General features: G+C 37.6%; 2 protein-coding genes and 1 pseudogene across 2 annotated transcripts; all 3 read right to left on the bottom strand.

Moving 5' to 3' along the window:
• Positions 1-16,506: 16,506 nt before the first annotated feature.
• Positions 16,507-18,338, bottom strand: LOC107795162 (UDP-glycosyltransferase 73C4-like). The gene is made up of 2 exons (XM_016617744.2): positions 16,854-18,338; positions 16,507-16,677 (listed from the first exon to the last, which is right to left on the bottom strand). The coding sequence occupies exons 1-2, from the start codon at positions 18,302-18,304 to the stop codon at positions 16,620-16,622; spliced, it is 1,509 nt and encodes a 502-aa protein (XP_016473230.2). The 5' UTR covers positions 18,305-18,338; the 3' UTR covers positions 16,507-16,619.
• Positions 18,339-29,886: 11,548 nt separating this feature from the next.
• On the bottom strand, positions 29,887-32,777 carry LOC107795158 (UDP-glycosyltransferase 73C4-like; annotated as a pseudogene).
• Positions 32,778-44,564: 11,787 nt separating this feature from the next.
• LOC107795159 (UDP-glycosyltransferase 73C4-like) lies at positions 44,565-47,177 on the bottom strand. Its single transcript, XM_016617740.2, has 2 exons — positions 46,306-47,177; positions 44,565-45,692 (listed from the first exon to the last, which is right to left on the bottom strand). The coding sequence occupies exons 1-2, from the start codon at positions 47,024-47,026 to the stop codon at positions 44,935-44,937; spliced, it is 1,479 nt and encodes a 492-aa protein (XP_016473226.1). The 5' UTR covers positions 47,027-47,177; the 3' UTR covers positions 44,565-44,934.
• Positions 47,178-72,089: the final 24,912 nt, after the last annotated feature.

Here is a 72,089-nt window from a genome sequence, read left to right as displayed (position 1 = left end):
AAATCCAGAAATTAGTCAAACCCGACCCCTGGGCCCACATCTCGGAATTTGACATAATTCACAAAACTAGAATCCTTATACTCTCACGAGTTTAAACATACGAAAATTATCCAATTCCGACACCATTTGGTCCTTCAAATCATCATTTTATATTTTTAAAAGATTTCACAATTTTCTTCCCAAATTTCATCCCAAATCATGAATTAAATGATGAATTCAATGATAGATTCATGTACTCTAGCCAAATTTGAGTTAGAATCACTTACCCCCGATGAATTTCTTAAAAAACCTTCAAAAAATTGCCAAAATTCAAGCTCTCTAGGTCAAAATATTAAATAAAACCCAAAATCTCGTATTTATAGAGTACCCCACGGATTTCCACCTCTGCGGACCGCACAAAATCTACCGCGACCGCATAGGCTTTCCTCTACAGTAACAGGCTTTAGTATTTTGGCCATCCCTTTGGCTACAGATGTCCAAATTGTAATATCTTTACCTTTCTGGAAACTAGACACGAAGGGCTACAACTTTCATTTTTGAATCATCTCAAAATTTCTTTGTAGATCAAATGATATTAGCTTCCGAAGTAGGACCAGTGAAATGTTCCCCACCGCGGCCGCACTGCATTTTGTGCGGTCCGCACAGCACATACCGCGGCCATACTTTATTTTGTATGGTCCGCAAAGCACATACTGCGGCTGCACTTCTTTTTGTGTGGACCGCGCGGGTGGGTTCCGAGGCCTGCAACCCTTCTGGACCTGCTACAGCTATGATTTTCGGCCTAAAACATCCCGGAACCTACCAGGAACTCCCGGAACTTCAAACCAATTGTACCAACACATCCTATGACATTATTTAAACTTGTTCAAAACTTCGGAATGCTTACAACAACATCAATCACCAACTTAACATATGATTCAAGCCTAAGAACTCCAAGAACTCTTAATTTATGCTTTTGATCAAAAAGTCTATCAAATCTCACCCGAATGACCTGAAATTTTGTACACACATCCCAAATGACACAACGAAGCTATTTCAACTCTCAGAATTCCCTTCCGACCCCTATATCAAAATCTCTCCTATTAACCGAAAATCGCCAAAATATCAACTTCGCCAATTAGAGCCTAAATCTTCTCTACAACTCCAAAACCCATTCCGATCGCGCTCCTAAGTCACAAATCACCTACCAAAGCTAACCAAACCATCAGAACTCACATCCGAGCCCTCTAACTCATAAGTCAACATCCAGTTGACTTTTCCAACTTAAGCTTTCTCACAAGAGACTAAGTGTCTCAAACCTTACCAAATCCTTTCCGAACCCGAGCCAACCAACCCGATCACATACAGAACCTATAAACAAACCAATAAAAAGCAGAAATGGAGAAAACAGAGCGGTAACTCATGAGACGACTGGCCGGATCGTCACAATATAGTTTTGATAGTTGTTATTTTTATTGTTGTTATTATTGTTATTGGTTGAATGACAGCAATATAATGAAATTAATATCGACTATCAATCTAACAATAGCCATTAATTACAAACGACTTAGCAAACATAAAAAAACAATACTTTCACAAATCCCAAAACGCGATAGTTGGATAACAAGAACCACAAATTGGTACCTGGTAAGCAGAATTTTTCGATAGTTGGATATCAAAATTCACAAAACTGAAGGAGAAGAATGATTTCTGCAAGAATCTTAAAACGTACAAAAAAAGAGAAGTTGGAGACAGATGAGAGGGAGAGTATTTTCCTGGCATAATCAAGAGTTTTGGCCCCATCCAACGACGGGAACATGATTGCAACCCTAAAACTTTGTATTACACATATTCTGGCCCATAATTTCATCCTTATGTATTTAAAATTCTCAAACCTGATTGAATTAAAGACTTGCAACGTTATTTTTCAAGATAGCTGAAATAAATCAAGAACAGCTAATGGATTGCAACAACCACTTCATCGTAATGCTATTATATACCTTAATAATGTACAACTGCTTTTTGGTTAATAATCAATTTGGCTGGAATTGATCTTTAGCGAATATCTTTTTTCGATTATGCAAGGGAGGCCTGACTGACATTAATCAACTTAATATCAGTCCTCTCCTCATATAATATGATGATAAGCCAACCTCCTAGTTTTATTTTGCTCAGTTCATATCTTAACAGAGAATTTTTTTTATTAATATGAGAATCTATAGACTTCCATAAACAATAGTACTTGAAAATTGCTTTATCGTGTAGTGTTGCTATTTACTTTCGATGCATTCAAGAGTATATTTTTCCACCTACTGTAAATTAATTGAGCAGCATATGAGAATATGAGAATCTATCATGGAGTACTGCTTATGTAAATTAATCGAGCGGCATATTTTAAATCTACTGCAAGCAACCTGCAGGGTAAGAAGAGATGTTATCTAAGGGAAAAGAGAAGTTACCTGGGAAGAAGATGGCCAAACACTATGGTAGACCGGAGACTGTGGCAGGAAGCGATTTTTTCACGCAGGTTAGGTTTTTCTAATGGCAGCGACAGAATCCTATTGTTTTTTATTCCCTTTTGATTAAATGGGAAATGTTTTCCTATTATTTTCTAATTTGAGGGAATCGGTAATTCTTGTCCAAAAAAATTGGAGGGAAAGATGATTTTCTTTTCGTGGTGAGGGAAAGTTAAAATATAAAAGAATTAATTTCAATTAGTGATTTTTAGTGGCAATTTTTTTTATTGTTGCTAAAAGGATATCTTTTACCGGCTAATGACCATGTGCCACTAATATTTCAGCTTAAAGAATCTATTAGCGACAATTGCCTTATTGTCGCTAAATAATTGTCGCCAAAGGCCTTTTTTGTAGTAGTGTTACGCCTTGGGCCGATGCGGCGTTTTAGTGTGGGCTAGCAATAATGGCTCTTACGCCTTGGGTCGATGTGACCTTTTGTGTAGGCTTTATTTTTCCCTCGTTAAGGGCTTTTTGAAATAATTTTTGCCGGACTCTTCGACGGTTTAATATAACACCTCGATTGTGAGTCGTTAATTGGCGATGATCGAGCACCCCGGGAGGTTTGGCTCGGAGGCTGAGTATCTCAAAGCCGATGTTTAGGAGCTGACGTGGTCGAAGCTCTTTTGCCTATGTCGAGGGTAGCCTATTTAACCGGTTCTTTTCGAAGTAGATTCGAATTAATTAAAGGCCTGTGATTTTGTAGCGACGGTCGGGTGTCCCCGAGTCGCGTTAGTTTGGCCGGTAGAGCCTTGTGACCGGAGTCATTTGTGTTCTTCTAGAGCCTTTGAATCCCGAGTGAAGTATTTTCGGCATCTATATCGAGGGTATGCCTTTTTAGGGGTCTTACAAGTTTGATATATAGCCGAAACTTTGAGATCGGGTTTATGCCTTTAGTAAGGTCTTACAAGTTTTACATATCTTTGAGGTCTTACAGTTTTGGATACTTGGTACAAGTATTGTTCATGCCTTGCTTGAGGTCTTACAGATATATTTACTGCCTTATGTAGGTCTTACGAGACCGAGTCTGCCCACTCGGGGTCTTATGGCCACGAGTTATTTAATGAATGGCGTTTGTCGATAGTCCCCGAGTCATCGAGGGTATCTCAGCTCGAAAGTAGTTACTTGTAAAGTTTGTATTGCCTCATTGAGGGCTTACGATTTCGGAGATCCCAACCTTGAGGTCGTGCATTTTTTGAGATTTTGACGCTAGTCCCTGAGTATTCGGGGCACTTTCGGCCTTGGAGACGTTTTGTGATTTTCATGTTGCCTAGTTGAGGGATCATGAGTTTGGAGTCCCGATCCGGAGGTCGTTCAGGTGCAGAATTATTGACGCCAGTCCCCGAGTTTTCGGGACGTTTTCAGCGAAGAAGTCATTTTTGCGGAGGTTCCGAGCTTCTTTTGAAATGTGGGATTCTTTGATAAAAGATATTCTTCAATTATTTGGTACAAGTTTACATGCTTTCGCCATCAGGAGGCCGGCTATTCAGACATGGCTTGTTCGACCGTTTCGTCTGGTACATCATTTTCCTATTGGGACCCCATTTGGCGTTTCTTGGCTTTTCCGAGCGGATGGCCTTCCGGGAGGGGGGGTATGCCCCCAGTGTTCGAAGTTGATTGCAAAAGAAGCCTCGAATACTTGTTGAGTCTTCTTTAGGTAGCATGTGGCTGTTGCCTCATTAAAAACCTTGCTGGTAAAACCCTTTTCGGGATAAAAAATCGGCCAAAGGAAAAGAGTGCAACATATTCTTTAAAACCTTAAGGTCTTTGAGCTGGGTTAGCACTTTGACTGCTTTGGTCGGTTTCCTGCATAAGGGTTAGTATGAAATATAAAATGAAAAGGGAAATGGTTATACCTTAGTGGTGATGGCACTTTCGAACCTTGGCATTCGTTTGGAGGACGCGGTATGGACCTTTATTCGGATACAACCGAGGGCACATGGTCGATATCTTATCGTTGGCTTATTTTTTAATCCTCCTTCTAGTGGAGACTTTAGTGGAGCCTAGTGGCGGCTGCCTCAAAAGATTGTGTGGATGACATGTTGCAGCTCATTCGCTTTGTTCTTTTTGGTTTTTTCTCTTTTACGAAACTGATTTTTGTCTCGGTCGCTGAGGAAATCTCGAAGGTGACCATTATCGAGTAATCGGGCCACTTCCTCCCGGAGTTGCCGGCAATCCTCGGTCATGTGTCTGTGCGTGTTGTGGAATTCACACATTAAGTTATGATTCCTTTGTGAAGGATATGATTGTACAGGCCTGTGCCACATGGCGTCTCTGATTTTACTGATGGCGAACACGATGTCTGACCCATCGACATTGAAGTTGTACTCTGATAAGCGAGGCGCCTTCGCTGATCCCGCGTTCCTATTGAATCCGGATCTGTTGATGACTCCCCAAGGATTCTATCCTCAGTGTGTCCTTTGATCGTTGTGAGGTGGGTTGCGCCTCTGGGCGTTCCTTCTTTCTTCGGTGTATGGCTGATATCTTTCTTTGTTTGGCTTTGGTTCCTTCGCCAGGAGCCTGCTTGGGTATACTGAGCCCGAGGGGGCTCCTAGCTAGTCATCTTTGACCCTGATCTTCGACTGTTATCGGTTGTGGATGATCGAACAGGTCACAGCGATATACTCGACCAAATTCTGTTTCAACTACTTTGAAGCCACTAAGCTTCATTCATTCAGACCTTGAGTGAAGGCCTGCACTGCCCAGTCATCGGAGACTAGCGGTAGTTCCATTCGTCCCGTTTGAAATCGAGATACAAACTCTCGCAACATTTCTCTCTCCCTCTATTTGATATTGAATACATCAAAATCGTTGTTGCTACTTTGATGGCATCGGCATGTGCCCTTATGAAGGAGTCTGCCAGCATGGCAAATGAGTCTATAGAGTTAGGAGCTAGGTTGTGATACCACATCATGGCCCCCTTCAAGAGTGTTTCCCCGAACTTTTTAAACAAGACGGACTCGATCTCGTCGTTCTATATGTCGTTTCCCTTTACTGCACAGGTGTAAGCGGTAACGTGCTCGTTCGGGTCTGAGGTCCCATTGTATTTTGGGAGCTTTGGCATTTTGAACTTCTTTGGAATGGGTTTCGGGCCGCTTCCTCTGGGAACGACCTTTGTATGAACTTCTTCGAATCCACACCTTTCAGGACCGGGGGTGCGCCCAAAATTTGGTCTAACCTGGAGTTGTAGGTTTCTACCTTTTTGTCGTTGGCTTCTATCATTTTCTCGCCTGATTCGATCCTCCTGGTGAGGTCTTTGAGCATTTTTATGATGGCGGGATCGGTCATCGACCCGTTATTGCTTGATCTCTTCGGTACCTGTTTAGCTGGGGGAGTTGTCCCCGGTGCTACCATGCTAGGAGTGTTTTGATAACTTTGCAGCTTAGCGATAGCCAGCTGTTGTGCCTGCAACATTTCGAAAATAATATGAAGGCTAACCTCACGTTATTCCCTAGTCGGGGTTTTTCGAGCTTCTTGCGGATCTCCTTGGCGCACGCTCCTGTCGGTGTGCGAGCTTATATAAACCTGTTGGGCATCACGCGAGACCGCGTCCACGAGGACCGATTCTAGCGCATTCTCAGGGTTTCATGGTGGTACGCCAGCGCCTGGAACATCTACGCCATTCTATCCGTGGTTCTCCAGATCGTTGTTTACTAAGTTGGACATTTTGACCTGAAATCGAAGACCTTGGACAAGAAAAAGCGTGAAAGATAACTTGCGTTGTGTAGCTAAACCAGCAAGAAAATAATCACTATTATTTTTAGCCCCACGGTGGGCGCCAAACTGTTTACCATAAAAATGGTAATGACAATTAAATTTGATTCTAAAAATACGTGATCTATTTTTATGCTAGTTTGTTAAGCAGCTGATGCTATGTATGTGAAACTTAGAAACAAAATGAGAGTTAAAGATAGGTTGATAATCAAACCGATAGGTTAGTTATCGGGGCCTCGAGCTTGTCGATTCGGGGGCCTCAAGGTCGATTTCGGAGCTCGGATGGGAGCTATCGGGGGTGGTCAAAGTATGGCTAACAGTTATAATAAAATCAACGAAGACTCTTTATGGACAATGGTAAGCAATAAATGTTGAACAACAATGAAGACAATAAATGAAAGCAATAATATCAAGAGAGTATGTTAGAAAGCAAAGAGAATGTTCTTGTATATTTCGTATGAAGCAATTGAAGCAATAGACCTTTACAAAATGACAAGGATCCCCTTTATATAGGAGGGGAATCCTAACATAGTACAAAATATATTAATGATAAAGAGGTGAAGATGGGACAGCTAGATGACACCCTGATTCGGGTTTAGAGTAGCTCACTAGACTCCGTCAGTCCTTGTCGTGTACCTTAGGAACTCCCCATTTCTACCATTGCCGTAATCATCACCGCCCCAAGGCCGGGCGTCGACGACCCTCGAGGGAGGATACTCTGCTGTGGCCTCAAGCCTTCGAGGTGATCTTCCGAAGTGTTTAATTGGCGAGATATTGGACCCTCCGATTTCACCGTATACAAAGCACTTACACCATAAGAAAAGAATTCAAAGATGAATTCTTCTGCCTATCATTTTTCTTCTCTCTTTGACTTTTTTTTGTCTACTTTTCTTTCTTTCACATACAACAATAGGTTTGCTCCTATCATGATGGAGTTCAGTTGACTGAATCTATCCAGAAACTTAGACCGCGATAACTTTCGTAACCAAAGCATCATGACAATTCGACAACATCTAAAATGACATTTGGATTCTTAAGGGGGAGGAGGAGAGGCAATGAGGAGCATGTAGATAGGTAACTAGCACATGATCATCGCACACAGAGCAAATAGAAAAAATTCCCCAATTGCAATCCCTTTATATATCTCAAGCGTTCTCCAAAGTTACTTGATTAATGGGCCTAATAACTACAAGAAAATCTAACATGACTGGGGTTGCAACTGTGTGACCATCCCAGTATCGTTGCTTTCAGAAATTTTGCCGCAATCGCACTATGACAGCGCTCAGATTGCAACAGCCTTAGAAGTTCCATCTTGATCTCCCCGTGATCGTTCTGGTGCAATAACCAACCTTGAGACTTCCTACTGTGTCAAGTCACAATTGGATCCACAAAAAGTCATCTTTTCCTTAGCTTGATTTCTCTATAGGAAGAACACCTTCAGTTTCACTTTATATGAAAAATTTCTAGTATAAAGGTTAAAGCATTTAAATTTTCGTGTGAAGTCAAACATAGTTTTTTTTCTTAAATTGTGTAAAATAAAATTTATGGAAACACATAAAAAATACTAATATTTAAATATTATTTAAGTAAATCATGATTAGATTATCAAATTAAACAGTGAATAATTTTCTTTCACAGCATATAGTAGCACAAAGTATGGTTTGTTCTCTAGCTGGGCCACCTCGGCCAGCTAGAGATGAGGAAATATATTTATTTTTATAAAAACAGTCATTTATGACTCATGATCTAATAGTTAATGCGGCAATAGTTGTATAAATATTTTTTTACAGCTATCATACAATGCCTTCTCTAGAGATTGATGACAGGTTGGGTAGAGGCCAATAAAACTCCTCGATGATATTTACTCGCAATTGATGTTTATATCAAACGGTATTAATTTATCATGATGAAGTGGTTTAATAAGGTAAAAATATATATTCATTAATTATGGTTAAGTGAAAATAATTTATTATCAAATATATATCATACATTAATTGATGTGGTGTAAATATTTGATGGGGATAACTTACCTCGTAAGCTAGCTGTATGTCATGATCTGCTACATCATCATGCTACGTATGTGTCATTTGGCATGTATTAATGTTATATGGAAAGCTTACACATGAAATAGACTAGCACATGTGGGAAAGTTCTAAAAAAATATGGAGATTTCTCATGAAAAATCTTAGAACTCTATGGAATTGCTAGGAAAGTCCTTAGGAGATTCTAGCTATGTAGAAAATTCTAGAGAAAGGATTTACTTGTAAAAGATAAAGGACTTGTGTAATAATTTTTATTTAATCACTAGCACGTAGGAGACTAGTATATAAAGGGGGACAATCATTTGTAAATCACCAAGCAAAACAATCAAGTTCTCTCTAATACAAAAGCTTCCTTTGGCAACTCTCTTATGTTCTAACATTCCCTTAGCGATCTTTAGTGTAGTAAGGCTGACTTGGCATAGCAAGAATGTGAGCAAGTTGTGCAAGATCATGAGCAAGTTTTCAAGTGCCGCACGTGTACTTAGTTTAAGTCTAAGAACGTAAAAACGTGGTATCAGAGCAAATGTTATGACTAAAGGAATGTTAGAAAGAATACAAGAGATTGCTAGAAGGAAACTTTGCAGAAAATGATGGTCGGGATTACCAAGGGCGTGGTATTTGCAAAACGGACCAATGTGAAGGTCCCTAAGCGAAAGCAGTATGGCTGTGCATGGGACGCACGCGAAGTGACAGACTTAATTTGGAGGATGGACAAGTACTTTGAGGTAGTCCATGAGGATGACAAAGTTGTTAAGTACGCAATGCCCCAATGAATTTGACCGAGGTTGTCGTGTCATGGTGGCGTCGAAAGTGTGCAGACATGGAGAAAGAGCTATGCAAGATTTAGACGTGGGAGTAGTTCAAAAAGGAGTTGAAGAAGCAATTCTACCCAGTGAATGTGGTGTATGAAGCTATGCGGAAACTAAGGGAGCTCCGACAGATGACCACATTTCGGGAGTTTGTGCGTGAGTTTACTATACCTTAATTCTGTAAATTTCGTCGTTGTCGGAGGAAAATTCTCTCTTCCACTTCATGGATGGGTTGCAAAATTGGGCAGAGCAGGAGTTAAAAATACATCAAGTAGCCAACATGGACGAGGCCATAGCGGTAGCCGAGTCGCTCATTGACTTCAAGATGGAGCCTGCCATGTTCAAAGAAGGCAACATCGAGAGGGGTGGGGGAGATCATAACAAGGACAATGGAAAAGGCATAGCCGAGGTATACAAGGGCAATGGCAAGTGGCCATCCCATAACAGACAGGGGTCGAAGAGAAATGACAAGGGGCCGAAAAATGGTAGCGAGTATGTGCCTAATGGAGGATGCTACTTCTATAAAGGATCACATCGGCAAGTGAATGCCCAGATGTCACGACCCGGAATTCTCACATTCGAGACCATGATAGAGCCTAACATTTCACTTGCTAGGCAAGCCAATGTTAGAGAACCGTTAAGTCAATCTTCATTCAAATTCAATATATAAATTCAATTAGCCTAAATCAGACAAAATCAAGTGCGGAATAACATAAAAGCCCAATATCTACTACAATGCGGATCTGGAATCACAACTTACGAGCTTCTAGAATTTTACTAAAAATAGAGTCTGAAAGAGATATAACTGTTTTGAAAGAAAAGAAATAGTGAAATAAGAAAATAGATGGGGACTTCAAGGTCTGGGGATGGCAGTAGATCTACCTCGAGTCTCCAAAGCTAGTCCAAGCTACTCCAATTCATGGACAACTAGGGTCGGTGCCAAAATTTGCACAAGAAGTGCAGAGTGTAGTATGAGTACAACCGACCCCATGTACTCGTAACTGTCGAGCCTAACCTCGATGAAGTAGCGACGAGGCTATGAAAAACACCTACATAATAAACCTGTACAGATAACAGTATATGTACAAGATAACAACAAATAGAAGCTAGACAGGTAATATTGGGAGGGGGACATGCTAAAAGGAATACAAGATATGAGAGATACAGCGGAATAATAACCAGAACAATTAATATGTCTTTAACCAGTAAACACAATGAAGAAAATTGCACTGCATCACCTTTCGTGCTTTTACTCTCAACCTCACAATGAAACAATGATACTGCATAGCATCACCCTTCGTACGTTTACTCCCACTCACGATATAAATCAATAGAAACGGAACGACATCACCCTTCGTGCATGAACTCTCATAACATGACATGGCATCATCCTTCTTGAATTAATACTCACAATATGGCACGACATCACCCTTCATGCATTAACACTCTCCCTTACCACATAACAATGAACAAGTAATAATAGGGATATATGATCAACAAGCACAAGTCTTACTTCAACATCGGTTACACAATACCAATCTCAACTTGGAATCAATACTCAATCATCATAAAAGTCCATAAACACGATAAGAATGATCAATTTAACAATTAATTAGTCTAAGCATGGATAAGATGATCAAAGTAGGCAATAATTGCAAGAAACAAGTCCCACCCACATGCTTTAACCCGACAAAAACCCATAAGTACTCATCACCTCACATATATGGTGTACCCAACATCTAAGCATGTAGCAAACAGACAAACAAATCTTATCCCCTCAAGTCAAGCTTAACCATGATACTTACCTCACTCCAAAGATCAAACTCAAAGCTCAACCACAACTTTGCCCTTCAAACAAGCCTCCGAACCAATAGAATCTAGCAAATTACCAACCAAACGATTCATATTAAGCCTTAGGAACTACCCACGATTTCAAAGAATTCAATTTAGGTCATTAATAAAAAGGTCAACAAAAGTCAACTCCCGGGCTCGCTTGGTCCAAACCCGAAATTCGGATCAAAACCTGATTACTCATTCGCCCTCGACCCCGGTTATGTAATTTATTTTAGAATCTGACCTTAATTTGAGGTCTAAATCTCCATTTTATAAAAATTCTTATTTCTACCCAAATCCCCAATTTTCACCATGAAAACACAAGATTTTTGGTTGAAATCTGAGAAAATGTAATGGAAGATTGAAAGAAACTAGTTTAGAATCACTTACCAATGATTTGGGGAAGAAGAGTTCCTTGAACAATCGCCTCTAAGGTTTCTAAGTTTGAAAATTTGAAGAATGAAGCAAAAATCTCGTCTAACTCCCATTTTGATCAGTTGCATATGTCACATTTGCGACCTGGGGTTCGCAAATGCGAACCCCTTAAATACGAAGAATCAATCGCAAATGCGAAGATCATCACACTTCAGCTTTCTTCGCAAATGCGAAGAATGGTTCGCAAATGTGAACTCTGGCCTTCCCAGCTACTCTTCGCAATTGTGATGAGTTGCTCGCAAATGCGAACCTATCAGAGGTCGCAAATGCGAAGCCTGACCTTGCAATTGCGAGGTATGATGCCTGCACCAGACCTGAAACACACCAGCAATGTTCTAAGTCCAAATTTCACTCCATTGCCTATCTGAAACTCATCCGAGCCCTCGTAGATCCAAACCAAACATGCACATAAGTCTAAAAATATCATACGAACTTGCTCGCATGAACATGTCGGCAAAATAACATCTAGAACTACGAATTGAATACCAAATCAAATGAAATTTTCAAGAAATTTTTGAAACATCTATTTTCATAACCAGACGTCCGAATCACGTCCAACCAACTCTGTTTCTCACCAAATTTGACAGACAAGTCATAAATGTAGTATTAGACCTATATCGGGTTCCGACTCGATATCCAAAAAGTCAACCATTGGTCAAACAATTCAAATTCATTAAGCCTTTAACTTTCAAATTTCAACAAAGTCCGATAACCCGGGTTAGGGAGTTCTGAATTTGATTCCGAGCATACGCCCAAGCCTCAAATTACGATACGGACCCACTAGGACCATCAAAATGAATTCGGGTCCGTTTGCTCAAAACGGTGATCAAAGTCAACTCAAATGGATTTTAAGGAAAAAAACTCATATTTTCTCAATTTTTAACATAAAATCTTTTTGGAGACACGCTCGGACGACGCACGCAAATCGAAGAGGGATAAAATATGGTATTAATGGCTTCAAAGCGTAGAATTAGGTTCAAAAATATAAGATGACCTATCCGGTCATCACACCAGAGTTGGAGAAGCTTGTAATAATAATCGGAAACTTTGCTCAGGCACATAAGGGTGACATAGGAAAGACCGCCTGCATTAGGGGGATGCGCTTGAAATCTAAGCCGAAAGTATGGGATTCTAAAGCTCGTCTTGGTGCCATGCAAATGCAGCATGATGGCAGCAAGAAAAGTTGGATGGACATAGTTGAAGAGGATAACGAGTTACAAAGTGATGGCACGCTATCAGACATAGACAATGCACCAAGCAGAGGGGTCAAGCTTGCTAGCAAGTCTGGGACCACGGAGGTTAGCCAAATACGGAGTGAAAGCATATACCTGATGCTTGAGAAGCTGCTAGACTTGGTTGAGTCATGGGGAGATTCAGGACAAGAGCAAGGACAGGTATCCAATGGGTGGAGGATCGGGGCCATCATTGCTAGCCGTTCAATATAAAAACAGGGCAAGAAGAAAAGTGACCAATACCTTAGGATCGAGGCCATCATTGCTAGTCGTCCATAGAGCATCATGGCTAATAGACAAAGATCTCCAGCGATGCCGAGGTGAGGTGCGAGCGTACGTGTCTAAGCTTTGTACCGAGAGCGGCACAAAATTAGGTGGGGGAGAGTGTCATGACCCGCCATGTCATCATGCCACGTAGGTGCCATTTGGCATATATTAATGCTATATGGAAAGCTTACGTATGAAATAGACTAGCATATGTGGGAAGGTTCTACAAAAGTATAGAGATTTCTCATGGAAGACCTTAGAACCCTATGGAATTGCTAAGAAAGTCCTTTGAAGATTCTAACTATGTAGAAAGTTCTAGAGAAAAGACTTACTTATAGATAATAAAGGATAATATTTATTTACTCCCTAGCCCCTAGGAGACTAGTATATAAAGAGAGCTATTTATTTGTAAATCACCAAGCAAAACAATCAAGTTCTCTCTAATATAAAAATTTTCTTTTGGCAATTCTCTTGTTACAAATCAAAATCAAAGCAATTTGAGAAAATGTTTGGAACAAGCTCTATAAGAGAGAAGACTGGAACCTTCCATTCAAGTGAGAGAAAATGTGACAAAATGAGTCTTCTCGCCAAAATGAAATGTTGACTAGCTATTTATACTAAATACAAACTTGAAGGCTATCTCTACAAAGTGACTATATGTGCAAGAATAAATAATGCTATTGAAGAAGTCTTCAAGGTGGGTCAGATTTGATGTATTGGGCTGAGTCATGTGTGTTTGAGCCTTTGTACCAAGAACTTGGACTTCAACACCCCCTCCCCCGCAAGCTGGAATGGGCCACCAGTCCGAGCTTGGAAAGAAAAGTAGTATGTGAAACACCTGACAAAACCTTAGTGAAAACATCAGCTAATTGAGCAGCAGAAGAAATAACATGCAAAGCAATAAGTCCTGAAGCAAGCTGCTCACGCACAAAATGGCAATCGATCTCAATATGTTTGGTGCGCTCATGAGACACCAGATTTTTAGCAATGTGGATGGCAGAGTGATTATCACAGAATACTGAAACAGAGGATAAAGAAGATATCCCAAACTTACTAAGAAGCCAAACCACCAAAACAATTTCAGCAACAACCTGACGCAAGGCCCTATACTCAGCCTCAGCGGAAGAAAGGGCAATAATAGCCTGTTTCTTGGACTTTCAGGAGATAGGAAAGCCCCCTAATAATAGTATATAGCCACTCACAGACCTCCGGGATGTGGACCAACTTGCCCAATCGGAATCACAAAACCCAACCAAATTAAAAGTAGAGGAATTGTTAAAGAGCAAACCCAAATGAGAAGTGCCCACTAAGCTCTGATACCATGTTACAAATCAAAATCAAAGCAATTTGAGAAAATGTTTGGAACAATTTCTACAAGAGAGAAGACTGGAACCTTCCATTCAATTGAGAGAAAATGTGACAAAATGAGTCTTTTGGCCAAAATGAAATGTTGACTAGCTATTTATACTAAATACAAAATTGAAGGCTATCTCTACAAAGTGACTATATGTGCAAGAATAAATAATGCTACTGAAGAAGTCTTCAAGGTGGGTCAGATGTGATGTATTGGGCTGAGTCGTGTTTGGGCCTCTATACCAAGAACCTGGGCTTCAACATCTCTTGTGTTCTAACATTCCCTTAGTGATCTTTAGTGTAGTAAGACCGACTTAGCATAGCAAGAATATGAGCAAATTGTGCAAGATCGTGAGCCAATTGTCAAGTGCCGCACGTGTACTTAGTTTAGGTCTAAGGACATGACATGTAACGGCTATATTAGTTTGATATCAAATTTGTCATATTGTCCCATCTAAGTTCACTCAAATATTGCTTATATAAATAGTAAGCAGTATTTTGTCAACATCAATGGCCATAATATTGACGTGTCTTCTAAGTGGCCGCAGACACACCTGCTTATTTCACCGTCACGCATGCAATTTACGACATTTGATATCTCTTTCATTTTTTCGGCTTTACTTGTGATAGCCTAAGGGCCCGTTTGGCTATTACAAAGTTTCACTTTTTTTTTTACTTTTTTACAGGGGCAGATCTACGTTGTGGAGAGGAGGTGGTACGCCATCCGATCGCTCGGGTAGAATTTCATGTATCCACAGATATATTACTAATATTTCACGTAAAAAAGATAGATAAATAAGTAATGGCACCCCAATAATAAAATTGTTATAGGTGTCGTGGTCAAAGTATCCCTTGCCAGGCCCAACACCCAAGATCGAGCCTCATTTTGCTCATATATTGTAGAATTGATTTTGCTGTTACTGTGTTACCTCTTTACAGAATACTTTTTTTCTTCTCTTTTTCTTAATTTCTTTTATTTTCATTTTTGTATTTTCTCTCTATGTACAATTCCATTTTCATTAGTTATTTATTAAAAAATTATATTTGCTTATATTCTTTTGTTTTATATTTCAAATTCTTTTTTTTAAATATGCTTTTAATCATTTTTTAAATCTGGTTAGTATTATATTTTCTTTGAAAGGATCAAATATATTCAGTTTGGTTATCATATGTTTATTTATGCACCAAAAGATCTTGTAAAGTAAACCAAATTAATTCAAAATGGATCGAACCGAACTAATTTAATTTAAAATAGAGCGAACCGACCAAATGCATGTATACCCGAATTCAACCTCCTTAACTACTGGTTACTGAACATTAAGTGCAGTGGCACCCGCAATCATTAAATCCTGGATCCGCCTCTGCTTTTTTAGAATTAGTGTTGGCCATCAAAATTTTAAATTTCTATTGAAGTTGATTTTTACAATTTTTCGAAAATTTAAAAAACTCCAAAAAACTGTTTCACTTCAAATCACTCATAAAAATTAAAAAATAACTCTAAACTGTATTCATGTCCAAACAAACTCTAATTTTTAAAATACGATTTTCAATTAATTTTTTTGTTTTATACTTTTTTCCGGAACACAATTCTTATGTCATTTTGCTTTGCGGAATTGCCGTGGGGACCAAAAATTTCTCAAACTCAATTGCGTACTCACGTTTGGGTATGTAACTTAATCTTGGGAGTATAGCGACAAATAGTTTATTCATAATAATTGAAATTAATAACAACTAAGGCCGATAAATTGCTAGCAAGTTAAAACTTAAAAGACATTGATAATGCACAATTTATCAGCTTACATAATAAATTAAATAATGATAATTGCCATTCACGTTGTGATGAATAGACAAGAATTCGAATACATTTGCCTCCTGTTGAGCATCGGGACAAATTACTGTCGTTTTTTGTCTTTTTCATTCATGGGCGGAGACCAATTGGCAGTACTCTGTTTTGAGAAGGAACGGAAAATAATATTGTATAGCCGCTTTTAAAATAATAGTGGAAAATTATGTATATTTTTATATATATTTTGTATATTATATACAAAAAATATATAAATTTTATACACTTTTTAGCTCCCGAATATAAATAATTTCGGCCGCGAACTAAAATCGATCTTTCCTCATTTAAAAATTCAACTAGATCTTTCAAGTATAAACATTATTCCTTTCATGACTGTCTCGCAAGACAATCAGATAGATGTACCTAACCATTGTGTGTTTGCCTTGTTAGCTTAAAAATAGAGTTTAGCTTTTATACACTAACAAACTTTCGACATTATCGACAGGCGTACCACTACATTTATAACATTGAGATTAGGAGATAGAATTAGAAAAGAATATAACTTTTATATTAACAGTGTAAAAGAACTTTCAACATTATTGACAAAACTGCTAAATTTTACAATCTTGTGAGTGGAAAATAGAGTTGCCCTTCAAATTTTACATGGTCCTATCAACATTATTGGCTTCCTCTTCCTTATTCTTAAGTAGTTGCATGCAGACACAGATTCAGTATTTGAATTTTATGGGTTCAAATTTATAATTTTACCACATCTTATCTAGTTTAATGAGTTCAAAATATATTATTTATATATATTTAATATTTTTTTGAATAAAAATACAAAGTATGAGCGATAACTATAGATTCAACTTGGATACGCCTCGAGTTGCATGACATCTTCAATAAGCAACTTGGTATTCAAGAAGGAAGATCCTTCTTCTTTTATTGCCTTTTTTGACATGTGTGCCAATTCCTTTGCTCTTTTTCTTCTTTCTTCACTCTCTAATCCTTTATCCATTAGTTGATCTATTGCTTCTTTCACTTGATCCTTATTAACCAACACACCATTCTTCTCTTCATTCCAAGAATTAATACTCACTTCAACCCCAACTCGAACCCCAATCTTCAAAACATTTACAATGAATTTCTCATTGTAAAATTGCTCGGCAAACATAGGAAAAGTAATCATTGGTACGCCACAAGAAGTTCCTTCCAGAGTCGAATTCCATCCACAATGCGTTAAGAATCCTCCAATAGATGAATGAGATAATATTAAAACTTGTGGGGCCCAACCTCGAATTATCATTCCTCTTCCTTTAACCCTTTTTTCAAAATTTTCATCCCTTAGCCATTTTTCAACTTGTGATGTCAAATTTACCTTTCTAATTATCCAAATGAAAGGCACATTTGATGACTCCAACCCTAATCCAATTTCCTTCATTTGCAAAAATGAAATTTGACAAAGGCTACCAAAACAAGCATAAATGACCGATTTAGGCTTCATAGAATCAAGCCAACTCAAACAATTGTGTTCATCTATAGAGGTCTTGTTTCCTCTATCAACCATTTCATCCATTTCATTGTTACCCAATGATACTGGACCAATACAAAAGACTTTGTTCATTATTTTTTTGTATTCATCAATATACCAAGGCTCCAACTCTTCAAAAGTATTAATCAAAGTACCTCTTGCCAAGTCTTGAGACTGTTTAATTTTGTCAATAATACTCTTCATATCTTGAGATTTATTTGTTGAAGTGCCATTCAACAATATTTGACCTTTTGTGAACTCAATCTTGTGTGGCACATTAGGTATCAAGAATGAATCTGAATCCAACACAAGGGTTTCTTGTATTTTTTCTTGATTTATTATGTGAGAACAAAAGAGAGTGAAACAAGAAACAGTTTGAAATACATACCTTGGAATCTTGAATTTATTGGCAACTTGTTGTGTCCAAATAAGAGGACTAGTTGAAATAATACAACTTGGTTTTGGTTCCAAGTCATGAATCAATTTCTCTAGTGGTTCTTGCATCATCTCACTAGCCAAAAGGAACTCTTTTAATAACTCTAGTGAACTTAGTGTATCTAAATTTTCACATTCTTGAGGCAACCCAACTTCTTGATTTGGGAAATGAAGAGGAATTAATTGGATTTTTAGATTGGATTTTATAGCATGAGTTACTATAGATTTGTACCTTTGGGCATTGAGAGGTGTGGTGATAATAGAGACAGTCACTCCATGTAGGGCTAGTAATTTTGCAAAGTCTGTTAATGGTATAATATGGCTTTGAGACATTAAAGGTATCAAAAGGAAATGAAGTTGTTTAGATAGGGAAGCCATTTTTGGAAAAGCTTTAGTTTGGTTCTGTGTAAAGGGGATAATGTTTTACTGCTATATATAGTGTTGTGGTCAGATTTATAACAAAGAAAAATTGTATTGAGATCGTGTAACAGTCAGTGGTGGAGCCAAAACTAGGGGTATACAAACAAACCGCACCAATCCGATAATTCGAGTCAAATCGAGAAAAAAAAATTCGACTATGCTTTGGTTTGGTGTTGGAAAAAAAAAAATCGACCATAATTGGTTTGGTTTGGTTTTTACTAAAGAAAGTCAAACTGAAACCAAACCAACCCGACATTACATATATAGAAATTTTAGATATATTTAATATATAAATATACTTATTGTGATGTAATTTATAAATATTTCTTAAAAAATTTCATAACTTTATCTTTTAAAGTATTATTTCAAGGTTGGACTTAGAACTTTTGAATGTTCCAATAAGTTTTATAGCCATTAATATTAGTAAATTAAATAATGCTAACAAAAGCCCAAAACAAAATCAAATCAATACTAATGCTAACAAAAGAGATTCAATTCAATACTACGAACGAGAATGTATTTAATATCTATTTTTTATTTTGCAATAATTTAGATAAAATGAATAACCTATTTTTATTTTTTCTTTAGCGTTTAATCATGTAATTAATACTCCCTTATTAGTCTACTTATTTTAGCATGGCTTAGTACTTTTAGATTATGTTTATTTTTATTATGGATTTTTAATTAGCAATATTTATATTACATAATTTTATTATTTTTATTGTTAAATATTTTAGGATAATGTCATGACACATCTCATATTTTGTATTATTTTCTTGGAAAATACTTTATATAGTTGTATCTTACTAGAATTAAAGAAATATTTTGAGCACAATTTATATGTTTTGTTCTACGAAGATTTTACCGGAAAAAAAAACCCGAATAACCTGAAAACCGAGAAAAATCGAGAGTGAAAAACCTGAGTTTTATTGGTTTGGTTTGGTCTTTAGATTTAATAACCCGACACAATTGGTTTGGTTTGGTAATTATAAAATCCGAACCAACCCGACCTATGTACACCTCTAGCCAAAACGTTTATAAAGAGGATTTGAAATATTAAAAAGTAAACACACCAACAAGTCAAGGGGATTCAACATATACTATTTATGCATAAGAATAATTTTAACCTTATATATACATTATAATTTTTCAATAAAGGGGATTCAGACAACCTCTTCCGCTTCCGCCACACTAGCTTCGCCCCTTATGATAGTTAGATGTGGACGAAATACATTAGACAAACTTTAATGCCTAGGCAATTTTACGGCTGATTAAGGAAAGAAGATTAAAACAAAGGACAAAAGAGTAGTTAAATATTGTCCTAAGAATTAGGCTCCAAAAAATGATCAAGCACGTTGGATTTATCCTACCTAATGGAGCAATTGTTTTTTTTACCTTTTACTTGCCTAATCACTTTGTTTTATTGTATATAGGTCAAAAGCAGTTGAAAGCTCTAAGAAAACACGTAAATGACAAAAAGAAAATTACCAAAGAAATGAGATGGATATGATCACTTTATTCTTATTTTAGAAAGATCTCGAGTTCAAATTTTAAAAATGAAAAAATTTATAGTAAGATGTAAATCCAATTTACATGCATTAATAAATTTTGGATACTCAATACATAAGAAAAAATAACGAAGAGAAAAAGAAAACAAAAGTAGAATATATAATACTTGCTGTTTGTTACGTAGATAAATTTGACGAGCTCAACTTTTGTAGTTTTTACTAATGAACATCGTTGAGCTTACGATGAATTTAAAATTTAATACTAATTTACATATTCATTCATAGTGCTCTATGTCTATGTTTTCTAGAAAAATCAAGCTATGTAATCTTTTCTAGTTATAATAATATTATTCTTTTAACTAAAATAGAATATCCTACTTATAAAATATTGGGCATAGTTGAATAGGGTGTATGGCCTATAATGCCATAGCAGTCTCTCTTGTATACGTATCTATCAGTCAAACCCACCAAGTTTGACTCACAAGCAAATACTACTTCCTCTGCCCTAATTTATGTGTTATATTTTTTTTAGTGTATTTTAAAAGAAATAAATTTAAAAATAATTTAATTTTAAACTTCTTATTTATTCTAAGTAAAATAATTATAGTCATACAAATAATTTTGACTTGTTTAAGTGCTGAAATATTTTATTAATAAAAAATAGCAGACAGATTTGTATAGAATTGCTTAAACGATAGTAAACAATTGATATTAGTGGCGGACACACGTGGTGAAAAAATAATACTATGTATATGTATAAATTACGATTAAAGCAGTGTTATTTTTTTATAAATATTTTATTTGAACCCACTTGACAATTACTATTTTACGACTAAACTTATGTACTTTTAAGATTAAACCTGCTTGCACAAAATTTTGGGTCCGCCACTGATTCATATTGATACGTTTGATAAAAGTATTGATAAGCTCTTCTCTTATAAATGGCTAAAATACCCTTAATTGCTTTTACGAAAGATTACAACTTTAAAAGTTCCTCGGTAAAGAAAAGAATGATTGACGAATGTAAAATGAATTGAAAAAACTAGGAGTTTTGCTCTGCGAAAGGATTTTTGTGAATTATAAAATACTATTAAAAATAAATTAATAAAAGCTTTAATCAAACTAAAAGTGTCTATTTAATTTGATACTTATAAGCACTTTAAATATTAATCAAAGGTATAGATTTATCAAAATCAATCGATTATCACAATACACACTAGCTTGCACCAAGATTTTACAAGCTTAATTGACGGCAAAATCTATTACGATGATTATTTCTTTATGAAATCAAGAAGACTTTAATATAAAAAACCAAACCAAGAAAATAAAATAAATAAAAACCTATCAGGGACAATGGTTTGGGCAACTGGCCCTCTTTGATTTAGTCGATCTTTTCAGTAGTAAGATGTTGATTCTAAAAAGGAACATTTTTTTTTTTTAATTTCATATTACTCGCTCACACCAATAGTTAGACATTCTTATCGAAGCAAATTTATTAAAGTACATTTCCATTAGGATGGCAAGCGGTGCGGTTGCGGGGCAAAATCACATAAACCCATAAAGATTTTAACCCGCCTCGTCCCGCATAGCATTTTCACCCGCATTCATCCGCCCCACACGCACACCCACGTCCATCCGCCCCACATTGCACTGCATAAGTGTTTTTTTATTTTGCTTTTAAATATATATTTTTTGGCTGAAATTTTCAATTTAATTAACCAAAAATTGAAAGTTCTTTTGTTGCTTATGTACTAAATTCTTCAAAAAAAAAAAAATTAAAAAAATTGTTGAACATTGTGAAAAACGCAAATAACCCCTTATGTATTAATTTAGTATTCATTTTAAAATAGTATTCACATTCCTATAATGCTATTTCTAATGCTCCTAATGACTTGTGTATAACCCAATAATAAAATTAATTTGTTTGAGTCAGCGGAATTGTTTTGACCCTGAAGGAAGTTCAAGGAAAGTAAAAAAAAAGTCTGCTTTGATCAAAAAAATATTAAGCTCAAGTATTATATTTGTCTTTCCAAAACAAAAGTCTATAAAAGACCATAACTTGAAGCTATCATCGAACATAGAAAGAATAAGAAGAAAACTTACTTAAACCCGCAATCCGCCCCGCACCACATCAATTTTTATGAAAAGGTATTTCAACCCGTCTGGCCCCGCATAGCTTTAAACTCACACTGTCCCGCATAGCTTTAAACCCACATCACTCCTACACCCGTACTATCCCATTTGTCATCCCTAATTTCCATGCTGCAATTGAAAAAATTAAATCGGTATATGATGCCGACGACCAATCAAAAATTGAATTTATAGTCTGAGTAAGAATATAATTAACGAACTATATCATTGTTATTGCTAAAAAAAATTCTTTAGCAATTTTATACCTTTTTGTAGTGAAGTCGAGGTGGCCAAACAAAACTAAACACAATACAAAAAAAATCAGGTTAATTAGGGAACAATTTGAATTGATTAAGGAACAAAATCACGATTAAAGGAAAAATGACAAATTTATTTTCTTCTGACTACTACAAAAGAAATGAGCGCAGCCACAAACAAACAGTAGAATATATAATTCTTAGTTTGCTTGTGTTTGCTCTTACATCACCAATTTGTCTATGAAACTGAAATAACCACCATAGGAGAAGCTTCTTCTTCAATTCACAATAAATAAAATAATAATAGAAATAAAGAACCAATATTAAGACACGTAGATAATAAGAATAAAAAGAAAATCAAGATTTTAACGTGAAAAATCTTTTTTAGAACGAAAAAATCAGGGCGTAGGATGACTAAAAGGTGATATCATTATTGAAACTTTAGCTTGTAGTCTCGAGTAAAGTATTCAACAGACTAATCCACATTTTAAAAAAGAAGTTAAAACACAACTCACTATAATCAATAGGGGTGTACAAAAAAAAACCGACAAATCACACCAACCCGATAACCTGAGTCAAGCCGGAAAAAAATCCGACTATAGTTCGGTTTGATTTGGTTTGGTTTTGGAAAAAAAAAACCGACCATATTTGGTTTGGTTTGGTTGTAACTAAAAAAGGTTAAACCGAAACCAAACCAACCTGACATTACATATATAAAAAAATTAAATATATTTAATAAATAAAAGTATTTATTGCATTGTAATTTATAAATATTTCTTAATTTTTTTAATAATTTTATCTTTTATCGTATTATGTTAAGTTTATAATTTTTAAATGCTCCAATAAATTTTATACTCAATAAATGTTAGTAACTGAAAGGTCATCACTTGTTTAAAAATAAAATTCTACGTTCCGAGGCCTTAAAAACCTCTCTTAGCATCACCTCGATTTGCGTGCGCAGTCCGGGCGCGTAGCTGGAAAGCCTAAACGTGAAAATTAGTGAAAGCAAATGATAGATTTTGACTATAAAATGAATCAATTTGACTGTGGTCAACGTTTTGGGTAAACGGACCCGGACCTATGATTTGACAGTCCTGGAGGGTCCATAGGAAAATGTGGGACTTGGGCGTATGCCCGGAATCGAATTCCGAGGTCCCAAGCCCGAGAAATGAATTTTTAAAGAAAATTATTTTCTGAAATTGTTTATAAGGGTTGGAAATGAATTTTGATTAGAACATGTTGGTATCGGGCTCGTATTTTGGTTCCGGCGCCTGGTACAAGTCTTACATATGATTTAAGATAATTCTGTGAAGTTTGGTAAGAAACGGAATCCGTTTGACGTGATTCGGACCTTAAATGCAAATTTGATGTTTAAAGGAGTTTTGAGAAATTTCATTGATCTTGAGATTTAATTCGATGTTCATGATGTTATTTTGGTGATTTGAGTACACAAATAAGTCCGTAGGATATTTTTGAGGTTGTGTGTATATTTGGTTTGGAGCCTCGAGGGCTCGGATGAGTTTTGGATAGGCCACGGGGTGCATTTTGAACTTAGAAAAATTGCAGAAAATTTGTTGGTATGATTAGGCCTGCAGGCTTCGCATTGGCTCGCAAATGCGAGGGCTTGGTCGCAAATACGAACCAGCCTAGGCCTGCCTTATCTCGCAAATGCGAGCTATGTTTCGCAAATGGGACCTCGCAAATGCGAGGATCCACTTCAAAAATGTGACGTATGCTGGGAAGGCTTAAAGTCGTAAATGCGACTTATTATTTGCAAATGCGAAAAGCCCAGATTTCCTAAGGGTTCGTAAATACGAGCTTCCCTTCGCAATTCCCAAGCCAGCAGCGGTCGGGGGTTTACAATTGCGAACCCTTGTTCGCAATTCTCACATCTGAGACCTGCAACTTTTATACTTAGACGATTTTAAACTCATTTTTCACAACACAAACTCCTTTGGGCGCTTTTCCAAGAACAACTCTTTTTCCAAATCGATTGTAAGTTAACTTTTACTCATTTTCCTCAATCATTAACATCTTTTAACATGATTTCAACTCAAAATCAATAATTTTCGTGGGGAAATTGGGTGTTTTGGGTAGAACCTAGGTTTTTAAAAAATTAGAGATTTGGACCTCGATTTAAGGTCCGATTTCAAAACAAATTATATATTTGGGTTGGTGGGGGAATGTATAATCAGGTTGTTGTTCGAACCTCGGGTTTTGACCATGTGGGCCCGAGGACAATTTTTTACTTTTTGGGCAAAACTTTGGAAAACTCATTTTTATGCATTCAAATTGATTTATTTGGCGTTTGTTGATGTAATTAAGTAACTTATAACTAGATACGAGCGAATTGGTGGTGGAATCAAGGGGTAAATCTATAATTGAATTGTAAATTGTGTTCGTAGCATCGAGGTAAGTGTTTGGTCTAACCTTAGCTTGAGAGATTAGGAGTTGAGTCATATTTGCTATGTGGTAATTATTGAGTACAACGTATAGGCATGATGACGAGTATCTATACGTTGGTATCTAGCATGACCGTGAGTCTTTATATTGTGATTATCATTACTTCAGTGTATCTTTCATGCCTTAGTGGGATCTTCTATTTGTTGTACAAAGATTGTGGAAGGAAATTGTGACCTATGAACATTGAGAAGCGTTGGCTCAAGTTGCATAACGAATTGTGAAAGTGTAAGAGATAGTTGAACCTTTAGAGCATTGGCTCGAGTTGTGAAGTGAATTGCGAAGTAAAAGTGAGAAAAAGAAGGGATTATTTTGTTGTCACCCTTGTCGGGCTATTGTTGACATATGTTATCTCCCTTGCCGGGATGTTGATGTTATTGATGTTGTTTCCTTGCCGGAATTTAATTGTTGATTTGTTGCTCTCTTGCCGGGATTTTTTTGCAAATTTCCTTTATTCCCTTGCCCTATTGTTTGTGATTATTGTTTGGGTGAGAAAGAGAGTTAAAGCACGAAGGGTGATGCCGTGCATTGTTTGTTTTTTTGTGAGGAAAGAGTGTAAAGCACGAAGGGTGATACCGTGTATGATTGTGAGGAAAGAGTGTAAAGCATGAAGGGTGATGTCATGCCGCACGAGGTACCATTCCGTGCTGATTATATTGATTATATGGTGAGGAAAGAGAGTAAAAGCACGAAGGGTGATGCCGTGTACATTTTTATTATATGATTGTTTTGGTGAGGACGAGAGTAAAATCACAAAAGGTGATGCCGTGCATTTATTGATTTCTGATTCTTTGTTAATATCCGAGTTATATTGTTTTCCTTTGTTTATTTGATGTTTCTTCTATTCAAAATTGTTATCTTCCCCATAGCATGCTCCCCCTCCCATACTTGGCTGGTTATTTTGGTATTACTTTTCCGCTGTATATATATTGAAACTGCACAAGTTTATTTGGAAGTCCGGTCCTAGCCTCGTCACTACTTCGCCGAGGTTAGGCTGGACACTTACCTGCACATGAGGTCGTTTGTGCTGATACTACACTCTGCACTAAGTGTAGATCTCGGAGCAGCTTTTGGACAGTAGCTTGGAGGCTTCATTCAGTCCATCCGGAGGCCCAAGGTAGACCTGCAGGCGTCTCCAGGCCCTGGCGTCTCCCTCTATCCCTATTTCCTGTTTTATTTTCCTTTATTTCAGAAGCAGTGTACTATTATTTCTTCAGACTTTGTATGTAGCAATCTTAGACAGTCTGTGACACTGTGACACTAGGTTTTGGGTGGTTAAGGCTTAAGTATTTGTAATAGATGCAGTTTTCATATATTTTTATGGTTGTCTTCCGCTTAAATTTGAATTTTCGCTATCACCACGTTATCGTCTTATATTTGTTAAAAAGAAATAATTAGTTAATGAAGTAATTAGATTAAAAGTTTGGCTTGCCTAGCTCATATCAGTAGGCGCTATCACGACTACCGAGGGTGGGAAATTCGTGTCATGACAAGTTGATATTAGAGCTCTAGGTTACATGGGTCTCACAGTTCATAGACAAGCTTAGTAGAGTCTGAGAGATCGGTACGGAGACATCTGTATTTATCTCCCAAAGGCTACAAAGTTAGGAACAACTTCACATTTATTCTCTCCTGTCGTGTGGTTTGGTTTCTCAAAGCTAATTGAATTTTTACTTTGTTCTTTCGCAAATGGCGAGAACACGTGCTTCCTCATCAAATGGCCAGCAGCCCGAGCCCCCAGCAGCAGCTCCCACGAGGGGCAGAGGGCGAGACCGAGGCCGTGCTAGAGGCTGAGGTAGGGGTAGAGCTCAGCCCCGAGCAGCAGCACCAGCAGCGGAGCCTCAGGTTGACTTTGATGATGAGGTTCCGGCCCCAGCAGTTTCGGTGGGCCCCGCTCAGGTCCCAGAGGGGTTTATTGCTACCCTAGTTCTTCAAGATGATCTGGTCCGTCTAGTGGGCCTCATGGATAGTTTCACTCGAGCAGACTTGCTTCCTGTAGCACCAGCCATCTCTCAGGCTAGAGGAGGAGCCCAGACTCCTGCTACTCGCACTCTGGAGCAGGTAGCTCCCCAGATTCAGACTTCAGCGGTTCAGCCAGTTGGAGCAGTTCAGTCGGGTGTGGTAGCTTAGACTGGTGATGGAGCGGCTATGTTTGTCGATGCTTTGTGGAGGTTGCATAAGTTCACCAAGATCTTCACTACTACTTTTAGCGGTGCATCTACTGAGGATCCCCAGGATTATCTAGACAGCTGTCATGAGGTTCTCAGGAACATGGGGATAGTTGGGACCAATGGGGTCGATTTTGCTACTTTTCGCTTGTCTATATCCACCAAGACTTGGTAGAGGGATTTCTATTTAACTAGACCAGCCGGATCGCCAACTTTGACTTGGGAGCAGTTTACGCAGCTATTTCTGGAGAAGTTTCTCCCCATCACTCAGAGAGAGGTCTATCAGAGGCAGTTTGAGCGTCTCCAACAGGTTTCTATGATTGTTACCCAGTATGAGACCAGATTCATCGACTTGGCTCGTCATGCTCTTATCATACTTCCCACCGAGAGAGAGAGGGTGAGGAGGTTTATTGATGGACTTATTCAGGCGATTCGTCTCCAAATGGCTAGGGAGGCTGGGAGTGAGATATCTTCCTAGGAGGTGGCCAATGTGGCCAGAAAAGTGGAGATGGTTCTGTCATAGGGAGGTGGTCATGGGTCAGACAAGAGGCCACATCATTCAGGCCGATTCAGTGGTACCTAGTCTGAAGGTAGGGATTCATATGGTAGAGGCCATCCTCCTAGGCCTTTTCAGTCGTCACTTCAGGTTTCTCACGGTGCTTCAGGTGGCTGTGGTCCTCAGATGTAGTATTCTGATCAACAGTCCTACAATGCACCACCTGCTCCTATTAGTGCACCGCCGCTTCAGAGTTTTCGAGGTGGTCATTCAGGTTGTCAGGGCCAGCAGTCTCAGCAGCCGAGGGCTTGTTACACTTGTGGTGATATGGGTCACATTGCTAGGTTTTACCCTCGAGCACCGAGTAGCTCTCAGCATTAGGGTTCCCGTGCCATAGTTCAGGCACCAGGTGTTCCACAGCCCGCCCAGCCAGCTATAGGTGGGGGTAGAGGTGCTAGAGGTGGAGGTAGAGGTATTAGAGGTGGAGCTCAGGCCGCTAGAGGTGGTGGCCAGCCAGCAGTAGGCCGTCCTAGAGATGTAGTTCAGGGTGGTAGGGCCCAGCCCCGATGTTATGCTCTTCCAGCCAGGCTCGAGGCTGAGGCTTCAGATACAGTTATGACAGCTACGATTCTGGTTTGTGATAGAGATGCTTTAGTGTTATTCGATCCAGGGTCTACGCACTTGTATGTGTCATCTTATTTTGCACTGTATTTGATCATGCCTAGTGATTCTTTGAGTGCCCCTATTTATGTGTCTACACCGGTGGGGTGATTCTATTATGATAGATCGAGTCCATCGTTCATGTATAGTTGTGATTGGGGGTCTTGAGACTCGCGTAGATTTTCTTCTTCTGGACATGGTTGATTTCGATGTAATATTGGGGATGGACTGGTTATCACCTTACCACGCTATATTGGACTATCATGCCAAGACTGTGACCTTAGCTTTGTCGGGTTTGCCTCATTTAGAGTGGAGAGGGACTCCTAGTCATTCTACTCATAGTGTTATCTCTTATGTGAAGGCTCGACGTATGGTCGAGAAGGGGTGTTTGGCCTATTTGGCATATGTTCGTGATTCTAGTATTGAGGTTCCTTCAATTGATTCTTTGCCCGTTGTTCGTGAGTTTCCTGAGGTTTTTCCTTCAGACCTGCCGGGTATGCCACCCGATAGAGATATTGACTTTTGCATTGATTTGGCTCCGGGCACTCAGCCCATTTCTATTCTGTCTTATCGTATGGCCCCGTCGGAGTTGAAAGAGTTGAAGGAGAAGTTGAAAGACATGCTTGAGAAGGGTTTCATTAGGCCGAGTGTTTCGCCTTGGGGTGCGCCGGTGTTGTTTGTTAAGAAGAAGGACGGATCAATGAGAATGTGTATTGATTACCGACAGTTGAACAAGGTTACAATCAAGAATAAGTATCCATTGCCGAGGATTGATGATTTGTTTGATCCGTTTGAGGATGCTAAGGTATTTTCGAAGATTGACTTGATCTAGTTACCATCAATTGAGGATTAGGGCATCCGATGTCCCTAAGACAGCTTTCCGTGGCCAGGAGGAGCACGAGCAACATCTTATGCCGTGTAATGCATGACCTCTGCATAAAGGGTGATGTCGTGCTGCATGAGGTACCATTCCGTGCCGATTATATTGATTATATGGTGAGGAAAGAGAGTAAAAACATGAAAGATGATGCCGTGTACATTTTTATTATATGATTGCTTTGGTGAGGACGAGAGTAAAAGAACGAAGGGTGATGCCGTGCATTTATTGATTTCTAATTCTTTGTTAATATCCGAGTTATGTTGTTTTCCTTCGTTTATTTGATGTTCCTTCTATTCAGAATTGTTATCTTCCCCACAGCATGCTCTCCCTCCCATACTTGGCTGGTTATTTCGGTATTACTTTTCCTCTGTGTATATATTGAAACTGCACAGGTTTATTTGGAAGTCCGGTCCTAGACTTGTCACTACTTCGGCCGAGGTTAGGCTGGACACTTACCAGCACATGGGGTCGGTTGTGCTGATACTACACTCTGCACTATGTGAAGATCTCGGAGCAGCTTTTGGACAGTAGCTTGGAGGTTTCCTTCAGTCCATTCAGAGGCACAAGATAGACCTGCAGGCGTCCGCAGGCCCTGGCGTCTCCCTCTGTCCCTATTTCCTGTTTCATTTTCCTTTATTTCAGAAACAGTATACTGTTATTTCTTCAGACTTTATATGTAGCAATCTTAGACAGTCTGTGACACTGTGACACCAGGTTTTGGGTGGTTAAGGCTTAAGTATTTGTAATAGATGCAGTTTTCATATATTTTTATGGTTGTCTTCCGCTTAAATTTGAATTTCCGCTGTCACCATGTTATCGTCTTATATTTGTTAAAAAGAAATAATTGGTTAATGAAGTAATTATATTAAAGGTTTGGTTTGCCTAGCTCACATCAGTAGGCGTCATTACGACTACTGAGGGTGGAAAATTCGGATCATGACAGTAACTCAAATAAAGTCCAAACCAAAATTCAAATCAATATTACGGCTAATAAAAGAAATTCAATTCAATTGTACCAGAAATGACCATCACAATAACCCGACCTATGTACACCCCTAATAATCACTACTAGAAACCTGCAAATTTCTCAAGAATATTAGTTGTTGTTGTGTGTGAACAAAGTCTCACATGCAAAGTAGAAAGGAAAAATAAGTTACTTATAATGAGTTGGAAACTCTTAATGGTGTGAGGCCTTTTGATGAAATCCATGCGGGCTTGGTCCAAAACAGACAATATCACATTATATTAAGAATATCTTTTGACCATTTTAGCCCAAGAACTAGTATCTGAATAAAGAGTTTGTCAGGACAAGTATGAGATGGCATAGTATGGCATGGGGCCCGATTTAGTGCCTTTGCCTGTCTATGAGACGGTAGTAAACCTTTACCCGTAGCTTCTAAGACGCATATATAGTTGCTCATTTAGGCTTTGGTCACTATAAATACTCGGATCATGTGGATTGCAGCCGTAACTTCAAAGACGCATACACAACCGCTGTACTTATAAGGCGTAGGGATCTCTTAATGGTGTGAGGCATTTTGGGGAAAACCGTGCGGGATTGACGTAGAGCGCACAATATCATACCATGTTAAGAGTACTGTTTTACTTTACCCCAACAATATATTTCATACAGGAGCATGTCCAAAGCTTGGGGTGCACGTAAATCCATACTCCTATTCCCATGTAAAATAATATTATATTTCTTCAAAATTATTTAAATATATCCAAACTAAAAAATCTTTTAGTGCAAATAGATATTGGGTGGACCTTTACGATTGAGCTAGCTCTTTCTCTTCTCATTTTTGCTTCCTCTTCTTCACCCATTAATTTTTCAATAACCATCTTAATGTCATCTTTGTTCACTTGCGTTTCCACTTTTTCCTCCTCTAAAAACATAACAGGATTCTCGACGCCATACTTTACTCCTGTCTTGAGAACATTCGCAATTAGCCTCTCATTACAAAATTGCTCAGCAAATAATGGCCAAGTGATCATTGGTACGCCAGCTGATATTCCTTCTATACACGAATTCCATCCACAGTGTGTCAAGAATCCTCCGACCGAAGGGTGAGATAATATTAGCACTTGTGGGGCCTAACCATGGATTAGAATCCCTTGTTCTTTAACTCTTTCTTCAAAATTCTCTTCAGTTAGCCATTTTCTGAATTCATCTGATATGTGTCTAACAACCCAAATGAAAGGTCGTTTAGATGAATCTAATCCAAGTCCAAGTTCTATCATTTGTGATGTTCGCAAGTGCGATAAACTTCCAAGACAAACAAAGAGGACAGAGTTTGGTTCCTTAGAATCGCCATTTCAGGCAGTGGTGTTCATCTATTGAGGCTTTGCTTCCTCTTTCAGCTTTGTCTTGTTTCTCTTTATTGCACAGGGAAACAGGACCAGTTGTCCAAACCTTCTTACCTGTTCGAGACATAATATAATTTATTAATTAAAAGAATGCGTCTTCTAATAACTTAAGTTTTTAGATAAGATGATCATACAATTCAACGTGATATTAGAACAAGTATATGTCATGCTTTCAAATCACACCACCACGCGAAAGCAAAGAAAATTTTCACTTGCTTAGCCGAGAAATAGAACCAAACCACATATGTTTGAGTATAATATAATTATTGGAATTAAAAATTATATTTTCTGTAACAGCTTAAACTTTTAGATAAGATGCTCACATAATTCAATATGGTATTAAAGCAAGTAGAGGTCATGGGTGATATAATATAGTTATGCAATTAAAAGTGTGTTTCCTTTAACAATGTTAAAATTTTAGTTTAATAGATGGTGACACAATCCAACATGATATTGGACTAAGGAGGTCATGAGTTCAAATCTCTAATGCCATCCAAAAGAAAAGAATATTTCAACGTGTTTGATGCATGAAAAATAATTAGGCCCTTACACATTGAGACATGATATAATTAATTAATTATTTAATTAAAAGTGTGATGTCGCGGACAATATAAGTGTTCAGATAAGACGGTCACACACTTTAACAATTCAAGATTACCTTTGGCCTTTTTCAATCCTTTTATATATTCTGGTTCCAACTCCTCAAAGCTATTCACCACTATCCCATAAGCTTCATCTTCTTCCTCCTTTTGTTTGTGTAAAAATTCTTCCCATTCCTGATTGCTTGGATCAACCAAGGTTTTAAGTTGAGCTTTGGTTAGTTCAACTTTGTCTGGAAAACCAGGCACTGAAAAATCTCTGTATCAGAAATCAACATTTTCCAACACCTTCCATTCTCTCAAATTGTGTAAACACAACAAAGAAAAGCTACACATCCCATGAAAAACAATCCGAGGAATGTCAAATCTTTTGGCAACATTAGTTGTCCAAGGAAAACACATATCGGAGATTAAACAACTTGGTAATGGATTTAATTCTCGCAACAAGTCTACTACTTGCGACTCAAGCATTTGAGTTGCAAGAAAGAAATTCTTCATCATATCTATAGATTGAAGCATGTCGCAGTTTTCGCACCCTTCTGGTATCCCTGCTTCTGAGCTTGGAAAATAGAGGTCAATTACTTGAATTTTAAGTCCAATCTCTATAGCGCGGGCGATAACTGTATTGAACCTGTTGGCATTTGAGGGTGTCAAAAGAATTGTGATAATAGCACCTCGTTGTGCTAATAATCGAGCTATGTCTATCATAGGTATCATATGGCCTTGTGCCATGAAAGGAAATAACACAAAATGTGGTTGCTCATGAGTAAGAACTGCCATTTTTTGTTGAATTTAGTAGAGAAATTGGAGAACCTTGAAATGTCATATTAGCCTTGTCTCAACATTGCTTGTTTTTTATATAGAAATTCTCAGCAGAAAAGCCAAAAAAGGAAAATTTTGTGGCGGGATATTTTTGGCAAATTATCTCATTTTGCTTTGCTAACTTTGAAGCCACGTCTCCTTATGAGCTTCTCTTTTATTTGCAATGTTAAAAAGCTGGGCTGCTAAAAAAAAAAGAAAAAAGAATGTGAACAACGGTGAGATGTGTTTAAAAGAAAGTTTTTGAGTGATATTAGTTTTACTCATCTTGTGCATGAATTTTTCACGTTAAAATCTCCGTTCCGTATTCCTATTACGGCAGAGGCGGACCCAGGAGTTGAAGGTCGCGGGTGCACTTTTGGATTTAACCAGAATCTGCGTTGTATATAGGGTTTCACTACTCAAATATCACTGTTTTCTAAAGACATATATATGTATACATGAAATTTTTGTCGAATTTTGCTGGTGCCAGTTACTTCTCTCTATATAGCATAGGTCCGCTTTTGATTACGGCCTCTATCTCAATCTCAATTTATGTGACGCAATTCGAATACTAAAAGTTAGACGAGTTTTTCTTTTGAACGCGAATGGGAAGGTTATGCTGTGGTGGTAATTTCATATTCATAGACAAATAGATGATGTAAGAGCAGACATAAGCAAACTGAGAGTTACATGTTCTACTGTTCGTTTGTTGCTTCTGGCAAATGGCAAACAGCTAACATCTATAATTTGTGGATGATAATAGTTGGTTACTAACATTCATCTAGAAATATTGCAACAGGACAAACAGATACTTCTGATTGTTTCGAAGAAACAGCACATGGAGATAATTCTGAATTTTATTTTTTGTTCTTTTTGATAAAACCACAAGCTAAGGTTAATATCTTGCAAAACTTTAGTTCACATGTGTGTGTACTTTTATTGATAATCAGTTGTCCACAACTGTTTATGAAAACCTCAGAAATAAACCTAAATCTACCGGGAAAGATGTAATTCCACGTTTATTGAGATTAAGAGTCTCTACTTAGTGATAGACGTAGATGGTTGAGCACCAAAGGATGTGGTGCAGTGGATGAGGCTGCTCTTCTCTTAATCAGAGTCTTGGGTTCGAGCTCTGGGAATGGAAATGTCACGATCCAATTTAGAATCGTGACCGGCGCTTGGGAGCAAGTGTTCCCAAGAAAGCCTTATCGGTATTTTACAGAAAAAACGACAGAGTTTCCCATTTTTTGGATATTCAAAAAAGAATTCTGTCTCAAAATCAACAACCAACCATTCTAATATCAAACAAGATAATCAACAACTTATCAATTAACCAAAATAAGTCCACGTTATTACTAATCAATGAACTAAACCAGAAATACTAATTTATCACCAAATTTGATAAGAAAGTGCAATACTCATCATAAGTCTATAATAACGAAAGAATACTCATGATACTAAAAGAATGACTATGGAGCGACTCTAAGAGTTCCAAAAAAAGACCATAATAATAAATAAAATCTCCGATCACGCGAACAAGTGCGAGGCTACCAAGAAATATCAACATGTGCGCTCTAATTAATGAAATTCTCGCCTGCATCAACTGTTGTTTCTGGAAAAAATATATAGCGGGGAGTGAGTCGCTAGCTCAGTAAGTAATAATAACACTTAACCACAACCGTTTTTATTGGGGACGAGTCAGAAAACATGCAAGTATATTAAATAGAAAATATCATAAAAATGCCTTTTCAGAAACAATAAATAATTTTCAATCTCATTATGTTTTTCTTGTAGTATAATACAATTGACAATTCAGTAATAAGATCGGTAACCACTGTATAATATCAATATATTCATATTTGGGAGGTTTCAATGAATGGATCATGTAACGGTATAACTGTGGATTTCTTCGCAAGAAGTCATATAACGGTAGTCTCTACTCGAGGAAAATCAGTAACGGTATGCTAGCTCTACCTTCCCACTAGCGAGGGCTGTAACGGTAATATGTAATTACAAGGTGCACCAGGTCTAACAAACCCGCCGTTAGCTACGGGATCCTTCAAAGTATACTCTCATTTATACTTCTAAGTCTACTTCTACTATTTGAATAAAAAATACAGCTAAGTCATTTTAACCTTTTCAATTTGAATATTTAAAATTCTCATACCATTACCCACAGTTAAATGGTAAATATGACAAATATATCTAACATGAAAATTGTTACTAAATGTAGATTTAGCGTAGTGGTAAGCAAGTCTATAGCATTTGTGTTATTAGTAGCATGCATTATCCATTGAAACTAGTATTATTTTATCACTAATGCAAAAATATCTGCAAATATTTGTAACTATGCTAGCAATAAACTGCCATGGGTGCCGTGAAGCAATTATGCGCTTTTTCCTTATCCAATCCTCATCAATCCAATGACATGTAACAGTAAGGTAATTACAGTCGTTGTTACTTCTACCAATAAATAATAATAGCAACACGACAATTTATATAAGTATGAGGCTTTCTCTTCTTCTTTCTCCAATGAAGTCTAGACTTTTTGCACGCTTTCAGAAGGTCTCCTCTTTCATCTCTGGCTCTTTTCTTAATCTTCTTTACACACTTGGCTTGCAACACCACCTCCTCTAACTCAGTTGTCCCATCTGGATCATTATAATACACATAAGGACTCTGCTCTATCCCCTTCAATTCTACCACAATAATCATGCATAAGTCCTCATAATGCTTAGGGAGCTTAAGTGCCTTGTACACATTAAAAGTTATTTCCTGATCATCAACTCTCATCTTCAACTTCCCTTCCCTCACATCAATAATCGCTCCATCAGTAGCTAATAATGTACTCCTCAAAATAATGGGTACTTCCTCATCTACCTCGTAATCAAGAGCAATAAAATTAGCAGGAAGAATAAACTTTCCCACTCGAATTAACACATCCTTAATAATGCCTTCTGGCATAACTAGTGACCTATATGCTAACTGTAAAGTGATTGTAGTAGGTCTAAGCACCCCCAATCCGAGTTGCTTGAACAAAGAGGATATAATCAAATTTATACTAGCCCCTAAATTACATAGGGCTCTACCAACTTCTTGTTTTTCAAGAGATAGAGGAATTTTGGAACTCCCATGATCTTTCAACTTAGGAGGAAGTTTACTCTGAACTCTAACACTACACTCTTCAGTAAGTACAACTGTTTCAAACTCTGTATGTCTTCGCTTGTTTGCCACAATATCTCTGAGATACCTTGCATATTTAGGCACTTCCTGCAAAATTTTCACCAGAGGCAAATTCACACGCACTTGGATTAAAATATCTAAGAATTTCTTGTACTTAGCATCATCTTTTTTCTTTTGCAGTCTTTGTGAAAGGGAGGTAGTGTCCTTGTTATAATGATTGGCTATGATCCTTTGCTCTCTTTCTCGTTATCCTCAACTAGCTTGGGAACTAATTCTCCATCAGGACGAGCTATATACTTCTTTTTCTTTGGAACTTCTTCTAAAACTCTTCCATCTCTCAAGGTAACCGTATTGACTTGAGCTGTAGGGTTAGGCTTAGTATCACTAGGAAGAGCCCTAGCTGGCCGATTATTTTGGACACTGGCAAGTTGCCCCATTCGTCGCTCCAAATTTCTCATCGCTGCTGCTTGGGCCTGCTGGTCATCCATTAATTTCTTCATCTTCTCCTCAAGGTGACTTGTCAAGTTTGCATGTTATTCAGTCTGAGATGGTCTATATTATTGTTGAGGTGCTTGTGGCATGTACTAATTCTGAGCACCTTGGTTTCCACCCCAAGAGGCGTTTGGGCGGTTCCTCCAATTAGGATTGTAAGTGTCCCCATAGTGATTTATCTGGCCTCGATTTTTATTACCCACAAAATATACTGACTCTGGATTTTCCTGGGCATAGATTACTCATGTGATCTTCTCCACGGACTTCACAAAATATCTGGACCTGTTGCATTAACTGAGCTTGTTGCTTGTTAATAACCAAGATCATTTGATTGACTTGGTTGGTCAATGTAGAAATCCGCGCTGATAATGCAGAGACGACATCTAACTCGAGAACCCCTGAAGATTTTTGCATTGTGTGTCTCTGCCCATCTTTCTTTGCTATCAGGAGAATTTATTCAATAATGCATATATCTCATCAAAACTTTTCTCCAACACTGACCTCCAACTGCATCATCTACCACAATCTTTGTCTCATGATGTAGTCATTCTATGAAAGTGTGAGCTAGCACTGTGTTTGTCTGATTATGATGAGCACAGTCTCTTAGAAACCCCTTGAACCTCTCCCAAGATGATTATAAGACTCCCCCTCTTACTGTTTGAAGGTGACTATTTTACTTCTAATCTTTGCAGTTTTGCCTAAAGGAAAGAACCTTGAAAAAAATTTTCTTGCCAGATCATTCCATGATGTAACAGAATTAGCTGGTTCTGCCTTCTGCTATCACTTTGCTTCACCCAACAGAGAGAATGGAAAAAGTATGAGCCTCACATAGTCTAGAGTGACTCCGTTAGTGATGTAAGTATCACTAATGTCCAAGAAGCTCAGGATATGCTGTTGTGGATTCTTGTGTGGAAGAAACTGCCTATTCGCATATAGTAGCTGGATCATGCTCTCTTTTAGCTCAAAGTGCCCAGTGATTCTGGGCATCACAATGCTGGAGGTGACATTAGCAATGCTGGGCATCACCACCTTCTGAACATCTATATGTTTCTCCTCTGCCACGTTCACAGGAAATTAAAGAAGTGCCTGAAGATTATTTGTGTCCCTTGCTTCCCATAACCTCATATGAAATTGTTAGCAACTAGGTCGGGAATCCAAACTAGAGTAAGAATTTGAGAAGAAAATGCGGAAGCAATAACAACAAGGAATTAAACAACTAGAATTAAAGAGATGAAAATAAAGGATATGGGAAAATTCAAAGAAAGAATTTCCAAGAACGCAAGTTCTATAGCCTTGACAAGATCAAAGTAACAACATCTTGATTTATGGAAGAAATCAAACGCCTTTACTTAAAAGCAAATCAAAACAATAGATTCAGATCTTGACCTCTTTACGAGTAACTTGAGACAATAATTAATAACTAGTATTAATCGCCTTCTAAGAATACTACAAAGGAATCAAAGATATCACAAAAGATAAGTAATCTTACTACCTAGAACTATGAACTAGTAAAGGTTGAAAGATAAATCTCAAAGCACAAGTAACAAAGGTTCAAAAGAACTCTCAAAGTATGATATACTTAATCAATAATGTAGCGTCTTATGAATGAGAAGAACTCCTTATTTATAGGAGTTAAAAGCACTTAAAAATAATCTAAGGGGTTGCTAAAAAGTCATCTAAATTAGGTAGGGGCTGCTAAGGGGTCACAATAGTCATCAAACTTAGGTAGGGGGCTCCTAAGGGGTAACAAAAGCCATTAAAATTAGGTGAGGGGCGGCCAAGATCCTTTGGGGAAGATTTGGGCCTTAAAACAACTAGTTTGGGCCATTGGTTTGGACTCCAATTGTATTCCTTTTGAAACACCCCCTTTTGGACTTCTTTTAAACTTATATTTAGCCCTTTTTGATAGACTTCAAGGGCTGATTTGTTGACCCAATCTTCCTCCTCTTGGACTTCAATTTGGACCACCATATAATTGTAAAACATGGACAATTCATCTCCTTTGGTCTTGAGCTCTTCCTCTACAATTAAAAGCTTCTTTATTTACCATTGAAATCTAGTAACCTTAGTTTGCAACTCTTTAGCTTGAGATCTTGTATATGGCCTTGGAGCTTCCAAAACTCTATCCTTTTACTTGATGCTATCACCAAGCCAATTCACATCCTTTATCCTTGATCTCTTACTCCCTTAATAACTTCTTTATTTGCACTTGAAGTCTGATGACCTTGTTTTGTAATTTTTTAGCTTGACATCTTGTTAAAGGCCATCTTTGAGATTCGAAAGCTTCATCATTGTCCTTGAATAGATTTGAGCTTCCTAGGATGCTATCATTCCCCTCTTCTTGAAGAAAATCCGTCCTCAAATTTCGACCTTGCAAGAAAAAGAAAACACGCTCCAGCAAATGGTATCTACTAATCTGAAAAAATAGTAGGAATAAAACAAGATAGTGACAATGTGTCCATTTAACCCAATCAATCCTAATAGGTGTAAATACTCCCTTATAAAGCATATATATACATCATCATCCCAATAAAATTTATGTCTATCGAGATTAATACAATAAAAAACTCTCTTAGATGCACCATGCAATGGAACTTGCAATTCGATCTTGTCGGTACGACAGTCCATGAGTTTACATGACAAAGAAATTATAAAAGATTGACCACACATCCTCCATTTAATATAAGTATCTCTACCACATGTATCAAAGAAGGTACTTTCATGATATATGCAACTATCTACAATTAGAAATCTCATGGATTCCTCTAGATGAAAGAGTATTTGATCACAAATGTTACAACAATCACGCATATCCTCTTTATTAGTAACAAGTACTTTTACAAGCTCACAATAAACATGACTTGAAGAAGGACTCCCCATCACACAACAAAAATCAAAATGTAGCAATTTATCAAATGAAAACTCATTAGCCATTTGAATAAGAGAAGAAGAAATATTTAACTCATTCGCAAGTCTCTTCTCATAAATTTCATACCTCTTTCCACCAAGTTGGAATACGTAATCATCTATGTCATACACAATTTCAAAAGGAAGCAAATTACTCTTGCACTTTAACTTAGATATTACAGTTAATGACTTGATATGCATCAAAATATCATCATCCACAAAAATTATAAAGTCACCAACATAAGAAATAAGAGTATAATTCATTACCTCCAAAAATACCTTAGGTGTTCTAGAAAGGCCAAGAATGCAAATAAACCAATTATACATACCATACTTGGACTTATTTACCAATGGAACATCATCACCTTGTATTCTTTTATGCAATGGCTCCAACTTAGCAATGCTTTTAGGAAACTCCATGTCATAACACTGTAAATAAGAATGAAAATAGTCAAAAGGTTCAATAACAAAGAATTTAACCAAGCTTTTATCTTCCACCATCCAACAAGAATAGATATCGCCAAATTCATGTTGGAATCCAATTGGATCTTTTGCTACCATCTCCTGCGCCTCACCACCCCTTTCAAAAGGTATTTCAACACGTGGTTGCACAAAATCACAAGAACTAAAACAAGAAAGAGTTAATGAATTAGGAAGTAAAGAAACTTTTTTCTTGCTTGCATTCTCTTTGGCTTTTATCGCAAGACTAATGTTTTCCTCACCCATAGCCTCTTTTCTCTCACTAAAGAGCTTTTTTTCTTCACTCAATCTCTCTTGTTTTTCTCTCTCTACCTCACAGACTTTGTTTCTCTCATTGCTTTTTCTTTTTTTTTTCAAGATCACTCTTTACCTCACTTGACATCCCACTCTTTTTACTCAAGACCACCTCTCCTTTTTCCTCTTTTGGAATGTCAACATGCATTCCCTTACTCCTCTCATTCTTTTCTCTCTCGTATTTTTCCATATTCTCTTTAACAATCTTTCATCTTCACAAATTTGTGAGGAGTCAAAGGCCCAAGAATGAGTTTCTTCCCATTAACCTCAAAAGAGTATCTATTTTTTTCGATACTATATGAAGCACTTCTATAGATATACCATGGTCTTCCCAACAAGATATGAAAACGATTCATGGGAATGACATCACACCAAATCACATCCTCATACCTTCCAATAGAGAATGGTAATAACACTCTTTTATCTACCTTTACTCATTTCAACATGTAGGGATCAATATGTTCAACACAAGGCAAGTTCAATTTCTCAACTATATAAGTGCTAATTAAGTTATCGTCAAATGCTTTGTCAATTCTAAGGGTATAAATTATAGACTGACTTTAGCTCTTGTTTGAAAAATAACTTTATCATCGTCTTCTTTCCATTCGATATATTGTAATATCGACCTTTCAAGTTGTTGAGTCATAGATCTACTCCTTCCACTGCAGCTACCTATTTGAGACATCTTTACATAGATTAAAGGAAATATGTGTCTCTCAAATTTTGATTCTTTTTATTTTCTCAATTGTTCTCTCACACACTTTACCCTTTTCTCTCGAAATAACCTTTGAACAAAATACTTTGTATATTTATAGTTAAACCCAACTCGAATGAAGTTCTTAGTAGTAAAATCCATATTTTTTTTGGGGAACTAATGAAAGAAAAACCAAATCATAGAACTATTAGGCTCGGTTGAAATAACACACGAACAAAAAGGAAAGGATTATATATTTAGATTAGAAAGAGTAAGAAAATCTAGGATCCCCTCTTCTTGTTTCCTTTGTTAATATTTGGTAAAAAATTAGATACAAAAGAAATATCCCGGAGAGCACGCAATTCTATTTTTTTTGTTCTAAAAGTGATTTTTTTTTGTTTTTTTTTTAAATTCGTTTTTTTCCTTTGCTCTTAGTATTCAAGAAATCCCAAGACTTACCAAGAACAAAATCTTGATAGAACCGCTCTGATATTACTTGACAACAACTAGGTCGGAAATCCAAACTAGAGTAAGAATTTGAGAAGTAAATGCGGAAGCAATAACAATAAGGAATTGAACAACTAGAATTAAAGAGATGAAAATAAAGGATGTGGGAAAATTCAAAGAAAGAATTTCCAAGAACGCAAGTGCTATAGCCTTGACAAGATCAAAGTAACAACGTCTTGATTTATAGAAGAAATCAAACGCCTTTACTTAAAAGCAAATCAAAACAATAGATTCGGATCTTGACCGCTTTATGAGTAACTTAAGACAACAATTAATAAGTAGTATTAATCGCCTAAGGAATCAAAGATATCACAAAAGAGAAGTAATCTTACTACCTTGAACTATGAACTAGTAAAGGTTGAAAGATAAATCTCAAAGAACAAGTAACAAAGGTTCAAAAGAACTCTCAAAGTATGATATACTTAATCAATAATGTAGTGCTTGTGAATGAGAAGAACTCCTTATTTATACGAGTTAAAAGCACTTAAAAATAATGTAGGGGGTTGCTAAAAAGTCATCTAAATTAGATAGGGGCTGCTAAGGGATCACTATAGCCATCAAACTTAGGTAGGGGGCTTCTAAAGGGTAACATAAGCCATCAAAATTAGGTGAGGGGCGGCCAAGACCCTTTGGGGCAGATTTGGACCTTAAAACAACTAGTTTGGGCCATTGCTTTGGACTCCAATTGGGCTCCTTTTAAAACCCCTTTTGGACCTCTTTTAAACTTATTTTGAGCCCTTTTTGGTGGACTTCAAGGGCTGATTTGGTGACCCAATCTTCCCCCTCTTGGACTTCAATTTGGACCACCATATAATTGTAAAACTTGGACAATTCATCTCATTTGGTCTTGATCTCTTCCTCTACAATTAAAAGCTTCTTTATTTGCCATTGAAATCTAGCAACCTTAGTTTGTAACTCTTTAGCTTTAGATCTTGTATTTGGTCTTGGAGCTTCCAAAACTCTATCCTTGTCCTTGATGCTATCACCTAGCCAATTCACATCCTTTATCCTTGAGCTCTTACTCCCAATTAATAACTTCTTTATTTGCACTTGAAGTCTAATGACCTTGTTTTGTAATTCTTTAGCTTGACATCTTGTTAAAGGCCATCTTTGAGATTCGAAAGCTTCATCCTTGTCCTTGAATAGAGTTGAGCTTCCTAGGATGCTATCAGAAATGTTCTCTCAAGTTCGGGGTCAAAGCGTTGAAGTCTGTCATGGCTTCTGACCCTTCATTCAATCAAGGTTCCTAAGAGCAGAGCAACAATCAAATAACGTTAGGCTTGATAAAATAAACAATTAAAGCAAAAACTAGAAAGTAGTCAATATTCAAGTCCCCACAACGATGCTAAAAACTTGTTGCTCCCAAACACACACGCATGAATACATGATTGTACAAGTAATAAAATGATAAGTCAAGTGTCGAACCCACAGAGACTTGTATTAACTACCACTAAATTCACCAAGATTGTCATTCAGTCGAGCCGAATCGAGTTCAAAAGTGTGATTATACTAAACAATAAGTCAAACTAGTCATTAATTTATCAAGCAACAAAATAATTGTTGTGTACTCAGTAGAGACAAATATTCCAGGGTTATGATCAAGCATCAAAATAATTGTTGTGAACTCTCCCTTTCGTATAATTCACTCATAGTTGCTAATTAATCAAACAATTGCTCTCGTAGCCTTCTTCCGATGTACTACTCGCCTATTCAAAATATATTAACATCTATATTCCTATGAAATCAATCTATTAAGAACGCATTAAGATTACGATATTTAATTAAGCACGGTAACTAGATATATTCCTATCCTAACCACAAATCCCCGGCCCCACCTCAAATTTAAGATCGTGCTCTCTTCAATTTTTCTCTCTAATCTAAATGTGGTTTTCCCATGCATTACATAGATAGTAAATAGAACCTAACTGCTGGCCAGACAATTAAGCAATTAATCATAGAATTGAAGAAACAACATATTGGTGAATTATAATCAAGGTTAAGTCAACGTTAAACAAAAATATTCATGGCTAAGTCACAACCCCAAAACTATGGGTTTTAGCCACTCATGATAATATCAAAAATTTCATAAGTGTTGGATAATTGAAAATACTAAGAAAAGATGAAGAAAATTGAGATCTCCTCGCTCCCGAATATTTCTCGTGTGTAGTTTCTTTTCAAAGTGGCATCTCCCTTCTTAAAAAGTCTTTCTTTTATACGCGTTAGGTAAGTCTAGGGCCGAAATAACCTTGTCTCGGGCAAACATGGATAAATTCCCGTCAGCAGCATCCAGGGCATCGTTGGGCGCTGGCTTGCTGAAGTTTTTGCCCATGGCGCTATAGGTGGCGCGGCCTGTGGCGCTGAAATTCCACATTTCCCATTTTTCCTGTTTTGGCTCTAACTCGCACCTTTCGCCCCAAATTACTTCCGGATGATTCCTACACATAAAAATACCACGAATTAATATAAATCAATACATTTTACATCTTAAATGCATGAAACACGAGTAAAATATTAGGCAATATACATATAAACATATATACTTTAAGCTAAATATCAATCTTTATTGAAACTTTATCTTGTAGTCTCGAGTAAAGTATTCAACAGACTAATCCACATTAAAAAGTAAGTTAAAACACAACTTACTATATAATCACTACTAGAAACCTGCAAATTTCCCAAGGACGTTGAAGTTGTTGAGTGTGTGAATAGAGTTTCACGTGGAATGTAGAAAGGAAAAAAATACGTTACTTATAAAAAGTTGAATATTCTTAATGTTGTGAGGTCTTTTGAGGGACAATACCACTCCATGTTAAGAGTATCTTTAGGTCGATTCTATCCAACAACTAGTATCAGAGCAAACGGTTTGATGGCAAAAATATGGAAATGGCATAGTGTTGCGTGGGGGGGGGGGGGGTAGTGCCTTTGCCTGTCATGAGCCGGTTTACCACCCTTGCCCCTAGCTTCAAAGTCGCATGGGCTTCGGTCACTATAAATACTCGGATCATGTGGATTGCACCCGTAACTTCAAATACGCATACATAACTGCAATACTTGTAAAGCGAAGTGATCTCTTAATGGTGCGAGGCATTTTGGGGGAAAACTGTGCAGGCTTGACTCGAATAGGTATTGAGTGCACCTTTACAAGTGAGCTTAAAAGTTCAGTTCCATGTCTATTTTGTGATTTAAATAAGTAATTTTTTTCTGGCTTTCTTTCTCTATTTGGTTTATTATTTCGAAATTCCCATGCTTGACATGAAATCTCCATTCTTGTTTTTTTAATCAATGATTCAACTAATTCTCCAAACATTTTCTTACCTAGATATATATGCGAAAAATTACTTTAAAAAAAAGACTTGATTTATAATTTCAAAAGTAGATCAGGGATCTGTCTATTCATAATAGTGCATTAATTGTGAAATCCTGGATCTGCCGCTGATTTCATATACTCCCTGCTTCCTAAAAACCTGATTTTGAAGTCCACATATTGCAGAGTACGGACTATCTCTATATTTCCATGCTGCAATTTGCCACAGCTTTAATATCCACTACGTAAAACAAAGGCGAAAGTGCCCGTCTAAATGGAAATAGACAACGCCCACTACAGATTGTAAACAAAACATAATGTATCATTAACAGTTTGCTAAAGCTCCAAATGACATATGTGTGCAGTACGTATATTGCATTATCCTAATCAAACATTAGACTTCAAATAGATTTCCCAAAATTAGCTTGCTCTTTGACATCTTGTATTAGTTTTGTCAAGTTCAGGTAAGAGGAACCCCCTTCCTCCCCAGCCTTTCTTGCAATTTCTCCAAGCTTTTTAGCTCTTTCTCTTCTCATTTCTGCTTCCTCTTCTTCACCCATTAATTTTTCAATAACCATTTTAATGTCATCTTTGTTCACTTGTGTATCCGCTTTTTCCTCCTCTAAAAACATAACAGGATTCTCGACGCCAGACTTTACTCCTATCTTGAGAACATTCGCAATTAGCCTTTCGTTACAAAATTGCTCAGCAAATAATGGCCAAGTGATCATTGGCACGCCAGCAGATATTCCTTCTATACTCGAATTCCATCCACAATGAGTCACGAATCCCCCGACAGAAGCATGTGATAATATTAGTACTTGTGGGGCCCAACCGTGGATTAAAATCCCTTGTTCTTTAATTCTTTCTTCAAAATTCTGTTCATTTAGCCATTTTCTGAATTCATCTGAGATATGTCTAACAACCCAAATAAAAGGTCGTTTAGAAGACTCTAATCCAAGTCCGAGTTCTATCATCTGTGATGTTGGCAAGCGCGATAAACTTCCAAGACAAACAAAGAGGACCGAGAGTGGTTCCTTAGAATCGAGCCATTTCAAGTAGTGGTGTTCATCTATTGAGGCTTTGCTTCCTCTTTCAGCTTTGTCTTGTTTCTCTTTGTTGCATAAGGAAACCGGACCAATTGTCCAAATCTTATTACCTGTTCGAGACATAATATAATTTATTAATTAAAAGTATGCTCCTTCTAATAACTTAAGCTTTTAGATTATTAGATGATCACTCAATTCAGTGTGATATTAGAACAAGTATGGGTCATGATTTAATTCAAATCTCACCACTACCCCAAAAGCAAAGAAAATTTTCATTTGTTTATCCCAAGAAAAAGAACCAAACCACATATGTTTGAGATATAATTTAATTATTGCAATTAAAATTTGTATTTTCTGTAACAACTTAAGATAAGATGCTCACAGAATGCAACATGGTATTAAAGCAAGTTGAGATCATCGGTGGCATAATATAACTTCGCAATTAAAAGTGTATTTCCTCTAACAAATAACAATGTTAAACATCTAAATCAGATAGTGACACGATTCAACATGTTATTGGACTTAGCAGAGGTTGTGGGTTCAATTCTCTATCGGCATCCAAAAGCAAAGAATATTTTGATATGTTTGATGCATGAAAAAATAACTAGGCCCTTACGCATTGAGACATGATATAATAATTAATTAATTAAAAGTATGCTCTCACTAACTAACAGTATAAGTGTTCAGATAAGACGGTCACACACTTAAGCAATTCAACATTACCTTTGGCCTTTCTCAATCCTTTTACATATTCCGGTTCCAACTCCTCAAAGCTATTAGCCACTATACCATAAGCTTCATTTTCTGCCTCCTTCATTTTGTACGCAAATTCTTCCCATTCAGGATTATTTGGATCTACCAACGATTTAAGTTGAGCTTTGGTTAGTTCAACTTTGTCCGGAAAATCAGGCACTGAAAAATACTCAGTATCAGAATCAACATTTTCCAACACCTTCCATTCTCTCAAATTGTGTAAACACAACAAAGAAAAGCTACACATCCCATGAAAAACAATCCGAGGAATGTCAAATCTTTTGGCAACATTAGTTGTCCAAGGAAAACACATATCGGAGATTAAACAACTTGGTAATGGATTTAATTCTCGCAACAAGTCTACTACTTGCGACTCAAGCATTTGAGTTGCAAGAAAGAAATTCTTCATCATATCTATAGATTGAAGCATGTCGCAGTTTTCGCACCCTTCTGGTATCCCTGCTTCTGAGCTTGGAAAATAGAGGTCAATTACTTGAATTTTAAGTCCAATCTCTATAGCGCGGGCGATAACTGTATTGAACCTGTTGGCATTTGAGGGTGTCAAAAGAATTGTGATAATAGCACCTCGTTGTGCTAATAATCGAGCTATGTCTATCATAGGTATCATATGGCCTTGTGCCATGAAAGGAAATAACACAAAATGTGGTTGCTCATGAGTAAGAACTGCCATTTTTTGTTGAATTTAGTAGAGAAATTGGAGAATTTTGAAATGTTATATTAGCCTTGTCTCAACATTGCTTGTTTTTTATATAGAAATTCTCAGCAGAAAAGCCAAAAAAAGGAATTTTGTGGCAAATTATCTCATTTTCTTTTGCTAACTTGGAAGCCACGTCTCCTTATGAGCTTCTCCTTTATTTGTATATCCAAGAAAGAAACATCAAAACAAAGTTAAAAAGCTGGTCTGCTAAAAAAAATAGAAAAAAGAATGTGAACAACGGTGAGATGTTTTTAAAAGAAAGTTTTTGAGTGATATTAGTTTTACTCATCTTGCGCATGAATTTTTCACGTTAAAATCTCCGTTCCGTATTGCTATTACCAGAGGCGGACCAAGAATTTTTATACGACGGGGTACATTATTCTGCTCAACCAGTGACTCCTAAAGGCTTGTAGTGTTCAGGGTGTCAACTGTTTTAAATTAACCATTTTCAAGGCATATACGCGTATATATACATAATTTCGGCCGAAGTTTACGGGGTCCGATGACCCCTCATCCATACACATGGGTCCGCCATTCGCTATTACGGCCAGAGGCGGACCCAGGAGTTGAAGGTCGCGGGTGCACTTTTAGATTTAACCAGAATCTACTTTGTATATAGGGTGCCTACTACTCATATATCAGTATTTTCTAAAGACATATCTGTGTATATATGAAAATTTTGCCGAATTTTATGGGTACTAGTGACCCCTCTTTATATATCACGGGTCTGCCTTTGATAACGGCCTCCATCTCAATTTACGTGACGCAATTCGAATCTAAAAGTTAGACGAGTTTTTCTTTGAACGCGAATAGGAAGGTTATGCTGTATGTGGTGGTAATTTCAGATTCATAGACAAATAGATGATGTAAGAGCAGACATAAGCAAACTGAGAGTTACATGTTCTACTGTTTGTTTGTTGCTTCTGGCAAATGGCAAACAGCTAACATCTATAATTTGTGGATGATAATAGCTGGTTACTAACATTCATCTAGAAATATTGCAACCGGACAAACTGATACTTCTGATTGTTTTGAAGAAACAGCACATGGAGATAATTCTGAATTTTATTTTTTGTTCTTTTGTTAAAACCACAAGTTTAGTATCTTGCAAAACTTTAGTTCACATGTGTGTATACTTCTATTGTTAATCAGTTGTCCACAACTGTTTATGAAAGCCTCAGAAATAAACCTAAATCTACCGGGAAAGATGTAATTCCACGTTTATTGGGATTAATTAAGAGTCTCTACTTAGTGATAGACGTGGATGGTTGACCACCAAAGGATGTGGTGCAACGGATAGGGCTGCTCTTCCCTTAACTAGAGGTCTCGGGTTCGAGGTTTGGGTATGGAAAGATCTTTGATAGAGATCGCTTCCCCCCGAATGGAGCCCTACGCGGCGCTAATCCGGATATAATCGAGCTCCAATGCAAATATCACACGCCGGGTGAGAAATCAAAAAACAATAAGTGGATGGTTGGACCAAATATGATTTTATTTGGATCAACTTTAATTTAATTGAAACAATTTCAATCTAGATTGGATTTTCTGGTAGAAATGACACTAGGTAGCCACTCTAAAGGGCTGCTATTTAGGAATTGGCCAGTGTGTCTTAAATTTAAATTTTTTAATTCAATTTTTCTGGACAAAAATGTTCTGAGTTGTCCTTAAGTTAAGATTTTTAGTTTAAAATTTCAAGATAAAATAATACTAACTAATCTCTAAATAGCATCCATCAGAATGGCTCTGATACCAATTAAGAGGATCTGAAGTATATAATTGAAAATGCGGAAATGAAAGTAAATTAATGACAAATTTTAAGAAACTTACTTTTATTTGAACATCAAGAACATGCAGAACAAGGGGATTTTTACAGCAAAGGGAGGAGAAACATAAGAAAGAAAATGGGCGATTTTCGGTCTGCCTTCAATATTACAATTTGAGAGTCTTATATAGACCTCGAAGAAAAGATTGAATTCATATCCATCGTTCATGCTGAATAGCCCGATATTACTTTTTAGAGAAGTCATTTGTCCATTGCTTTTCTGAAAGGCTGTCCTTTACTTTTCTGAAAGGTCAAACGTCGCTTTCTTCTTTTTGAAGAGGCAGAGGTCATTTTCTTCTTTTCTGAAGAGTCAGTGCCTTTGTCCTTTCTTTGAAGAGGTAAGAAAGTAATCACCTGCTAGACTGGGCTAGGCTTGGGTTATTCCGTCTAGATCTTCCATATATCCATTTTTTCCGCTTTCTGCAGAGGATGAACTTGAAACTACTTCTAACATGGCATGTACTTGAGTCGGATCTGCTGACGCAATATTTGCTAGCATACCGAGCAATTTTTTCTTTAACTCTTTCTAAGAGTTGTTTGATTTTGTTCTTGATTCTGTCCTAATTGGTCTGGATTTTTTGGTCTCTTTGACTTCAGGAATCCAACCTTTGATTTTAGGCGTTTTAACTAAATATTTGATTTTATCAAATTGTTTTATATCAAATGACCAATTAATAATAAAAGATATTCTTTTTGCAAAGTAATATTTGCATAATTTTATGTGGTCTGGAAGAGAGGAGATTTCGTTTTCAATTTGTAGTCTCTCATAACGTATTTGAAAGCTTCGGGGCATAGCTTGCTCTATTCCTCCAAATACTTTCCACCAGTCGTAAAACCATCTGGGTAGAATTGATTTCTGGGCTTGTTCGCTATACTTGACAAATCAGGTGTGTGTTTTTGGACGTAGGTATAGAAAGTTAAACCAAACGTACATATAATCTTTAAAATTATAGGTTTGAGGTCTATATTGAACTGATAACACAATTGGAGTGTGTAGATGATCCATTCCCCATTCAAACGGGCTTAATACTTTATTGATGATGAATTTCGAGATTCTGATACTAGTTGGGTCTCTCTCATCGTAGAAAGTATGCTAGAATGTAACCGACTTTGTATCTGTTAGGATTAATTCGTAGTACCTCCTTGTTTTCAGAGGTTCACTAGTTTCAACATAATTCCTGTCTGTGTAGCAAGGTCTGATAAGATCTGCAAGGTCATAATTTTCGTAGCCTTTGTCTGGGGCTAGAACCTTGACTGGTTCTTTTGCAATTAGTTCAAATGTTTCCTTTTCTGAGGAAACAGGTCTCTTTTCTTCTGTTTTAACCGGTGTGTGTGGGTTAACTGCTTGAGCGAAGGACTCTGGGACCTTCATTGCATAGTCAGAACTAGTTAGTACCTTTCCTATTTGGCTTGTTGAGGCTTTTGAGGAAACGTGTTGAAATGGGCCGTCTTTTTTCGGAATGGATCCGAGTATTGTCATGGTAGAGGGTTTGTTTATAGTGGGTACTCTCGGAGGGGTAATCATAAAAGGTGGTCTCACGGGTTCGATGCTAGATAATAATGCCTACCATCTGGCAAAAATCTGTTTTGAAATAAGATTTTTAACATCCTTTTGCAAAATCTCTTTAGCTGATTTACAATCAATTCTTAATAAAAATTCTTTGTTTGTTAAATCATCTTGAAATTTTGTAATACATAGCACTATAGACAAAATCTCTTTTTTGACTGTACTATAATTTTTCTGATCCGGATTCCAGACACCAGAAGTGAAACAAACTAACTGTTCGGGAGACTTTGGAGAAATTCGTTGTTTAAGGATTCCATCGTACCCTTCTTCTGAAGCGTCGGTTTCTACTATCATAAATGCTTCAGGATTTGGAATGCCTAGACATGGGAGTTTTTGAACAATGGATTTGACCTTTTTGACTGTGTCAGTTTGTTCTAGGCCCCAAGGGACTAGATTCTTCCTAAGGCGCTTATAAAGGGGGGGGGGGGGTTCACAGATTTTTCTAATGTTAGGAATAAAATCTTCTACATAATTGAGACTACCTAAAAACCTTTGTAGTTGTCTTTTGTCAGTGATTTTATCGGGAAATTTGGACGAGAACTCAATGGCTCTACAGATTGGTTTGTAAGTACCTTGATAAAGGTGATGTCCTAAAAATCTAATAGTAGTTTGGAACAACTTGATCTTTTTAGCACTGACTACTAGGCTATTGTGCTTTGCTATCTTAAAGAAAGTATTGAGATGTTTAAAGTGAGAATCTATATCTTCTGAAAATATTAATACATCGTCAATATAAACTATTGACATATTACTGTAAGGGTTGAATATATTATTCATAATATTCTGAAATTTAGATGGAGCATTCTTTAATCCGAAAGGCATTACATTCCATTCATATTGTCCAAATGGAATATTGAAAGCGGTTTTATATTTATCTTCTTCAGTAATTTGAATTTGCCAGAAACCTGATTTCATATCAAATTTACTGTAAATATTAGCTTTGTAAGTTCTTTTTAATAAATCTCTTTTATTAGGTATCGGATACCTAATCCATTGTAATACTTTATTTAACGGTTTATAATTAATAACTAATCTGGGAGCTCCTCTTTCCTTTTCTGCGTTATTGTTAACGTAGAAGGCTGCACAGCTCCAAGGTGACTTGGAAGGTCTAATAATCGTCTTTTGGAGAAGATCATTTATTTCTTTTTTACAGACTTCCATTAAATCATAATTTATTTGAATAGGTCTTGCCTTAGTAGGTATAGCTTGTTCGTTATATTCTTTAATATAAGGTAGGTTGACTATATGCCTTTTTCGTTCCCAAAAGGCAGTAGGCAAATCGGAACAAACTTCTAGTTCGAGTTTTTGTTGAAATTGTTTAATCTTATCTTCTACCTCGGGGTTTTTTAAAGTTTGTCCTATTTTGTGAACTTTGATGTCATTCTTTAAATAATTAACTTGTTGAGTTAATAAATTTATTTTAAAAATTGTTTGTGATTTAATATAATCACTTTGTTCTTTAGAGTGGGATTTAGATAAGGAAATCTTATTTCTTTGCCTAACACTGTGGTGCAAAGTGTACTTAAGTAGTCGTAATGTGGTTTTATTTGAGTTAGGAAAGGAATTCCTTGAATTATTTCTTCATTAATGTCTCTTGTTACTACAAAGTCGTTAATAAAGCATATTCCATCGTTGCAGATATGTGCTTTTGATAATTTATAATTTATTTTTAATAATTCTCCTACAGCAGAGTATAATTTTTGTGTACTTTTTTCTAAATATTTTATTGGTATTATTCCTTCCATTATGCAGTTTTTATCTGCACCTGAATCTAATAATGCTAACTTAGTAAGGGTCATATCATGAACCTTCAATGTTATAGGAAGATGATAGCTTTTGGCCTTTACTTTAATAATTTTAACTAAGGCAACTGAACCTCCTTCAGATTCTTCGATAATAGAATCAGTGTCCTTTAATCGTGAAGGGCTATTATCTTCTTCGTCATCGTCTTCTTATTTTGAGAAGAATTCTTTGTCAATAGCTTTCCCTTTATCTACTTGAGATAGTATTTTATCAGTAATACTTTCCATCTCAATCTTACTAAGTTGAAGCTTAATATCTTTAAGTTCTTCTTTTACTGATTTAAGTTCAGTTTGAAGATGTTGGATAGTAGTAGGATCTTCTGTTTTTACAAAGAATCTATTCATTACCTTTTTCATATCAAAAGGTTTTATTTGTGGTCGATTTTCCTTTTGTTTAATGATAATATTTTTTAACTCAGTTAAATATATATTTCTTAATTCATCATTATCTATGTGTTCGATGATGTCGAATAAGACTTCTTTGGAGTCTTCTGTAATTACTCTAAGAGAATTTTGATTACATACGCAAATTGCGCCAGTACAGTTACAACTGTCTTCTACTAAGCTGTTGTTGTCTGAGTCATATGCGACATTAATCAATTCATTATCGCTATCAGAATAGCTATCAGTGGATGAAGATGATGAACTGTTATCATTATCTTCCAGAATTGCGTAAAGTTTTTCTTTAGTGTTGGCGTCAATTTCAAGAGTACTTACTTTACTCTTTTTCTTTTTTGTAACTTTGCACTCATTGGAAAATAGGAAAATAGATTGTGCTGAACACAATATTAGAATCTGCAAAAATATAATCAGATATAATAATCTGCGAAATAAAGCTTTATTAACTATTGAAAGAGAAATTGAATTTTATAAAGATAATCTTGAGAGTTATCAACACAGAAAAAGAATAATTCTAAAAAAAATAAAAACAATGAATATCTGTATCAACAGGTATACATCTCAGTATTAAAATGAATAATTCCGAGAATAATAAAATTCTTAATAGTGCTAATATTTCGGCAATATCTAATATTGCCAAAAAAGAAAATGATTTACAAAATTGGAGTATTCCTAGAGAATCTTTTAATACGATATATCATACTGGCAAGTTTGATTTTATTAAAAGCTATAACATAAAGACTTGTGAATCAACAATTGCTATTAATAACTCTATTGAAACAATTAAGTTATTAGCAGCACATGATATACAACAATATGAGAAAAAATACAATTTTCTCCATATAGGACTTGTTCAAATAGCCGTCAAGCCTTTATACAGACTAGGATTAGAGAATCCCCTCTGTCTATTACTAAGAGATGATAGACTATTAAATTTTGACGATTCATTATTAGGAGTCTTACAAAGTAACTTAGCCTAAGGTCCTGTTTACTTTAATTGTTATCCAAATTATTCGGTTGACATAAATGACCAGAATATTTTAGATACTCTAACTCTTAATATTAAAACAAAAAATATGAATTGTAAAATTAATACAAGAGAGATAGCTGTAATATACAGAGTATATTACAGACTCATGAAAACTACTTTAGCCCCAAAAACTAAAATTGAAAGTAGTAAAGGAGTTACTATGCTCATGGAAGCAAACCAAGAACATAGCAACACCTTCGTCCCTTGAATGATTCGATGGGATGAGATATTATCAAAAGATGAATGACGTTTTGAAGCCATAGCTCAACCAAAATATGAACCAGAAAGTTCATGCATCGAACAAGTTTTTCAACATCCTACAGGAGCAGTAGACTTAAAATTTTTAAGATCTAACTCTTTAAGCGAAGCCTCTTCCAGTAGAAGAATGTCCTTCAGCAGACCTTCTTCTTTCAAACCCCTGGAGGGAAATAGTAAAAGTTGTAAAAGCGATAAAAGAGACGAAGAGTTAATCGAAGAACTTGATAGAAAAATAAAAGGAGTAGATTTTAACAAAACCGTTCCTAAGGTAATCTATCAAAAGGGTCCCTTCATTCATAAAAGTCCATCCGCTGAAACAATTGATAGACTCGGAACTCTTAAAGAAGAAAATAATTTCAAAATACACTGAAAAAGTCTAAATGCTCAGTGGGAACACCCTGATAATAACATTAAAAGAGAATGGTATGTATATACCTATTCTTTTGACCAAAGAGGAACTTTTAGAAATAAATGGATTAGGACTTAAAAATACTTAGATGTGATATTGAATTCTTTAGATGGTTCGAATTAACAGGACAGATTCTAAATCAAAAGGAATCTTTACAAATGATTATCAATAAATGGTATACCAAAAATAAAGGTATAATAGAGGCCATCATTCCAACATTAGATGAAATCATAATACCCGTTCAAAATGAGATAGTCACAGCTTCCCCTTTTAAAAAAAGAAAGTACCTACCTTGACAAAGAACCAACAAACAAAGATCTAAACAAAATAATTGTCCAAAATAACTACACAAATAACCTTTTACATGTTGTATCTAATCAGCTAAAAGATACCAATAAGATAGCAACCCCTACTAGGACGATGGTAGCATCCACAATTGAAACATATCCTACTATCAAAATCCCTGAATTTTCTAAAGAAAAATTCCCTCAATTAAGAGAAAAATTTGATTTTACAAATGAACTTCTAGAAAAAATAGAAGAACAACTTAAAACAAAACTAAGTATCTCAAAGCCTAATACAGAACAAGCTAGTACTAGCAAAGATAAAACCATTGAACTCTATAAACTGCAAACACAATTAACTTCATTAAATAACAAATATGAAATTCTGTTAAAGGAAGAAACCATCCCTGACAGGGAAACTAAACTAAAAATGATAGAAAGAGCTTCTAAAGAGCTTGTAGATTCTATAAATAAATTAAAACCTTCACTCACTCTAAAAACTATCTCTACCACTACTCCTGAAGTAAGTAGATTAACGAATGATCCTCGACACCCTAATAAAAAGAATTATTACAAAAGAGCATCATTTCCAGACGTTCAGTTCGAAGAAGATATCTATCTATCCCACTCCAGTCACAATGGAATTGGAATTTCTGAATGGAATATTGATGGTTTAACTGAAAGTCAAATCTACAAAAAGCTTCACGAAATAGTAATTTCTGTAACAGCATACAAAATGAAAAATGCGTCAGATAAACACGCATCAACCTTAATAGTATCAGGCTTTACTGGTACATTAAAAAATTGGTGGGATAATTACCTTTCTGAAGAAAATAGGAATCGAATCCTTAATGCCAAAGCAGTAATAACTGAAAATAATACTCAAATAGCAGAGCAAGAATCTAAAGAAGACGCTACTGCAACTTTAATCTACTGTATAGCCAAACATTTTATTGGTGAACCAAAATTATTTCAGGATAGATGTCTTGAACTTCTAAATAATCTTAGCTGCCCAAAATTAACAAACTTTAGGTGGTATAAAGATATGTTCATAGAAAAGGTAATGGTCAGAGAAGACTGCAATAAACCTTTCTGGAAGGAAAGATTTATTAGTGGATTACCCAGATTATTTGCCGAAAAGGCAAGAACTAAAATTAGAGATAGGTTTAATGGTCAAATTCCATATGACAATCTTACGTATGGAGACTTAATAAGTTTTATCAATGTTACCGGTTTAGACTTATGTACAGACCTAAAACTTAAAAGTCTTATTAAAAAGGATAGACTACAGTCCAAAGCTGAGCTTGGTAGTTTTTGCCAAGACTTCGGCTACAAATCAATAGTCGCTCCATCAAAAAGAGTGTCAAAGAAACACAGATCTTCAGATAAACCTAAAGGACGCCATAGGCGTAAAGAAAAGAAAGAAGGAGAAACTTCTAAAAAGAAAAGGTTTAAAAGAAAATCTAAAAAGGATTATGGTGGCAAATGCTGGTCTTGTGGAAAAACGGGACATAGAGCCAATGAGTGCAAAGTTACAAAAAAAAAAGAGTAAAGTAAATACTCTTGAAATTGACGACAACACTAAAGAAAAACTTTACGCAATTCTGGAAGATAATGATAACAGTTCATCATCTTCATCCACTGATAGCTATTCTGATAGCAATAATGAATTGATTAATGTCGCATATGACTCAGACAGCAACAGCTCAGTAGAAGACAGTTGTAACTGTACTGGCGCAATTTGTGTATGTAGTCAAAATTCTCTTAGAGTAATCACAGAAGACACCAAAGAAGTCTTATTCGACATCATCAAACACATAGAAAATGATGAATTAAGAAAAAAATATTTAACTGAGTTAAAAAATATTATCATTAAACAAAAGGGAAATCGACCACAGATAGAACCTTTTGATATGAAAAAGGTAATGAATAGATTCTTTGTAAAAACAGAAGAGCCTACTACTATCCAACATCTTCAAACTGAACTTAAATCAGTAAAAGAAGAACTAAAAGATATTAAGCTTCGACTTAATAAGATTGAGATGGAAAGTATTACTGATAAAATACTATCTCAAGTAGATAAAGGGAAAGCTATTGACAAAGAATTCTTCTCAAAAGAAGAAGACGATGAAGAAGAAGATAATAGCCCTTCAGGATTAAAGGACACTGATTCTATTATCGAAGAATCTGAAGGAGGTTCAGCTGCCTTAGTTAAACTTACTAAAGTAAATGCCAAAAACTATCATTTTCCTATAACATTGAAGGTTCATGATATGACCCTTACTAAGTTAGCATTATTAGATTCAGGTGCAGATAAAAACTGCTTAATGGAAGGAATAATACCAATAAAATATTATGAAAAAAGTATACAAATATTATACTCTGCTACAGGAGAATTATTAAAAATAAATTACAAATTATCAAAAGCACATATCTGCCACGATGGAATATGCTTTATTAACGACTTTGTAGTAACAAGAGACATTAATGAAGAAATAATTCTAGGAATTCCTTTCCTGACTCAAATAAAACCACATTACAACGACTTAAGTGCACTTTTCACCACAGTGTTAGGCAAAGAAATAAGATTTCCTTATCTAAATCCCATCTCTAAAGAAGAAAGTGATTATATTAAATCACAAACAATTTTTAAAATAAATTTGTTAACTCAGCAAGTTAATTATTTAAAGAATGACATCAAAGTTCACAAAATAGAACAAACTTTAAAAAACCTCGAGGTAGAAGATAAGATTAAACAGTTTCAACAAAAACTCGAACTAGAAGTTTGTTCCGATTTGCCTACTGCCTTTTGGGAACGAAAAAGGCATATAGTCAACCTACCTTATATTAAAGAATTTAACGAACATGCTATACCTACTAAGGCAAGACCTATTCAAATGAATTATGATTTAATGGAAGTCTGTAGAAAGGAAATAAATGATCTTCTCCAAAAGAAGATTATTAGACCTTCCAAGTCACCTTGGACTTGTGCAGCCTTCTACGTTAACAATAACGCAGAAAAGTGTGACGACCCGGCCAGTCGTCTCATGAGTTACTGCTCCATTTCCCCCATTTCAGTTTATTTATGCTTAGTTATCCGTGTTTTATGTGATCGGGTTGATTAGTTCGAGTTCGAAGAGAATTTGGTAAGAAATGAGACACTTAGTCTCTTTTAAGAAGACTTGAGTTGGAAAAGTCAACCGGATGTTGACTTATGTGTTAGAAGGCTCGGAAGTGAGTTCCGATGGTTCGGTTAGCTTCGGGAGGCGATTTGTGACTTAGGAGCGCGATCGGAATGGGTTTTGGAGTTGTAGAGAAGATCTAGACTTGAATTGACGAAATTAATATTTTGGCAAATTCCGGTTGATAGGCGAGATTTTGATATAGGGGTCGGAATGGAATTCCGAGAGTTGCAATAGCTTCGTTGTGCCATTTGGGATGTGTGTACAAAATTTCAGGTCATTCGGACGAGATTTGATAGACCTTTTGATCGAAAGCATAATTTAAGAGTTCTTGGAGTTCTTAGGCTTGAATCCTATGTTAAATTGGTGATTTGATGTTGTTATAAGCGTTCCGATGTGTTGAACAAGTTTGAACGATGTCATGGGATGTGTTGGTACAATTAGTTTGAAGTTTTGGGGGTCCTGGGTAGGTTCCGGGATGTTTTAGGCCGAAAATCATAGCTGTAGCAGGTCCAGGAGGGTTGCAGACCCCGGAACTCACCCACGCGGTCCGCAAAAAAATAGGTGCGCCCGCGGTGACTTCTGTGCGGACCGCACAAAAACGGGCGCGGCCGCGGTAGGCGTCGCGCGGACCGCACAAAAGTTGGTGCGGCCGCGGTGGAGAACCTTCCCGCTGATCCTACTTCAGAAGCTCATTTCTTTTGATCTACAAGGAATTGTGAGGTTATTCAAAAACGAAGGTTGTTGCCCATTGTGTCTAGTTTCCAGAAATGTAAAGATATCACAATTTAGACATCTGTAGCGAAAGTTATGACCAAAATACTAAAGCCTGTCACTGTAGAGGAGGGCCTGTGTGGCCGCGGTCATTTCTGCGCGTACCGCACTGTCTTGTGTGGCCCGATGTCATTTTGATACGGCCCGCAGAGGCTGAGATCTGAGGCATACCCTATAAATACGAGGTTTTGGATTTTATTTAATATTTTGACCTAGAGAACTCGAATTTTGGCGATTTTTCGAAGGTTTTTCAAGAAATTCATCGGGGTAAGTGATTTTTACCCAGAATTGGCTAGAATACAGGAACCTATCATTGAATTCATCATTTAATTCGTGATTTGAGATGGAATTTGGGGAGTAAATTGTGGAACCTTTCAAAAATATAAAATGATGATTTGAAGGACCAAATAGTGTCAGAATTGTATAATTTTCGTATGGTTAGACTCGTGAGAGTGCGAGGTTTCTGGAAATATAATTTTTTTCCGATTCCGAGATGTGGGCCCGAGGGGCGTTTTGGTAATTTTTCATAATTTCGCGTATTAGCTATGAATTAAAACATAGAATCATTTGTTTGAGATGATATTTACGATATGCAATTGAATTGAATAGATTTGGGCCATTTGGAGTCGGATACGCGTAGCAAAAGCGTGGTTTCTAGTTGAGTTTGAGCCGGTTCGAGGTAAGTGGCTTATCTAACCTTGTGTGGGGGACCTTTCCCCTTAGGATGTGCTATATTTGATAATTGATATGCCCTATACATGAGGCGACGAGCGCGTATTTGAGCTAATTGTTGAAAAATTCGGTTGTTCCTTAAGTATTTCAATTGAGTTCTTTTTTTTACTGTTTTATTCTACTTGTGAATCTAGCATGTTGCTAGTCTAGAAAGGCATGTTTAGTTGACTTAATTGACTATTTACTTAAATTGCCTGAATTGCATTATGTGAAGCATGTTAAGCTAGAAGTAAGTGTTTACTCGGTACGAAATTAGCATTTAATTTAATATTCTCGTGTTGCTGCTCTGTGTTTTAAATTGGGACTATAGGACGGTATCCCGGGAGATCCCCTATTCGTATTGATGACCTGGACTGAGGTGCGGGATACCAAGAGATCCCTAATACATAAATTGAGGATACCGAGAGGTCCCTGGCATATATTGAGGATACCGAGATATCTTCGGGATACCAAGAGATCCCTGGTATATATTGAGGATACCATGAGATCCTCGGGATACCAAGAGATCCCTGGCATATATTGAGGATACCAACAGATCCTCAGGATACCAAGAGATCCCTAGTACATGTTGAGGATACTAAGAGATCCTCGGGATTCTTAGAGATCCCCAGTTACTTTCCTTGTGGTTTGTTTTCATCTCTGTTTCCGTTATTGTACTCTTATTATCATGTATAGATTATTACTATAGATTCTCAATTTCACTACTTATCTTATCCTATCATCTTTATATTTTATTTAACCTCAGTAGGGCCCCGACCTTCCTCGTCACTACCCAACCGAGGTTAGGTTTGGCACTTACTGAGTACCGCTGTAGTGTACTCATGCCTCTTCTACGCATGTTTTTCATGTGCAGATCCAGGTACCGCGGATCAGGCTTACTACCGTTAAGGGAGGCGACTGCTTTAGAGACTCCGAGGTACATCTGTCGCGTCCGCAGACCAAGGAGGCCCTTTCTACTTCTGCCTTTAGTCTTTAGCCGTTATGTATTTTTCTGTTCTTATTAGACATTCCAGAGTTAGAGCTATGTAGTGTTCATCTCAGCTTCTAGATCCGTGAGTTTCCGGGTTTTGGGACAGTGTATCAGAGTATTGAGGAGTTGTGTGTGTGTGTTGAGCGACATGTAAATATTGTTTCCTTTAGTTATTTATGGCTGTTGACAATTTATTCTGCAAGTTTAGTCATTTTTCACATTGTTAGGCTTACCTAGTCGTAGAGACTAGGTGCCGCCACGATAGTTCACGGAGGGCGAACTGGGGTCGTGACAAGTTGGTATCAGAGCTCTAGGATTATAGGAGTCATGGATCACAAGCCGGTTTATTAGAGTCTTGCTGATCGGTACGGAGACGTCTGTACTTATCTATGAGAGGCTATGTAACTGTTTTGGAAAATTCTTTACTTCATTGATTTCCTTGTCGTGCGATATTTTTGACATCAGTTCTAAACTTCTGTCTTCTATTCTCTCATAGATGGTAAGGACACGTGCTACTCGGGACGATCAGGCACCCGCACCCCCTCCTACAGCCGTCAGAGGCAGGGGCCGGGGCAGAGGCCTTGGACGCGCACGGGGTGCAGCCAGAGCACCTGCACGAGCTGCCGCTAAGGTACCGCCAGCAGATCCAGCCGGAGTTCAGGCACCCGACACGCCTACATCCACTACTACTCCAGCCCTTCAGGAGACATTGGCACAGTTTATGAGTATGTACATCATGCTGGCTCAGGCAGGGTTGCTTCCCCTTGCTGCAGCCACATCCCAGGCCGGGGGAGGAGCACAGAATCCCGCCGCCCGCACTCCTGAGCAGCGAGTGCATGTTGAGAAGGTCCCAGAGATCATTCCAGCACTGCATGCAGTGCCAGTTCAGCTCGAGGATGGGACAGCTGCTTCAGAGGATGAGCATCGGAGACTTGAGAGGTTCAAAAAGTATGATCCTCCGGTATTCAGTGGACTAGCATCAGATGATGCCTTGGGATTTCTGGAGGAGTGCCACTGCATCCTTTGCACTATGGGTATATCAGGGTCGAGCGGGGTTTCCTTCACTGCTTTCCAGCTTCGGGGAGCTGCCTATGAGTGGTGGCGCACCTATGAGTTAGACAGTCCAGACGAGGCTGCTTCACTGACTTGGACCCAGTTCTCAAATATGTTCTTGAGAGAGTTCGTTCCTCAGAACTTTAGGGACGCATAGCGTGCAAAGTTTGAGCATTTGCGCTAGGGTAATATGACTGTTTCAGAGTATGCTATCCGTTACACCAGATTAGCTAGGCATGCACCAGCCTTGGTTTCTACTGTCCGCGAGAGGGTTTGCCAGTTTATTGAGGGGCTTATTCCTCCCATCAGATCTAGCATGGCTCATGAGTTGGAGATGGACATTTCTTATCAGCAGGTGGTGAGCATTGCTAGGAGGATTGAGGGTATGCATGCTAGGGAGAGAGAGAGGAGCGGGAGGCCATGAGGTCTCGTGAGTCGGGCCATTATTCTGGTGCCCGTACCCTAGCTGCAGGTCATCATGGTAGGGGATATATGAGTCACCCCGTTCATTCAGCTCTTCCAACAGCCAGCAATGCTCCAGCTCCTCCCCGATATTAGGAGCCATATTATGCACCTCCGGTTTCTAGCGCGCCTCCTGCGCGGGGTGCTTTCAGAGGTCAATCTAGCAGACCTGGCCCTAGCCAGTCACAACCACCACATCCTTCCAGAGCTTGTTTTGAGTGTGGTGACACATGCCATGTGGTGAGGGATTGCCCTAGACTTGGGAGTAGTGCACCTCCACATAGTTCTCAGCCACAGTGTGCCCCGCAGAGTTCTCAAGCTATGGTTACAGCTCCAGTTGCTACCCCACCTACTCAGCCAGCTAGAGGTAGAGGTCGGGGAGGTAGAGGTCGCCCTAGAGGGGGAGGCCAGGTCAGATACTATGCCCTTCCTGCACGTACCAAGGTTGTTGCTTCCGATTCTGTCATCACAGGTATTATACTAGTTTGCCGCAAAAATGCATCGGTTCTATTCGATCCAGGCTCTACTTATTATTATGTCTCTTCTTATTTTGCTCCACATTTGGGTGTATCTCGGGATTCTTTGAGTTTCCCTTTTTGTGTTTCTACTCCTGTGGGAGATTCTCTTGTTGTGAACCGCGTTTATCGGTCGTGTTGGTTGCTCTTAGTGGTTTTGAGACCAGAGCCAATCTATTATTACTCAGCATGGTTGATTTTGATATTATCTTGGGCATGGACTTGTTGTTGCCCCATTATTCTATTCTTGATTATCACGCCAAAACCATGACACTGGCTATGCCAGGTGTACCGCATGTTGAGTGGAGGGGTGTCTTAGATTACACTCACAATAGAGTTATTTCTTTTCTTAAAGTTAAATGTATGGTTGAGAAGGGGTGTGCCGCATACTTAGCTTATGTGAGAGACGTCAGTATTGATACTCCTTCAGTTGATTCAGTTCCAGTAGTACGAGATTTTCCCGATGTGTTTCCAGCTGATCTTCCACGCATGTCGCCTGATAGAGATATTAATTTTGGCATTGATCTGTTACCGGGCGCTCATCCCATTTCTATTCCCCCATATCGTATGGCTCCTCCTGAGTTGAAGGAGTTGAAGGATCAGTTACAAGAATTGCTTGATAAGGGTTTTATTCGACCCAGTGTATCGCCTTGGGGTGCTCCTGTCTTGTTTGTGAAGAAAAAGGATGGTGCTATGCGTATGTGTATTGATTATCGCCAGTTGAACAAAGTTACAGTTAAGAACCGTTATCCTTTGCCTCATATTGATGATCTGTTTGACCAGCTTCAGGGCGCACGGGTGTTTTCTAAGATTGATTTGCGCTCAGGTTACCATCAGTTGAAGATTCGGGAACCATATATCCCGAAGACTTCTTTCAGGACTCGGTATGGCCATTACGAGTTCCTTGTTATGTCATTTGGGCGGACCAATGCCCCAGCAGCTTTTATTCATTTGATGCACAGTGTGTTCTGTCAATATCTCGACTTGTTTGTCATTGTTTTTATCGATGATATTCTGGTGTATTCCCAGAGTCGGGAAGATCATGAGCAGCACTTGGGAACTGTGCTTCAGACTTTGAGAGAGAAGAAGTTATATGGTAAGTTCTCGAAATGTGAGTTTTGGTTGAATTCAGTGGCATTCTTAGGCCACGTGATATCGAGTAAAGGTATTCAGGTGGATCCGAATAAGATAGAGGCCATGCAGAGTTGGCCCAGACCATCATCAACTACTGAGATTCGCAGTTTCCTTGGTTTGGCTAGCTACTACCATCGTTTTGTGGAGGGGTTTTCATCGATTGCTGCCCCTAGGACCAGGCTGACCCAAAAGAGTGCTCCATTTTAGTGGATGGAAGAGTGTTAGGCGAGCTTTCAGAAACTCAAGATAGCCTTGACCACATCCCCAATTTTGATACTGCCTACAGGTTCGGGGTCTTATACAGTCTATTATGATGCCTCGAGGGTTGGCCTCAGAGCGGTGTTGATGCATGACGGTAGGGTGAGTCCAGACAGTTGAAGATACATGAGAAGAACTACCCTATCCACGACCTTGAGTTAGCTGCCATTGTTCACGCCCTGAAGATTTGGCGCCATTACTTATACGGTGTGCCTTGTGAGATTTATACTGACCATCAGAGCTTGCAACACTTGTTCAAGCAAAAGGATTTAGATTTGCGCCAGAGGAGGTGGTTAGAGTTGCTGAAGGACTATGACATCACTATCTTGTATCACCCGGTCAAGGCCAATGTGGTGGCCAATGCTTTGAGTCACCGGGCGGAGAGTTTGGGGAGCCTAGCATACCTACTAGCATCAGAAAGGCCTATGGCAATGGATGTTCAGGCCTTAGCCAACCAGTTTGTGAGATTGGACCTTTCGGAGCCCAGTCGGGTCCTAGCTTGTGTGGTTTCTCGGTCTTCCTTGTTTGACCGTATCAGGGAGCGGTAATATGATGACCCTCATTTGCTTGTCCTCAAGGACAAGATTCAGCACGGTGATGCCAGATATGTGACTATTGATGATGATGGGGTATTGAAGATGCAGGACCGGGTCTGTGTACCCAATATTGATGGTATTCGGGAGTTGATATTGGAGGAGGCTCATAGTTCACGGTATTCTATTCATCCAGGTACCGCGAAGATGTATCAAGATTTGAGGTAGCACTATTGGTGGAGGCGGATGAAGAAGGATATAGTTGGATTTGTAGCTTGGTGCCTCAACTGTCAGCAGGTGAAGTGTGAGCACTAGAGACCAGGTGGGTTACTTCAGCAAATAGAGATTTCGGAGTGAAAGTGGGAGCGGATCACCATGGACTTTGTAGTTGGGCTCCCACGGACTTTGAGAAAGTTTGATGCTCTTTGGGTGATTGTGGATCGTCTGACCAAGTCCGCTCACTTTATTCCTATGTGTACTACTTATTCCTCAGAGGGGTTGGCGGAGATCTATATTCGGGAGATTGTTCGTCTTCATGGCATCCCGATTTCCATCATTTCAGATAGGAGTACTCAGTTCACATCACGGTTCTGGAGGGCCGTTCAGCATGAGTTAGGTACTCGGGTAGAGTTGAGTACAACATTTCACCCTCATACGGATGGACAATCCGATCGCACTATTCAGATTCTTGAGGATATGCTTCGCGCGTGTGTGATTAAGTTTGGAGGGTCTTGGGATCAGTTCTTGCCATTGGCAGAGTTTGCTTACAACAACGGCTATCAGTCCAATATTCAGATGGCACCGTATGAGGCTTTATATGGGAGACGGTGTAGATCTCCGGTGGGTTGGTTTGAGTCGGGTGAGGCTAGATTATTGGGCACGGACTTAGTTCAGGGTGCCTTGGAAAACGTTAAGGTGATTCAAGACAGACTCCGTACAGCCCAGTCCAGACAGAAGAGTTACGCGGACCGGAAAGTTCGTGATGTTTCCTATATGGTTGGTGAGCGGGTTCTGCTTCAGGTTTCGTCTATGAAGGGCGTTATGAGATTTGGGAAGAAAGGGAAATTGAGTCCGAGGTTTATTGGCCCATTTGAGATATTGAGGCGAGTTGGGGAGGTTGCTTATGAGCTTGCCTTACCTCCCAGCTTGGTAGGAGTTCATCCAGTATTTCATGTTTCGATGCTCCGGAGGTATCACGGTGACCCGTCGCATGTGTTGGATTTCAGTTCAGTTAGGCTAGACAAGGATCTATCCTATGTTGAGGAGCCAGTGGCAATATTGGACAAGCAAGTTAGAAAGCTGAGGTCAACGAACATTTCTTCGGTAAAGGTTTAGTGGCGCGACCAGCCCGTGGAGGAGGCCACCTGGGAGACCGAGTAGGAGGTACGGAGCAGATATCCTCATCTGTTTGAGGCTTCAGGTATGTTTCTTGACTCGTTCGAGGACGAACGTTTGTTTAAGTTGGGGAGGATGTGACGACCCAACCAGTTGTCTCATGAGTTACCGCTCCGTTTCCCCCATTTCAGTTTATTTATGCTTCGTTATCCATGTTTTATGTGATCGGGTTGATTAGTTCGAGTTCGGAGAGGATTTGGTAAGAAATGAGACACTTAGTCTCTTTTAAGAAGGCTTGAGTTGTAAAAGTCAACCGGATGTTGACTTATGTGTTAGAAGGCTCGGAAGTGAGTTCCGACGGTTCGGTTAGCTTCGGGAGGCGATTTTTGACTTAGGAGCGCGATCGGAATGAGTTTTAGAGTTGTAGAGAAGATTTAGACTTGAATTGGCGAAATTAATATTTTGGCAAATTCCGGTTGATAGGATAGATTTTGATATAGGGGTTGGAATGGAATTCCAAGAGTTGCAATAGCTTCGTTGTGCCATTTGAGATGTGTGTGCAAAATTTCAGGTCATTCGGACGAGATTTGATAGACCTTTTGATCGAAAACATAATTTAAGAGTTTTTGGAGTTCTTAGGCTTGAATCCTATGTTAAATTGGTGATTTGATGTTTTTATAAGTGTTCCGAAGTGTTGAACAAGTTTGAACAATGTCATGGGATGTGTTGGTACAATTAGTTTGGAGTTTCGGGGGTCCCGGGATGTTTTAGGCCGAAAATCATAGCTGTAGCAGGTCCAGGAGTGTTGCAGGCCCCGGAACTCACCCCACGCGATCCGCACAAAAATAAGTGCGCCCATGGTGAGTGCTGTGCGGACCACACAAAACGGACGCAGCCGCGGTAGGCGTCGCGCGGACCGCACAAAAGTGGGCGTGGCCGCGGTGGAACACCTTCCCGCTGGTCCTATTTCAGAAGCTCATATCTTTTGATCTATAGGGAATGTTGAGGTGATTCAAAAACAATTGTAGCCCATTGTGTCTAGTTTCCAGAAATGTAAAGATATCACAATTTGGACATCTGTAGCGAAAGTTATGGCCAAAATACTAAAGCATGTCACTGTAGAGGAGGGCCTGCGCGGCCGCGGTTGTTTCTGCGTGGACCGCACTGTCTTGTGCGGCCCCGGTCGTTTTGATGTGGCCCGCGGAGGCTGAGATCTGAGGCGTACCCTAAAAATACGTGGTTTTGGGTTTTAGTTAATATTTTGACCTAGAGAGCTCAGATTTTGGCGATTTTTCGAAGGTTTTTCAAGAAATTCATCGGGGTAAGTGATTTTTACCCAGAATTGGCTAGAGACATGAACCTATCATTGAATTCATCATTTAATTCGTGATTTGAGATGGAATTTGGGGATAAAATTGTGGAACCTTTCAAAAATATAAAATGATGATTTGAAGGACCAAATAGTGTCGGAATTGTATAATTTTTGTATGGTTAGACTCGTGAGAGTGAGAGGTTTCTGGAAATATAATTTTTTTCCCGATTCTGAGATGTGGGACCGAGGGGCGTTTTGGTCATTTTTCATAATTTCGCATATTAGCTTTGAATTAAAACATAGAATCATTTGTTTGAAATGATATTTACGATATGCAATTGAACTGAATAGATTTGGGCCATTTGGAGCCGGATACTCGTGGCAAAAGCGTGGTTTCTAGTTGAGTTTGAGCCGATTCGAGGTAAGTGGCTTGTCTAACCTTGTGTGGGGACCTATCCCCTTATGATGTGCTATATTTGATAATTGATATGCCCTGTACGTGAGGTAACAAGCGCGTACTTGAGCTAATTGTTGAAAATCCGGTTGTTCCTTAAGTATTTCAATTGAGTTTTTTTCCTATTTTATTCTACTTGTGAATCTAGCATGTTGCTAGTCTAGAAAGGCATGTTTAGTTGACTTAATTGCCTATTTTATTAAATTGCCTGAATTGCATTATGTGAAGCATGTTAGGCTAGAAGTAAGTGTTTACTCAGTACGAAATTAGCATTTAATTTAATATTCTCGTGTTGCTGCTCTGTGTTTTAAATTGGGACTACGGGACAGTATCCCGGGAGATCCCCTGTTCGTATTGATGACCTGGAATGAGGTGCGGGATACCAAGAGATCCCTAGCACGTAAATTGAGGATACCGAGAGATCCTCGGGATACCAAGAGATCCCTGGCATATATTGAGGATACCGAGAGATCCTCGGGATACCAAGAGATCCCTGGCATATATTAAGGATACCAAGAGATTCTCGGGATACCAAGAGATCCCTGGTATATATTGAAGATACCAACAGATCCTCGGGATACCAAGAGATCCTTAGTACATGTTGAGGATATTAAGAGATCCTCGGGATTCTTAGAAATCCCCGGTTACTTTCCTTGTGGTTTATTTTCATCTCTGTTTCCGTTATTGTACTCTTATTATCCTGTATAGATTCTTACTGTAGATTCTCAATTGCACTACTTATCTTATCCTGTCATCTTTATATTTTATTTAACCTCAGTAGGGCCCCGACCTTCCTCGTCACTACCGAACTGAGGTTAGGCTTGGCACTTACTGAGTACCGTTGTAGTGTACTCATGCCTCTTCTCCGCATGTTTTTCATGTGCAGATCCAGGTACCGCGGATCAGGCTTACTACCATTAAGGGAGGCGACTGCTTTAGAGACTCCGAGGTACATCTGCCGCGTCTGCAGACCAAGGAGCCCCTTTCTCTTTCTGCCTTTAGTCTTTAGCCCTTATGTATTTTTCTGTTCTTATTAGACATTCCAGAGTTAAAGCTATGTAGTGTTCATCTCAGCTTGTGGATCCGTGAGTTTCCGGGTTTTGGGATAGTGTATCAGAGTATTGAGGAGTTGTGTGTGTGTGTTGAGCGGCATGTAAATATTGTTTCCTTTAGTTATTTATGGCTATTGACTATTTATTCCGCAAGTTTAGTCATTTTCCGCATTGTTAGGCTTACCTAGTCGTAGAGACTAGGTGCCGTCACGATAGTTCACGGAGGGCGAACTGGGGTCGTGACAAAAAGGAAAAAGGAGCTCCCAGATTAGTTATTAATTATAAACCGTTAAATAAAGTATTACAATGGATTAGGTATCCGATACCTAATAAAAGAGATTTATTAAAAAGAACTTACAAAGCTAATATTTACAGTAAATTTGATATGAAATCAGGTTTCTGGCAAATTCAAATTACTGAAGAAGATAAATATAAAACCCTTTCAATGTTCTATTTGGACAATATGAATGGAATGTAATGCTTTTCGGATTAAAGAATGCCCCATCTGAATTTCAGAATATTATGAATAATATATTCAACCCTTACAGTAATATGTCAATAGTTTATATTGACGATGTATTAATATTTTCAGAAAATATAAATTCTCACTTTGAACATCTCAATACTTTCTTTAAGATAGTAAAACACAATGGCCTAGTAGTCAGTGCTAAAAAGATCAAGTTGTTCCAAACTACTATTAGATTTTTAGGACATGGCCTTTATCAATGTACTTACAAACCAATCTATAGAGCCATTGAGTTCTCGTCCAAATTTCCCGATAAAATCACGGACAATACATAACTACAAAGGTTTTTAGGTAGTCTCAATTAGCAGATTTATTCCTAACATCAGAAAAATCTGTGAACCCCTTTATAAACGCCTTAGGAAGAATCCAGTCCCTTGGGGTCTAGAACAAATCGACACAGTCAAAAGGGTCAAATCCATTGTTCAAAAACTCCCATGTCTAGGCATTCCAAAATCCTGAAGCATTTATGATAGTAGAAACCGACGCATTTAAGATAGTAGAAACTCCCATGTTTATCATTTATGATAAGCATTTATGGAATCCTTTAACAACGAATTTCTCTAGAGTCTCCCGAACAGTTAGTTCGTTTCACTTCTGGTATCTGGAATCCGGCTAGGAAAAATTGTAGTACAGTCAAAAAAGAGATTTTGTCTATAGTGATATGTATTACAAAATTTCAAGACGATTTAATAAACAAAGAATTTTATTAAAAGTCGATTGTAAATCAAGTAAAGAGATTTTGCAAAAGGATGTTAAAAATCTTATTTCAAAACATATTTTTGCCAGATGGTAGGCATTATTATCCAGCTTCGATTTTAAAATCGAATTTATAAAAGGTGAAAATAATTCTCTACCCGATTTTCTGACTAGAGAATTTCTACAGGGAAAAAATGAGACCAAACCAGAAAGGTCCGTTCAGGGCCTCCCCCAAAAGAGAGAATAGGTATTCTGCCCTTGCAGAATTCCCCTTGTTACCACCCGTGAGACCACCTTTTATGATTACGCCTCCGAGAGTACTCATTATAAACAAACCCTCTACCATGACAATACTCGGATCCGTTCCGAAAAAGACGACCCATTTCAACAGGTTTCCGCAAAAGCCTCAACAAGCCAAACAGGAAAGGTACTAACTAGTTCTGACTATGCAATGAAGGTCCCAGAGTCCTTCGCTCAAGCAGTTAACCCACACACACCGGTTAAAATAGAAGAAAAGAGACATGTTTCCTCAGAAAAGGAAACATTTGAATTAGTTGCAAAAGAACCAGTCAAGGTTCTAGCCCTAGACAAAGGCTAGGAAAATTATGACCTTGCCGATCTTATCAGACCTTGCTACATAGACATGAATTATGTTGAAACCAGTGAACCTCTGAAAACAAGGAGGTACTACGAATTAATCCTAACAGATACAAAGTCGGTTACATTCGAGCATACTCTCTACGATGAGAGAGACCCATCTAGTATCAGAATCTCGAAATTCACCATCAATAAGGTATTAAGCCCGTTTGAATGGGGAATGGATCATCTACACACTCCAATTGTGTTATCAGTTCAATATAGACCTCAAACCTATAATTTTAAAGATTATATGGACGTTTGGTTTAACTTTCTATACCTACGTCCAAAAACACACACCTGGTTTGTCAAGTATAGCGAACAAGCCCAGAAATCAATTCTACCCAGATGGTTTTACGACTGGTGGAAAGTATTTGGAGGAATAGAGCAAACGATGCCCCCAAAGCTTTCAAATACATTATGAAAGATTACAAATTGAAAACAAAATCTCCTCTCTTCCAGACCACATAAAATTATGCAAATACTACTTTGCAAAAAGAATATCTTTTATTATTAATTGGTCATTTGATATAGAACAAATTGATAAAATCAAATATTTAGTTAAAACGCCTAAAATCAAAGGTTGGATTCCTGAAGTCAAAGAGACCAAAAAATTCAGACCAATTAGGACAGAATCAAGAACAGAATCAAACAACTCTCAGAAAGAGTTAAAGAAAAAACTGCTCGGTATGCTAGCAAATATTGAGTCAGCAAATCCGACTCAAGTACATGCCATGTTAGAAGCAGTTTCAAGTTCATCCTCTGCAGAAAGCGGAAACAATGGAGATATGGAAGATCTAGACGGAATAGCCCAAGCCTATGCCCAGTCTAGCAGGTGATTAATTTCGCATATGACTCAAAGAAAGGACAAAGGCACTGACTCTTCAGAAAAGAAGAAAATGACATCTGCCCCTTCAAAAAAAAAAAGTGACGTTTGACCTTTCAGAAAAGCAAAGGACAACCTTTCAGAAAAGCAAAGGACAAATGACTTCTCTAAAAAGTAATATCGGGCCACTTAGCATGAATGATGGAGATGAATTCAATCTTTTCTTCGAGGTCTATATAAGACTCTCAAATTGTAATATTGAAGGCAGACCGAAAACTGCCCATTTTCTTTCTTATGTTTTCCCTCCCTTTGCTGTAAAAATCCCCTTGTTCTGCATGTTCTTGATGTTCAAATAAAAGTAAGTTTCTTAAAACTTGTCATTAATTTACTTTCATTTCCGCATTTTTAATTATATACTTCAGATCCTCTTAATTGGTATCAGATCCAAACATGAGAAGCTAAAACTCTCAATTGTCTTAATTGTTATCTGTGCACTTGCCCCGATTTTCTTTGATGATATATGCTTGGAACCAACCGAATTGCTCTTAAAAAAATGTCCTTTACACATATTTCAAACATATATCTATATTTCTCATATATTACAAGTACAATATGTTATATAACAAGTATAATTGACAAAAGTGTTTTAAAATTTTAATGTAGTACACTTTGACAACTAAAGACCAATTTTTATGTGCTTCTAACATCAGCTTATTTTGAAAATATTTTTCTTAAAAGTATTTTTCAAAAAAATAATTTTGATTAAAAGTAATTTGTGTTTAATTAATCAATTTGAAAAATACTTTCAAGTAGTAATTAGGATTTGACCAAATTAAAAAGTACCCATAAGTATTTTTTTTTTTCAAAAAAGCTTTTCAAAAAGCTGCTTCAGCTTCTACTCCGAAGTACATTTTAAAAAAAAACATTTTACCAAAAAGAAGTACGATCCAACCAGCTATAAGATTGAATACAATAAATATTGCACTAGATTGAAATAAATTTCAAAGTTTATTAG

The sequence above is a fragment of the Nicotiana tabacum genome, chromosome 10 (assembly GCF_000715075.1).
Source record: "Nicotiana tabacum cultivar K326 chromosome 10, ASM71507v2, whole genome shotgun sequence".
NCBI classification, from domain to species: Eukaryota; Viridiplantae; Streptophyta; class Magnoliopsida; order Solanales; family Solanaceae; genus Nicotiana; species Nicotiana tabacum.
Note: the sequence above shows the minus strand (reverse complement) of the source record. Positions and strands in the feature narration are given on the sequence as shown.

Coding starts and splice junctions, on each gene's coding strand:
- LOC107795162 (XM_016617744.2), bottom strand. CDS start 18,304: ATGGCTTCCCTATCTAAACAACTTCATTTCCTTTTGATACCTTTAATG. Junction 16,678..16,853: donor AAGTTGCTTATTGAAGATGT/CATGCAACTCGA, acceptor AATCTGTGTCTG/CATGCAACTACTTAAGAATA.
- LOC107795159 (XM_016617740.2), bottom strand. CDS start 47,026: ATGGCAGTTCTTACTCATGAGCAACCACATTTTGTGTTATTTCCTTTC. Junction 45,693..46,305: donor AGGATTGAGAAAGGCCAAAG/GTAATGTTGAAT, acceptor TGTCTCGAACAG/GTAATAAGATTTGGACAATT.